Here is a 72,089-nt window from a genome sequence, read left to right on the forward strand (position 1 = left end):
ACTTCATAAGTTCAAAGAAAATTATGTACAAATATCACTTTGTGTTATTGAATTACATTATCTAAATAATAAACGTATGTAGGGGAAATGTATTGATTGTGACAATTTGTAAGGACGCATTTGGAATTCATATTATAGTCTTCAAGTGACTGGCCATTTTTTTTTTTAATCATCAGATATTTTCCTTGGGAATATTCAGTTGCATGCTTTTTCCAACTGGACAGTTAATTTCGCTGACATTCTTTTGTTTAGCAAAAGCAAGACTGTCTTTATTGCTTTAACTTATCTACTCTAGAATAGAGTAGTTGTACTGTGACATATTGAGGCAGTTTGTCGTTTCTGTATGAAAATACTCCATTCATATTATAATACCTTCATAAAGATAATAGTTTCAGCCACAGTAGGAAAATAAGAGGCAGCAATGAAAGTTGCTGGGCGGAAGAGACAATTCAAAGTGTGATGTTTTAGTAGTGCATAAATGCAACACAAAGTAATGTAACCAATGCATTTGACAATGTGATTTCTTTTCAAAAGACAGTTTAAAAAGATTAATGATTTATCAACATTAATCTCACAGTCAAAAGAAAAAGATTTAATTTGTCATTGTCTATTTTGTTTATTGTGATCTTTTGGTGTATTTCTCTGATAAAAATGTCACATTAAAACTCTTTATACTTTAAATAGCTCACCATCTGAATTCTACTTTTTAAAATTTTTTTAGATGACTAGTGTTACAGAATAACTGCTACTTTGCTGAATGTTGTCATTTTTATAAAGTGAAATTTCCTTTGGAGGAACACTATTTATAAATCCACTCAGCACTCTTGAAAGTCTTTGTTTGATGTTGGTAACTTACCCTAATGGTGTTATGTTTACAAAGGAGGTTTCTAACTGAAGTGACATTTTCCTCAACAATGATTTAATAACTTAGTGCTGTGCTGGTTAATGGCTTAATTTATTTTACCACTTACATAGTAAAAGCTTTGATTTTGAAAGTACCTCTTTGCTATATAATAGTAAAGAGGATAGGGAATTTATTATGATTCTCTTGATTTATATAATACACAATGTTTAATTTCAAACCATCTTCTGTTATTTTCTTGTAACCATGATTACACTTTGGTAGTTCAGTGAGACACCAGGAAGTCATAACTTATTTATTGTTCCAGAGCAGAAGAACTGCTTTGGCCAGATAATACGGTTTTCAATAACTTTTAAAAACATACTTCTGTTAAATTAACTAATGTTAAATTTGTCTTGCCATATTGATCTGGTGGCTCAGACCGTAAAGCATCTACCTACAACAAGAGAGACCCGAGTTTGATCCCTGGGTCGGGAAGATCCCCTGGAGAAGGAAATGACATCCCACTCCAGCATTCTTGCCTGGAAAATCCCATAGACGGAGGAGCATGGTAGGCTCCACGTGGTCGCAAAGAGTTGGACACGACTGAGTGACTTCACTTTCTTTATTGATCTGAGCAAAGACAAAGTAATTGGTTTAAGTTTATAAGGAATACAAACTAAAATGCTATTTAATTCATTTCATCATTTCACAGATGTTAAAGGCTTCTTATACATCAGATACTCTTCTGAGCTTGGGAAAAACACTAGATATTCAAAATATGAGTACCTTGATACCAAGTATATTTTTGTGAGTTAGATAACTAAACAAAGTTAAAGGTATATAATATATCAGTTGTGGAATGTGTTCCAAATAAAAATAAGTAACTAGAGAGTGACAGATCTGATGGATCTGGAAGAAGGAATTTCAGTTTAGACAAGGTAGTCAGAAGATACCTCTTAAAGGGAATTTTACATAGAAAATTGAATGATGTAGGGACATAAATCACAGATATCAAAGAGTGAAGCATTCCACAAAAAGAAAAAGTAGATTGCATAGACTTTGAGCTGGTATGGAATTATGAGAAGTTGGAGTGACAGGAGCATAGTGAGAAAATGAAAGGTTTGTGGAAATGAATTTAAAATGTTTTCGAGCTAAGAGTTAGGAGAGAGTCAGATCATGAGTACCTTTGAGGCCAGGTAATGTCAACTTAAAAAATAGTCACAATCTAAATTTTTTTCAGTGGGAAATTTTAGGATTTCAAGCCCAGGAGACAGCATCTCAAGTGGCCCTGAGAGAGCTGCCCCAAGGAGAAAAGGGAAAGAGTCAGATTATATAGAAATTTTACAACAAAGGGCAAGTAGTCTGAACATCAAAAGATTATTGCTAATTAAATGAACCCAGATATCTCAAGTTAAGGGATTTAGCACTTTTCTATGTATGGAAAAATGCAAGAGTCTGGGCTCACTGAAATCATTCCTTTGATTTGCATCTCAGCTCTTCTGTACCAATATCCTGTGTTTTTTCACAGTTTGATCTCCCTTGAGATTCACCATAGGGAGTGGCTGAAGTCCTGATGGCTATTAGTTCACAGGTATTCTCCTTCCTGAGTGCCCATAGGACTCACCAGCTCACATTGGGAGGCTGTAATCACAGATGATTTGACATCCTTGTTTACTAATATGGCAGGAAATATTTCATTTCTCAGTAAAGACTTTAGCTTTTAAACCACATGAGACACAAAGCTATTGAAAGTATTAAGCATAGTTCTGATCTTTTTTATTTTCTGTAAAATTGCACTGCTTGTGCATGATATTTCAAGTGAAATGTACAGTAAAAAATATTTCAATGTATGACCTATATGTGACAGCTCATTAAAATATTAATATGATATTTATAGACTTGTCAAAAATATTGATAAGCCTTGACAAATGCTATTAAGAACTTTTTTTAATGCAGTAAAATCAGTTGAGTATTAAAAGCACTATCAATGCACTAAGATGAATAAAAACAATGGAGAATGAATTAAATTCACTTTTTGCAACAGGGAAATATAGATTTAATTTTAGGCCAGTTATAAAATCATATTTAAATCAAATTATAATTTTAAATATTACAAAGGTTCCTACAAATATTCAGACAAAAATTCTAGGTACTAAAAAAAAGGAAATCAATCAGGCTGTCATAAAATTATTCACCCTGACATAAGTGCTAGTAGGCAATGGGACTTCTACAGAAATCTGAAGAAATAAGTAATCACATTTTGTGAATCCCAAAATGTTACAACCAGTCAAACATCTTATCTTGAAGGAAAGCAGCATAAAGATTTTCATAGATCAAGGAGTCAGAAAGAAAAGAAGATTCTTCCAGAATAAACTACTTGGATTTTAGGGCTAAAATATTGAATAAAAATACATTTATTTTCTTTTTTTTGCTTTTGAGATTTCAAACTATAAGTATATAGATACAAATCTAAATATATTTAAAGAATTGATTTCATTTTTTAACTCTGGAAGTGTTTAAACAGACTGATTTAAATTAAAGGTTTGACTGACTAATATTCCATTATATACCATTTTGGAGTTCTATATCCATTTTGGAGTGATATTCACTCCTTTTCTATGAAGTCCCAGGGCTTTCTGATAAACTATAAGATAAGTACACAATTATATGGCATTTTAATTCAGAGTTTCTCTAAAAGCAAAGATTAAGGCAAACACTTGAGTGTAGGTAATCTGTTTGGGGGATGATATAAGGAAATAGGAAAAAATGATTCTGAGAGAGTAAGACAGAGAAGGAGACACAAATGTGTATTAGTGATTCAGAAGCCACTGTGAAGAATGTGACTCACTCTGTGTACAATACACTACAGACTTGTCCCTCTCAAGGATAAAAAATGGATATTTTCCCCCTGACTCACTTCCTCCATTCATTGAGAATAAATAACCTTCTCTGGAAGACAGTAGCTTCTAATTCCCCAGCTGTCCTATTAGCGGGCTGAGTGACTTCCAAAAAAAAAAGTCTTTGAAATACAACAGTGAGAAAATAGACACAACTTGAGATGAGATGTTTTAGCATGTGCTAAAACTCTCTAACACAGCAGAAGGGTATTAAAGATATGGCCAGTAGGCATGTCGTTAGGACATCAGAAGATTATGCTATAGTTCACTACCTAGACCCCTCACAGCCATTTATACCTCACATTGAATCAACTCTATCACTAACTTCCTCTTTTAGTCAAGAGGGAGTCAGTTCAGTTCACTTCAGTCGCTCAGTAGTGTCCGACTATTTGCAACCACATGAATTGCCGCACGCCAGGCCTCCCTGTCCATCACCAACTCCCGGAGTCTACCCAAACTCATGTCCATCGAGTCGATGATGCCATCCAACCATCTCATCCTCTGTCGTCCCCTTCTCCTCCTGCCCCTAATCCTTCCCAGCATTAGGGTCTTTACCAATGAGTCAACTCTTTGCATGAGGTGACCAAAATATTGGAGTTTCATCTTCTGCATCAGTCCTTCCAATGAACACCCAGGACTGATCTCCTTTAGGATGGACTGGTTGGATCTCCTTGCAGTCCAAGGGACTCTCAAGAGTCTTCTCCAACACCTCAGTTCAAGAGCATCAATTCTTTGGCACTCAACTTTCTTCATTGTCCAACTCTCACATCCATACATGACCACTGGAAAAACCATAGCCTTGACTAGATGTACGTTTGTTGGCAAAGTAATGTCTCTGCTTTTAAATATGCTATCTAGGTTGGTCATAACCTTCCTTCCAAGGAGTAAGTGTCTTTTAATTTCATGGCTGCAATCACCATCTGCAGTGATTTTGGAGCCCAAAAAAATAAAGTCTGACACTGTTTCCACTGTTTCCCCATCTATTTCCCATGAAGGGATGGAACCAGATGCCATGATCTTAGTTTTCTGAACATTGAGCTTTAAGCCAAATTTTTCACTCTCCTCTTTCACTTTCATCAAGAGACTCTTTAGTTCTTCTTCACTTTCTGCCATAAGGGTGGTGTCATCTGCATATCTGAGGTTACTGATATTTCTCCCGGCAAGAGGGAGTAACAAAGACCATATTTATCAGCCCATTTGAAAAAAACTAAAAAAAAAAATAATAGACAAACTATGAAGCAAAAACATTCAAGACATTTAACTTAATCAGGCAACAAAGGATGATGATCCATGAGAGACTGAAAAGGTGAGATTTTTCAACTGCCATAGATCACCAGCTGGAGAAAATTTCCAGGCCATAGCACAAGGGGGAACCCGGGTAGGATCCAAAACATACCTTGAATTCATTTGAAGGAGTTGGGATCCTAAAGAAGCCAAGACAGCCAACATTCACAGGTAAGGGTAATGGAGAAGAGAGATACACACAGAACAATGGCTCCATAGACCCGTCGAGTTTCACTTAAGTGTTCAACTGAGTGCTGCATATGAGGAAACTACTAGAGGCCAGACTTCCCTGGTGGCTCAGGAGGTAAAGCGTCTGCCTACAATGCAGGAGACCCGAGTTCGATCCCTGGGTACGGAAGATCCTCTGGAGAAGGAAATGGCAACCCACTCCAGTATTCTTGTCTGGAAAATCCCATGGGCTGAGGAGCCTGGTAGGCTACAGTCCATGGGGTCACAAAGAGTCGGACACGACTGAACAACTTCACTTTACTAGAGACCAGGGGATTCAGTATGGACGTAATGGGACAACCATAATAAATTTTTGAGGATATCACTCATCTCTGAATTTCTTTCAGAGACCAGTATTCTGATTTACTCTTCTGGTTAAAGAGTGGAATGGCAGGCACATCATTTGGCCTACCTACTGAGCCAGCTGGGAAGCCCACCTCCACGTATTAGTAAACACTATAGCTCATTGTGGAACAATGAACTTGGTTGTTACTCTTCATTATTTCCATTAAAATATTATTCTAACTCTTCTTTTACAGGCAAATGCAGTCATCTGTCTTGTACCATTCTGGAATCTTTCATCCCCCTTGAAATGAAGAAGCACAGTTCCAAACAACTTTTCCTACTGTCAGCTATGCTACAGAGCACAGATAATCCTGACCTTAATGATTTCAGTGCCCTCTATACAGGGCGGTCTTTATTGCTTTTGTGTAATCAGTGTCCTCTGGGACTTAGTGAAGGACACAGTCAGATAATGAGATCTCTAGTCTTATGTAAAAAATCTATTATTTAAAGCCTCTTCTCTGCATTTCTTACCCCCTTTCCCAGTACTCTGTAAGGCTGAAACTGATATGCTCTCATTTCATATAGGCCATTGTTGTTTAAAAGCTTCAAGCAGCCATCCTAGCAGTATATTCAGACTAATTCCAGGTGTCCTTGACAAGATGTCAAAACTTGACTAATGGGAAAGTGAGGGGCTTCTCAGATGGCGCAATGGTAAAGAATCAGCCTGCCAAAGCAGAAGACGCAGGAAATATGGATTCAATTCCTGGGTTGGGAAGATCCCCTAGAGGAGGAAATGACAACCCACTCCAGTATTTTTGCTTAGAAAATCCCATGGACAGAGAAGTCTAGCAGGCTACAGCCCATGGGGTCGCAAAGAGTCGGACATGACTTAGCAATTGAGTACGCACGTGACAGGAAACTGAGAGAACAACCATAAACCCAGTTTTCTACAGTTATATTTTTCACCTCCTTCCAGCCCAACAACTAGAAGATCCACTCTGACAAATATCTTTTTTATCCTTGCTGGTACATAATGTCAGGCCCTGCAATGTTTTTCTATAAATAAGCAGCCAGATTCCTCAGGAGGGAGTATGCTTTTCAGCTAGAACCTTGCTGAGATCTAAACCTAGTTACTCATCATGAGACAATGATGAGTGCAGGCATGGATCACGAGTAAGACAAATATCCCCTTTAAGGGGAATGCTCCAGGTGAGGTTTCTCTAAGACCTCCAGGCAGGAGAGGATCCTGTCTTCCAGCAAGGAGGTGTGTGCTACCTGTGCTAGCCCTGAGCACTTAAGGGAATCAGTGGGTTCAAGTGTCCATATACAGCCATACAAGCCCACTCATTCTCTATTAGACCTCGGTTTTATCATGGGAAATCTATCAAGTCTCTATACTGTTTGCCTTACTATTCTTTTACTTTTACAGTTAAATCTGTGGCCTGATTTGTAGAAGTTTAGACAGTGGCTACAAAACTTGAGGGGCTCAATAAATGATGCCACATAAGCTTTTTGGCTTCCACAGCATGTATTAAGTGCTATTTGGCCACATAAGCTTTTTGATTTAGAAACAAACCAACTTTATTATTTTTTCCCCTTCTCTGTCACACTGTGTAGCATGTGGGATCTTAGCTCCCCAACCAGGTATTGAACCTACACCTTCTGCATTAGAAGTGCAGAGTCTTAACCTCTGACCCACCAGGGAAGCCCCCAGAAAACAGTCAACTTCTAAATCTTCATCATTACTCCTGCCTTCATTCTGTTTAAAGGCTAGAATGAGAGTGTAACTCAATCATTTCCCTTTTATCTGTGTCTCACCCCTGTCACTCAGAAGTGATCATCTCAGGGCCACAGTGCTATGATAAACCCTAGGACACCATCTCCTACTTCCTACTAGCAATGAGATTCTGTGGTTAATTGACAGGTGAGTGTCCCAAAGCGAGGGTCTGCTTTCAAGGGCCACTTCTGCTACAATTCACTTAGTTTAGGAACTGCTTGAAAACAGAAACTGTCAATGTTTTCTGAAGAATTTTGTCCCGACAAACAAATGCTTGAAGTAGAAAGTGTTAATGTTACTTGGTGAAAGGTGCATGATAGTATTTATTACCTTAATATTCTGTTGTCTTTTAAATTCATATATTTTTCTTTTTCCCTTGTCTCAACTACTATTGCCCTGTTAACTCCCCTTAGTTGGATCATAATATAATCATGTTATTTGTGTTATCTTACCTTTCAAACATTTTTCTAAGCATCATTTTTAATTTTATATTTTTTTAGAATTAAGTGTCATATTCTGGAGAAGGGGATTTATCAGTGGACTTCTCATGAATATAAGATCATATTACAGATTATGTATTCAAGTAATAATAATGTAATTACAGTAAATAACCAATGCATGTTTATTCTTCACCCATTCAGATTTATCAATGTCAGGAATGTAAGGTAAATATAAATATATTTTAGCTGATGATGGATGAAGGTATATCTCTTTTTAATGCATGTATCTTTGCTTACTTTTTAATAAAATGGAGAGGTCCAAAATAGCTTTTCTGTTTTTTATGATTTCAATACAAAACAGTTGTACTCCGTTATCTAGGAATGCCTGACACAAATAAAAATATACTCCCATTGAATAAACTCAATTTTACTCTATAACAAGAAAAAAGTACTACATCAGGAAATCTTTATACACCGATAGCAAATATTCTGAGTTTTTGTACAAAAATATTAAATGAGATGATACATATTTTTCTAAATTTCTCCAGTAGTATATGTGTGATTATCATACGAATATGAATCCATCTATTAAACTTGCTACAATTTTAGATTCTGTAATTTTTAAAAAATTATACACTTATTGGAAAACTTATTTTTCAGGACAAATACATATATTATATCTTAATACATATGCTTGGAGCACTTTAAAACTAAAACAAAGCTTTATACCTTTTTCTAAAATTATTTCTGATATTTAGCATTTCTAGATGAAATTCAAACATAAACCAATAAAACGAACTAACGTAGGATTGGGATATTATATAAACCTGTAAAAATTCCAGACTCCTCAGTAAAAATTAGCCAATATTGTAAAAATCCTCTTTGCTCAGCCTTAGTACTCTAGTTCATATTTAATTCAGCTTGCTAACCAGAGATGAGAAAGAGCGTGTACCATCCTGTTGAAATAACATCTAATACAATCTGGTCGCAAAAGTGGGCATCCATACAAGTATACTGTCTGCAGTGTCACTTCATCAATAGGGACCATTTAGCTTTCCTTTGACCCGATTTGGCACGTTTTTAGATGGCACTCTCTCATATAGAATCGGATCTACTTGTTAGAAGATTAGCGAGGGAGTGTATGATGTCTCAAAGGTCATCAGATACCATTAGAGGCCCGAACAAGTCATAATTAACTTGGTGTTTAAAGAAGAGAACAACAGGGTCACCAATAACACACTCTGGGCAGGCAGCCAGGACACTACCATGGGAGTCATGATGTCTAAACGAGTAGGCAGGACCTGTGATGTATACTGATCAGAAGCAAGGCAGCTATTAACATGGCAAGAAAAAATAAAATTTTAATAAGGTGAGCAGATGTCTTGGAAACCCTAGAATATTAGCCTTCAGCTTAATGTCTACAGCATATATATTCTCAAATAGACATGACCCTATTCTAGAATCCACTCCTACAATAAGCCCATAACTAGTTTGAGCCTGAGGGTGAGTAGGGAATTAGAGTTCCCCAGAGCCAGCATGAAATTGGAAGGATAGTGAGAGTCAGAGAAAACAAAAGTAAGATGAAACTCCTGGATCAATTTCTTTGTGATTCTGAGGGCCAAAAAAAAAAAAAAAAAAATCCTCCAAGCCAGAGAACATTTCACTCCATTTAAACCTTTAATAGAAACAAGCTATAATTTAAAAAGAAACTTTTACAAAATTCAACTTAATGTAGGCTCCATTTTTTTTTCCCCCAAAAGACTACCCTGTGCAGTCTCCAGTATACCTCAAATTTCTTTGAAAGTCTTCAAAACAGGCAGAATGGAGTCAGTTGTTACTACTTGATAAGCATAGAAAAGCAGAATTTTGTCCAATTTTATTTTTCTCCGTATTTTGTCATTTTTGATACTTTTCCCTTTTGGTGTCTTTCTCTTGTACCCCTTCATCTAATCTCTGCACTTGGCTGCTTGTCTAGGGCTCAATTCCCTCCTGATCCTTCATTTAATGACTTGATATTACATCATTATCATGGAGGACAAGCTTCCACTACTGCATAGATTCCTTTCTTGTATTTTAGCAAAATAACCATGCCAGAGAGCAACACTGAGTGACAAAGAAACTTATATTGAGGTTAACAGTGGTGAGTGTTTTGCATTACCACTGAGAACAGCACCTTGGACCCAGAAAGTGAAAGTGAAAATCACTCAGTTCTGTCTAACTCTTTGCGACCCCATGGACTATACAGTCCATGAAATTCACCAGGCCAAAATGCTGGAATGGGTAGCCTTTCCCTTCTCCAGTGGATCTTCCTGACCCAGGAATTGAACCAGAGTCTCCTACATTGCAAGCAGGTTCTTTACCAACTGAACTATCGGGGAAGCCCTCTGGACCCAGAGGCTAGTATCAAAAATCCAAGGATCTTTTGTATAATTTTTCACGGGAGAAGTCCTCTTCTTAACTAAGAGCACCACTCCCATCCTCCACATGTAACCTGATTTTTTTAAAAATGTTGAATTTGTTAAGATATTGCTTCTGTTGCTTATATTTTGCCTTTTTTTTTTTTTTTTTTTTTTGGCCAAAAGGCATCTTGGCCTTTTGATCAGAGATCACACCCTCACTCCCTGTTTTGTAAGGTGAAGTCTTAACCACTGGATCACTAGGGAAATTTCTAACCTGTTATTTTTTAATGAAAAATCTCAGACACATATAAAAATAAAGAAACTTAGCAAGAATTCCTAGGTACTAATCGTTTAGCTTTAGCAATTTTCAATCAAAAGTCAATCTAGTTTTTTCCACACCAGTACCAAATCCTCTGTCATTTAAAAAAAAAATTCTATCAAATTACGTGTTCCATAAATATCTTCACAGAATATTTTCTGTTAATATCAAGGTGATCTATGCTGTTTAACAACAGATTACCTATGTAACTCCTACTATTTTGTAAAAATAATTATTCTAATTACCTGCAATTATGTATATATTCCCCAGTGAAAGACATACAGGTCATATAAAATAGCCTAGTATGAGTTCAGTTCAGTTAAGTCACTCAGTCATGTCCGACTGTTTGTGAATCCATGGACCACAGCAAGCCAGGCTTCCTTGTCCATCATCAACTCCAGGAGTTTACTCAAACTCATGTCCATTGAGTCAGTGATGCTATCCAACCATCTCATTCTCTGTCATCACCATCTCCTCCCACCTTCAATCTTTCCCAATATCAGGATATTTTCAATAGAGTCAGTCCTTTGCATCAGGTAGTCAAAGCATTGGAGTTTCAGCTTCAACATCAGTCCTTCCAATGAATATTCAGGACTGATTTCCTTTAGGATTGATTGGTTGGATCTCCTTGCTGTCCAAGGGACTCTCAAGAGTCTTCTCTGACACCACAATTCAAAAGCATCATTTCTTCTGCACTCAACTTTTTTTTATAATCCACTCTCCTTTCATCCATAAATGACTACTGGAAAAACCATAGCCTTGACTAGAGGAATCTTTGTTGGCAAGTAATGTCTCAAATTTTTAATATGCTGTCTAGATTGGTCATAACTTTTCTTCCAATGAGTAAGTGTCTTTTAATTTCATGGCTGCAGTCACGATCTGCAGTGATTTTGGAACCCAAAAATATAAAGTCTGTCACTGTTTCCACTGATTCCCAAACTATTTGCCATGAACTGATGAGACCAGATGCCATGGTCTTAGTTTTCTAAATGTTGAAATTTAAACCAACTTTTTCCCTCTCCTTTTTCACTTTCATCAAGAGGCTCTTTAGTTCCTCTTCCCTTTCTGCCATAACTGTGGTATCATCTGCATATCTGAGGTTACTGGTATTTCTCCCGGCAATCTTGATTCCAGCTTGTGCTTCATCCATCCCAGTGTTACTCATGATGTATTCTGCATATAAGTTAAATAAGCACAGTGACAATATGCAGCCTTGACATAATCCTTTCTCTATTTGGAAACAATCTGTTGTTCCATGTCCAGCTCCAATTGTTGCTTCCTGATCTGCATACAGGTTTCTCAAGAGGCAGGTCAGGTGTTCTGGTATTCCCATCTCTTTCAGAATTTTCCACAGTTTATTGTGATCCACACAGCCAAAGGCTTTGGCATAGTCAATAAAGCAGAAATAGATGTTTTTCTGGAACTCTCTTGCTTTTTCGATGATCCAACAGATGTTGGCAATTTGATCTATGGTTCATTTGACTTTTCAAAAATCAGCTTGAACATCTGGAAGGTCACAGTTCATGTACTGTTGAAGCCTGGCTTGGAGAATTTTGAGCCTCACTTTACTAATGTGTGAGATGAGTGCAATTGTGTGGTAGTTTGAGCATATTTGGCATTGCCTTTCTCTGTGACTGTAATGAAACCTGACATTTTCCAGTCCTGTGGCCACTGCTGAGATTTCCAAATTTGCTGGCATGTTGAGTGCAGCACTTTCACAGCATCATCTTTCAGGATTTGAAATAGCTCAACTGGTATTCTATCACCTCCACTAGTTTTGTTCATAGTGACTTCCTAAGGCCCACTTGACTTTGCATTCTAGGATGTCTGGCTCTAGGTGAGTGATTATACCATCATGATTGTCTGGGTCATGAAGATCTTTTTTTATAGTTCTTCTGTGTATTCTTGCCACCTCTTCTTAATATCTTCTTCTCCTTTTAGGTCCATACCATTTCTGTCCCTTATTGTGCTCATCGTTGCATGAAGTGTTCCCTTGGTATCTCTAATTTTCTAGAAGAGATCTCTAGTCTTTCCCATTATATTGTTTTCCTCTATTTCTTTGCACTTATCGCTGAGGAAGGCTTTCTTATCTCTCCTTGCTATTCTTTGGAACTCCGCACTCAAATGGGTATATCTTTCCTTTTCTCCTTTGCTTTTCACTTCTCTTCTTTTCATGGCTATTTGTAATGCCTCCTCCGACAGCCATTTTGATTTCTTGCATTTCTTTTTCCTGGGGATTGTCTTGATCCCTGTCTCCTATACAATGTCACAAACTTCCATCTGTTGTTCATCAGGCACTCTGTCTATCATATCTAATCCCTTGAATCTATTTTTCACTTCCACTGTATAGTAATAAGGGATTTGATTTATGTCATACCTGAATGGTCTAGTGGTTTTCCCTACTGTCTTCAATTTAAGTCTGAATTTGGCAATAAGGGGTTCATGATATGAGCCATAGTCAGCTCCCAGTCTTGTTTTTGCTGACTGTTTAGAGCTGCTCCATCTTTGGCTGCAAAAAATATAATCAATCTGATTTCAGGGTTGGCCATCTGGTGATTTCCATGTGTAGAGTATTCTCTTGTGTTTTTGGATGAGGGTGTTTGCTATGACCAGTGTGTTCTCTTGGCAAAACTCTATTTGCCTTTGCCCTGCTTAGTTCTGTACTCCAAGGCCAAATTTCCCTGTTACTCCAGGTATCTCTTGACTTCCTACTTTTGTCTTCCAGTTTCCTATTATGAAAATGACATATTTTGAGGGTGTTATAGAAGATCTTGTAGGTCTTCATAGATCATTCAACTTCAGCTTCTTCAGCATTACTGGTCGAGGCATAGACTTGGATTACCATGATACTGAATGATTTTTCTCGAAAATGAACAGACATCATTCTACAATTTTTGAGATTGCATCCAAGTACTGCATTTCAGACTCATTTGTTGACTATGATGGCTACTCCATTTCTTCTAAGGGATTGTTCCCACAATAGTAGATATAATGGTCTTATGAATTAACCCTTTCCAGTCCATTTTAGTTCGCTTATTCCTAAAATGTCAATGTTTACTCTTGCCCTCTCCTGTTTGACCACTTTCAATTTACCTTGATTCACGGACCTAACATTCCAGGTTCCTATGTGATATTGCTCTTTACAACATCTGACTTTGTTTCTATCATGAGTCACATCCACAACTGGGTGTTGTTTTTGCTTTGGCTCTGTCTCTTCATTGTTTCTGAAGTTATTTCTCCACTGATCTCTCATAGCATCTTGGGGACCTATGACGTGGGGAGTTCATCTTTCAGTGTCCTATATTTTTGCCTTTTCATACAGTTCATGGGGTTCTCAAGGCAAGAATAGTGATGTGGGTTGTCATTCTCTTCTCCAATGGACGACGTTTTGTCAGAGCTCTTCACCATGACCCATCCATCTTGGGTGGTCCTACATAGCATGGCTCATGATTTCATTGAATTAGACCAGGCTGTGTCCATGTGATCAGATTGGTTAGTTTTTTGTGATTGTGGTTTTCAGTCAGTCTGTCCTCTGATGGAGAAGGATAAGAGGCTTATGGAAGCCTCCTGATGGGAGAAGTATATGCCTTAGCCAAATATATGTGCAGGTTAAATGGCAGAATTGCTTGGAAAAGGACTATCAAGACTGTGTAAAGTTAACGTAGATCTGCTATTTATCTGCTTGCACCTCTGCATACTTTCTGATGCTCACAGTGGGAAGTATCGTGTAGCTTGTGTTAACATTTGGGGCATCCTTCAATGAAGAAAGTATTTCATGTTATGTGATAAATTAGCCCATATTTTGACTCAACACAGAATCTGTAATTCAAATGACAGGAAAGTAAGCAGAGTTCACACCAAAGTTTGCATTAAGTAAATGTAGAAGACTCAAATATATTCTATTAAACAGTCAACATTATTATGAAGGGCACCCTCCCCCAGAGAACTATAATACCATTGTGTTTATTCTTCTTTTGAAAAATTGTTCACATGAATTTTCATTAGGGGAATCAAATTTGTTTCTACTCTCTTCAACATTAGTTGAAATCAGAAACAAAAAAAGAAATAATGAAGATTCTTATATGCAAATAGAAAACAATTATGAAGAAACAAAATGAATGACGTGTCTTGAGAAAATGCTAATAGAGACAGAATGAAAGTGAAACCTATCATGGTTACAGTAGTTTGACTCAAACATGCCCTAACTTCTGTTTCATCCTATAAATTTAGGTATTATCAGGAAATCATAAAGATCTCCATGTTCCTTGTGAAAGAATAGAGTTGGTGTTATCAGGAACAGTACAAAATGCTAATGACATAAAGATAAAGCAATTAAAATACTGTACTTTACATTGATTGTTTTCATATTAAACATGTTGACAGTATTTTGTAAGATATTTGCTTACAAAAACATTAAAATCTTGAAAAAAAAAATCTTCTACCTTGGATCTGACTATATCAATTGTGTGATTTCAGGTGTTCTAATTTTCCCTAAAGTAACCAGACCTGAGGGCCTGAAGGAAGAACATGCTGTAAACCAATGAACCATGATGACGGGAGAAGTCCCGAGGACACACAGGGGGTTAACTCAGCAGTTAGCACACTGGAGGGAGATGTCAAGTAGCATGAATCCCATAATTTTTAAAATCTTCTCTTAATCTTAGAGAGATGAAAGATGAGTTTTCAGTAGGGACAGTTGCTGTGATTTTTATATAGGGACTCTGTTTAAAAAATAACTTGGCTTTCAGAGGACACTATATTTTTCCTTTTGCTGTGCCTTGTTTTATTTCCATCAAATATGTTGGACACAATGTAAAAGGCAAACAATAGAAGCAATTCGAGGCAGTATTCTAGATTACAGGGAACTAAGTAATCTTGACATTTAATTGTAAAGCAATATCTTAATTTATATTTGTTATTGTTGTTCCATTGCTATCTCATATCTGACTCTTTGTGACCCCATGGACTGCAGCACGCCAAGCTCCCCTGTTCTTCACTATCTCCTTTCATGTCCATTGAGTTGGTGATACTATCTTAAGTTATTCATATCTATCCCCTCTCTAAAAATAAAAATAGAGAACAGAGACTAAAACAACAATGATAGCAACAACAAAACTATAAAGGAAAAATAACAATACTGAATAGTTGGAGAAATTCGGATATGGGTATAATATTAGATGGGCTTCCCAATGGTAAAGAATCCACTTCCCAGTGGTAAAGAATGACTCAGTGGTAAAGAATCCACCTGCCAATACAGGAGATGTGGCTTTGATCAATGGGTCAGGAAGACCCCCTGGAGAAGGAAATGGTAACCCACTCCAGTGTATTGCTTGGGAAATCCCATGGACAGAAAAGCCTGGTGGGCTAGAGTCCATGGGGTCACAGAGAGGTGGACACGATTTAGTGACTAAAGAACAACAACAATGTAATATTAGATAAAATTTCTGTAAAACTTTATCATTTTGTGTGTGATAATGTTTTTTCCATTATGTAACACGATTTATTTCTTCTTTCAGGACAAACATAATAAAGTATTTAGGTTAAAATGGAATGACATCTACACCACCTGCTTAAATGGTTCAGCAAAAATAAAACAAACCAACACATATATGAAAGAGACAGACAAAGCCAAAAAATATGGCAAATATTCTTGAAGCTTTTCTGTAAATTTGGAATTCTTAAAATAATTTTTTTAGGAAAAAATAAAGCAACGTATATCTAGCAACTTGATTGAATATGATTAATAACCTATTACTGCCCCAAATTTATTTCATCTAATACCATACATCAATAAGAGAGAGAAATAAATTGGTACATGAAAACAAACACATACACACACTCACAAAGGGTGAAATCTCACGCAAATAAAGTTGAGTAAGAAAAACCACACACTGAATAGTACAAACTAATGATTTCAATTATATTTCTAAAACAGGCACAATTATTTTGTAAAGACTAGTCAGGTTAGTGGTAGCTTTACAATGTAAAGATGGGTAAAAAATAAAATATTTATATACTTATGAAATTGAAAAATATTACTTTTGACAACAAAATATTGCAAATAAAGGTCAGTATGAGAGATTTTAACTAAGAACTATGGTGGGAAATAAGCAGAATTAAGTAAAATGAGAAATATACAAAGTAATCTTATGCTGTGACCTCAATATTCATGAGTATAAAGAAGAAAGATTACACAGAATTTTGGGAATACAAGGTCAAATATGGAGAAGGTGACAAGAAAAACTAAGCATTTTAGGAAAGAAAGAGAATGCCTAAAGTTACACTTCTATAATTTGTATCAGAGTTATACATCTCTCCAGTATTTTTTCCAAGTTGTCGCTTCCCTCAACTATTTAAAGGTTATAAAATATTTCAAAGGGAGTGTCTATTTTTCACACTTCATTGCTCTTTGAATGTCTGCTTATGCTCTTTTAAGGGATAGTTAAATGGATTATGTAAGGGAAGAGAAAATAATGTTTATGAATGCCTTAACATGATTTATAACTATGAAATGCTGATAAACTGCAATCCTGCTAGGCTACTATGGATTTTTTTTAAACTTGAAAAAATTGGTAATGCTAAAAAAATTCTGAGAAATTTAAGTAACTAAAGAATAAATGCCAAGATTGAATTGCTGTGTGTATCTACTCTCTATACATACTTCATAATGGAAAAATTTTGAGACATTATTTGCTGTATAAAAGAATACTTCTCTTTGATACTGTGTGTTATTTTTCTTTTATTAAACACTTCCCCATACATTTGATGAAGAACATAGGGATTCTCTATTACTTAGGTGTCTTTCATTTGTCCTGTACTAGAGGCTTATTTCTGCTAGGAAGATTAGCTTTGCATGGATCAGTTCACTTCCACAGTGGGAGCCATAAATCCATCAAAACCCATAAAATAGACTGATGGCCTCCTAATTAAAGATAGAATTTATGGTAGTGATGGTCTTCTCTGGAAAATTCTTAAGGAAGCAATAGAGTAAGCACTGCTTATTTTTCTCCATTAAGAGGTTGTTAACTTTATTTTGAAGGCATGAAATGGAGATATAAGGAACATGCATGTAGTTACTGTATTAGCTCTATTACAAGCTGGTAGCAAATATACAACATTTGGCACCAAAAAAGTCGGTCATTAAACAACTGTAAGAATTGTTGTTTGTAAAATGTTGATGCAAAGATGATCCAAATGATAAATGGGGGAGAATTACTATGGAGAGAACACTGACGTCAATTTAGATGCCCGTGAATTATCCTGGTACTTCAAGAGACTGTCAGAGCTTCTGATTACTGAGTCTCATTTTTAAAGAATAAAATGTTTACTGGTTTTAAGCAGAGACAAGGTAGGATATCCACAGCAACGGTTTTATGTTTTGCCTCACTGTTATTTCTATTACCAGGTGTATTCTCAAACAGACTCATTTTAATTTCTCTGTCTTGAAGATTAACATAGCAATCGACAAAATAATTTAAAATGGAAAACAAGAAAAGCTAGTCTTCTATAACACAAAGTTGGCTATCTTACACTCAAGATTAAATGTAAGTTCACAGATATGTGGTTAACTGAAACTGCAGTTTGTGAGGTATAATAGAAAGAAAATCTTATACATAAATTAGTAGGAATTATTTCAAATTCAAAAAAGAGGTTTAAAAAAAAGATCCACAGTTTTATTTTAGAATCTGATTTATACTCTTTCACAGAATTATTTGTAACTATCACCAAATACCCTCTATATTCTCCCATCAATTTATTTTTAAAGTGTAAACTGAGCAAAAAAAAAAAAAATTCAAATTATCATCAGAGAAAGTTATTAAACTGTTATTCTTGTATTTAAAATATTTTTTATCTAACACAAAATTTCTATTTGTTACTGAACCATTAATCAATTTCAAAAATATTGAAACATTTATACAAATTTTAGTATTCTATATCTGTACATTTCTGTTCATTTTGAAGAAATTGGTGCTAAATGCATTTTAAATGATACATTTTAATATTTTAGAAACAAATTTTTCAAAAGTTTCTCATTATAGCAATGACATATCAACCTAAAGAGAATATAACAACATGATTAAAGGAAAACAATTGTGCTTCTATATGATTTCCAGATAATTGGGTCATCAAAAAATATTCCTTAAATACATATGTTTTTATTGTCAATTATACCTCAATACTTGAAGAAGGAAATGGCAACCCACTCCAGTATTCTTGCCTGGAGAATCCCATGGGCAGGGGAGCCTGGCAGGGGAGACTACAGTCCATGGGGTTGCAAGAGTTGGGAACGACTTAGTGACTAAACCATAAAACCACCATAACTCAGTAAACCTGAGAAAGAAAAAGGAGAATACAATCTGTCTTTCACTCTCTCTCTCTCTCTTTCTTTCTCAATCTGCTCTCCACCATGAGATGATTTAAAGTGAAAGTAACCTACAAACCAAAAAGAGTGTCTTCTCCAGACACCTGATTGGCTACTGCCCTGATCTTGGACTTCCTAGCATCCAGAACTTTGAGAAATAAATGAGCAAAAATGAATAGATAGATAGATAGATAGACACTATCAAATTTAGCGTGGGCAAATCTGCTATAGAAAATAGATGATGGTAGTTGTCTTAGGCTGTGAGTGGGGGAAGGAGGAATGGAGAGTTATTATTAATGGATGCAGAGTTTCAGTTTTGAAAAAGGAAAATATTTCTGCAGATGAATGATGGTGATGGTTACACAACAATGGGAATGCATTTAATGCCATTGAACTCTGTTTAAAATAAATCGGGGAATTTTACCATAATTAAAATGGAAAAAAGAAAAACATCATTTCATACAAGACATATTCTATTTGTCTATTTTTCTGTTTACTATGTAAAAAAAAAAAGTCAGATTTCCTACCTTAATTTTCCATTAAATAACAAATTAATGTCAGTGTCAGTTCAGTCCAGTTCACTTCAGTTGCTCAGTTGTGTCCGAATCTTTGCAACCCCATGAACCTCAGCATGTCAGGGTTTCCTGTCCATCACTAACTCTCAGTGTCTATCCAAACTCATGTCCATCAAGTCGGTGATGCTATCCAGCCATCTCATCCTCTGTCGTCCCCTTCTCCTCCTGCCCCCAATCCTCCCCAGAATCAGGGTCTTTTCCAATGAGTCAACTCTTCGCATGAGGTAGCCAAAGTGTTGGAGTTTCAGCTTCAACATCAGTCCTTCCAATGAACACCCAGGATTGATTTCCTTTAGGATGGACTGGTTGGATCTTCTTGCAGTCCAAGGGACTTTCAAGAGTCTTCTCCAGCACCATAGTTCAAAAGCATCAATTCTGCGGCACTCAGCTTTCTTAACCATCCAACTCTCACATCCATACATGACCACTGGAAAAACCATAGCCTTGACTAGACGGACTTTTGTTGGCAAAGTAAGGTCTCTGCTTTTAAATATGCTATCTCAGTTGGCCATAACCTTCCTTCCAAGGAGTAAGCGTCTTTTAATTTCATGGCTGCAATCACCATCAGCAGTGATTTTGGAGCCCAAAAAGAATAAAGTCTGACACTGTTTCCACTGTTTCCCCATCTATTTGCCATGACGTGATGGGACCAGATGCCATGATCTTAGTTTTCTGAACATTGAGCTTTAAGCCAACTTTTTCACTCTCCTCTTTCACTTTCATCAAGAGGCTCTTTAGTTCTTCTTCACTTTCTGCCATAAGGGTGGTGTCATCCGCATATCTGAGGTTATTGGTATTTCTCCTGGCAATCTTGATTCCAGCTTGTGTTTCTTCCAGCCCAGCATTTCTCATGATGTACTCTGCATATAAGTTAAATAAGCAGGGTGACAATATACAGCCTTGACATACTGCTTCCTACATAAAATGTTTCTACACTTTGTTGTGCTCTGAGCTCTAAAAGAAAATTGCTCATTGCTCCAATGAGAAAGTACTGATTATTTGAGATGCACATGTTCAAATGCTGTAAATGTGAAAGTTTTCCATTAAGTTCAACACATATTTTATAAAAGAATAGAAATAATATATAATAAAAGAGACCAATTAAATCTATTAGTCGCTAAATCACCAGTTTTATCACTGTGAATGTAACCAGATAGTTTGCTGTAAAGTGTATCATTACAGTTATATTATCGAGGTAAGTGAATCACTTGAATATTCACTTACTTCTAAAACTGAACTCAAATTGTCACTTTCATAATTTCAATGTGAGACATGAAACAGAAATATTCTGCAACTCGGGAAGATAATTTGTCATCCTTTAAATATTTTATGATTTATCATACAAATAGTTCTCATGCTAAATCACATTTAGTGTAACTGATTCACACTTGTTTTGAATGTGTTGTTAGCAATAAGTTACTTTGGGTATCTGTGTGTTTTTGTGTTTTGTTGTCTGTATGAATGTATATGTTGGGGGTACCTTTGTTCAAAGAAGAGCATTTATCAGAATTTTTGAGTCAAAAGACACTCATATTGGACTTCACTGTTGACCCTGAGCTAGGAAGATTCTCTATGTCACGGGGCAACTAAGCCTGTAGACCACAATTACTGACCCCATTCACCCTAGAGCCTATGCTCTGCAACAAGAGAAGCCACCACAATGAGACGCCTGCACACCACAATGAAGAATAGCCCCGCTTGCTGCCACTAGAGAAAGCCTGCATGCAACAATGAAGACCCAGTGCAGCCAAAAATAAAATAAATTAAACACATACACACACACTCTCAGCATAAATTTATGCACAATCTGCTTTATTTTTAGCCATTTTAAGGATGTAATTCATATTCATGCTCATTCACTTCAGTCATGTCCGACTCTTTGCAACCCATGGACCTTATCTTGCCAGGCTTTTTTGTCCATGGGATTTTCCAGGCAGGAATACTGGCGTAGGTTGCCATGCCCTCTTCCAGGGGATCTTCTCACCCAGGGATAGAAACCACGTTCCCTGCATTGCAAGCGGATTCTTTAACACTGAGCCACCGGAAAGCAATGATATAATTAAGAACCTATAAAACCATTCCCCTGTGCACACATACAGATAAGAGCTGAAACGCTGCTGCTCCGTTCTATTTCCTGCTTCCTCACCCCACCCCAACATAAGATCATTATCTGAAAGTTAATGCTAATAATTATTTTGCTTTCTAAAAATTAACTTATAGCATCCACATGTATACTTACAAGGATACTTTTCTCATTTTGATTCTTTTCTCTTTTTAAACAAAAGATGATCATATAGAGTGTGGTGAAACTCTAAATGGCTATTTTGATATAATTTATTCATCTTAACCATAGTCAATATGACCATCTTATGTTTATAAAGAGAAAAGAATAAAAAATAAGAAGATCCCCTGTAGAAGGAAATGGCAACTGATTCCAATATTCTTGCCTGGGAAATCCACAGGACAGAAGAGCCAGGTGGGCTACAGTCCATGGAGTCACAAAAGAATTAGATACTACTTAGCCACTAAGCAACAACAACAAAACAACAAAACACAAATTCATCTTAACTCATATAATATATCATGGCAACACTACACTGTGCTTTAAACATCAACTGTTCTATTTATGAACAGTAAGTTGTTTTCAGGTTTTACCTTCTAAGTATTGCTCCCTTGAGCAACATACATTCTTGTATGTTTCCTTTTAAACTTGGGAACAAATTTATTTTAGAGATATGCTTAAAATATTATTAAGAGGACAAAAGAGAGAAAAAAAACAGTATTGATATATGCAGTATGTGATTTTTCTATTTTAAGTCATTGCCAAACTGTTTCTATAAGCAGTGTATAAAATAGGTCACTAGATGATTGATATATAGATAAATAGGTAAATAATAAAAAATAGGGAGATCATATAATTTATTGTCTATAAAGACACACTTTTTTTAAACAGAAATGTTTCTATTTCTGATTAGATTATTAGAAATTATTATTATTTTTATTAGTGTTTCACTGTAACTCTTATGAATCTTAAAGTGAAAGTATTAGTGCTCAGTCATGTCTGACTGAGTGGGCTGCCATTTCCTTCTCCAGTGGATCTTCCTGACCCAGGAATTGAACTAAGGCCTCCTGCATTGCAGGCAGATTCTTTACCATCTGAGCCAACAACCTGGGCTGCCCTAAAAAAGCAAACAATAAAATCCATAACAAAACAAATAATCAGCAACAAAAACTGGGTCTGTGGTTAAGATAATTTTGGAATTGTCCCCACCATATTTATGTTAGGATCTTAGCTTTATATGAGATCAATATTTTCAAGATTCCAGATAACAATAACTCAAATTTCAAGAGAGGAAATTTGAATTATGTTATATGAATGCATCATCACTAGACCTTTCATTTTTCATTTGTTCAGTATTAATTGAAAGTAATTAGCAATGAGGGAAACCTGGGTTTGATCCCTGGGTTGGGAAGATCCCCTGGAGGAAAGCATGGCAACCCATTCCAGTATTCTTGCCTGGAGAATACTCATGGACAGCAGAGACTGGTGGGCTACAGTCCCTGGGGTCGCAAAGAGTCAGACACGACTGAAGCAATTAAACACACAAACGCAGCTCATTTTTTATCATTTATTCTTGCAAAACTCCTCTTGCATAAAATAAGTACAGGGAAAATATACAAAATTTAGATGAAATATTTTATTCTTATTTATGCTTATTGGTGTATTCAGATATCAATATACTCAATAGGGGGAAAAAAACTTCAATTCTCTTTATTTCTATCATTTCTGAATTCTTGCAGGGTAAAATTTTTATCTGAACCAAAATGTCACTGCTGTGTTTTAAGGCGAAGGGTGTTGAAGCAGTTATCTTTTATATTTTCTTCTACAGACTGTACAGAATTCTTTGCTTTTAATTGTTGTATTGGATTTTCAGAGGCATGTCCTTAGGGGAGAGACATTTGTGTTAATCTATGGCCACTGTCACAAATAATTTAATGGTGATACCAGTATACCTCCAGTTACCCTTTTCCAAGTAACCAAAAAAGTCACACTGTGATTGAACTGTAAAATGAAGGAAATAAGATTATCAGTAAGGGCTATAAGGAACACTCCATAATTTTTAGCATTGGTGAAAGCTTTCTTTTCTTTTTCTTTTTTTAGCAATGTGAAAATATGCTTTTTTGTGTAGTGTCCTAAAATCTATAGGGAGAAGACTAGAGAGAATGCTAGATCCAGGACTAGTATGGATTCTCCAACACTGTTCTATCTTCTTAAATTGTCCTTGTTCTGTTAACCTGCTTTGTCCATCTGCTATATTACTGTTTGCCTATAAATCTATCATATAATCTTTATAGCTTTCAAAATAAAAGTATGGAGACATTTCTAGACAATATGGAGACATTAAATTAACAAAAACATATAGTCAAGTTCTGAGTCGAAACACTAGCTTTGTCACTTTCAAACTTTATAAGCTGAGCAAGTCACAGAAGCTCTCTCTGACTTAGATTCCTTGTATTCCTATGATATCAATGGACATTGTAACAGTCCTTACTTACCTGGTTTGGAAGAAGGATTTATAAATTTACCAGCATAATGACAAGTAAATTTAGTTATACATATATGGATAACAGGCATTCAGAATGTTTAATAATGTTTTAAGCACTTTTATATGGCTAATTTAATTTTCACAATTGCATTGATATTTAAAAAGATCAAAGAAAGTAAGTAACTTTTGCAAGATCACAGCACTAGATAAATAAGAGTTTCAAACCAGGCTGTTTGACTTCAAAGCCAGTGCTCCTACATTCTTCCTACACAGAACAATAGATTAAGGTATGATGCCAGGTTACAAGTCTGCATTAAAATTATGATAATGCTAAAATTAGTAATTTTGTATTCTTCAACTGATGTGGCTTTATTTATAGTTCTCACTTGGCTTGGAGTACCTTCTGTTTTTAACCCTTATAAAGTATTCAGTCTCTGTCCATTAAATCTGAGACCTGCACTAGCCAATGTTCAAGAGGGATATGTAATTATTGCTTCTACAGTTATTATTTGGGACTACTACAATGGGTCTTCCTCATCATGAAGCTGTGTAAAGAGGGAATCTAAATATCTTTGTCCAGGGAGGAATATTTCCTGCTTAGAAACAGAGCTGGATTCCAACTACCTTTTTTACAGTGCCAGGCCAATTTCTATTAAACCTGTTAATATTGTCTTTGGAGCAGTATGTCTGTTAAGCACAGTTCATTGATATCCTAAGGGTGAGAGCTCTCATCATTAGGCAGAGAATATTAACGCTTAGGCTATTAATCAAGTTTTATCCCTCTCAATTTTCCTTGTGATAATCCTCAGACAGCAGCTATACACACATACACACATGTATACACACACACACACACACGGAAACACACATCATAAAGAATTGAATAGTTTCTCCTTGGGTGGGATAATCATGTATAAAGCATAAGCTGTAGCAGAAAAAGGAAAATTTTATTTTTTTCATGATTTTCTTCCTATAAATCAGATAAGAAAGGATAAGAATGTTTATCAGTCATTGCTTCTAATTTATTAGACCATTGATAACAAGACAAAAAAAGTAGTTCCCTCAACATTATTTAAAATGATTAAATTTGTATTATTTAATGAATCCACAGAAAACTCAAGACAATGCTTATATAAAAGTCCTGGAATGGTTTGTCCACAATACACAAACATGCACTATCACAGAACAGAAAAAAGTGAGGGAATGTGGGGAAAATTTATTTTCAAAATATTTAGTAATGCATTATGTTCAAGGGATTCAATTGTTCATATTTTGTCTTTTGACAAATAATGGTGATCAAAAGTATTTAGATAAAAGGTTCTTAAAATATCTCTATAATGTCTAAAGCAAATTGCATTCTAGAATTACAAATACATATGGGAAGCCACCAAAACATTGATTTTAAAACTTGGTTTTATAGAAGCACTAGTGCCAAAGGAAGAAAGATCTCAGAAGAAAATATATATTCATGATATCCAATGTAAAATACCCTTTCAACTATGGAAAAGAAGTCACAAATATGAGAACAGCATGATACCTTTGAGAGCCTTGACTATTATCATTAATAACCCAAGAATTTTACAGTCATAAAGTTTCCTATATGTGGCAGGAGGAAGATAAATGTGATCACTAACAAACATACTTCATGACTGGAGTTCCATAAAATCCCAATACACAGCATGAGCTTGAATTCATCTTTGCAAGTTTTGATCAATAACATAAAATTGTATCTATATGTTAAATTCTTTATCACCTTATTTATATAATTTCTAGCTGCTTTAGAACTGTGTATTTTTACTAGGGAAACAGATTTTAGTGTTTGAATTCTTGTTACTGTGTTTCTAAGAAAAACAGGCAACGTGGAATGCAGATTCAGTATATTTCTTGGTTTTCTTACTTTCAAAATAAACTATGATCTCCACTTTATATCTGTTTGAAATAATGAAAATGAACTCAACAGATGCAGTACACTTTGCATTTCAGTTTTGCTAAATTTCTATACATGTATTGTGTATTTGGGAAAAATTAGCTTTGACAGATGTTTGACTCTACTATAGAAATTGCATACTTACTATACATAACACATATAACTAAATACTTTATTTATTTATTTTTTAAATTAGAGGATAATTACAATATTGTGACCGTTTTTGTCATAAGAATACTTTAAAATAAAACAATATAAACAGAAGCTATTACTATTTTTTAAAAATGTTGGCTAAGTGATCAGAGGAAAGCTGTCAGTGTTTTATTTTTATTATATTTAGTTAGTTAGTTTCTTCTTCTGTTTAAACCGCCATTAATCACAGTATTGAATTCTTACTTTTAGTTATTATGTTTTTCCTCATAAGTAGGTATTCTTAATCTGCAATAAGTTTTTCATAGCATATTCTTTCCTGAAGCTATTTTTAATTGTACTTTTATTGATTCATATATTATAAACATAGTTCTCTCATATTCTGTGTATAATAATTCTAAATTAGTTTCCAAGCCAGGACTGTTTCTGCTGGTTCTTGCTCAATTTTTTCCCCTTGTGTCTCTGGTTATCTTTTATCTTATTCCAGCCATTTATTTGCAAATCATTTGTAGAAAACATTTGAAATCTGATATGAATGCTACTTTTACTGAAGAGACTTCTCATTTGCTATTGGTCAGGAGTTCAGTGTCTACCAGAACCGAACATCTGCTAGATCTTCTTCTAGAACAGAATATCTCAATTCAAGTTCAAGAATTTAGATTCTCAGACCATGTAGGACTAAGCCAGACTGAAAGCCCATGTGAAGACTTATAATTTTCATTCAATCTTACCCTTAGTATAGTGTTTTAGAATTCTGGATTTATGTTTTATTTATAGGTGTGGGTATATGGAAACTCATCAGATACTTTACCTAGGAGTTCCTTGGACTTTGACAGAATTCTTCTTAAGTAGCTAAACTGCCTTTCAACTATTTTTCATCAGTAATTTTCTCATTAGAAATATCCTTAGAGAAATACTGATTTTTACTACTAGTTATTTTTCTGGGTTATCATATTTTCCTACAATTTTGCTTGGTTTAAATTTCCTTGGTGATCTTTTGAGATTGCAAACATGAGTTTCATTCTATTTCATCAGATAGCTCACTCCACTGTTTTCAGGGAAAGGACACCAAATATACTAGCACTTCCACAAAACTACACCTGCTCACACTTTAAAGTTAACTTTTTATCACTATACACTCTAAGTCTACATGCTTAAATAGAACTAGCTTAATTTTCCTGAATAGTCCTACTCTCTCTTACTTTAATTTGCTTCTATATTTCTCCCTACTTTGTACTACTATTTTTCTCTTTTCTTATTAACTTTTAACTATTTAGAATACTTTATATATATTGATCATTTTCCTTATCTATTTATATATGAAACTTAAATTCAGTTCTTCTTAGCATATATCAAATTTTAAATGAAATATTGATACTAAATATTTTTACATTCTATTGGTCATAATTTGCTTGTATCTTCATAAGCTTGTGTGGTTTTGTTAAACACATTGTGGATAATTTATTAAATAAAATTTAAAATACTATCATTGTTAGTTCCAAATTACAAATTTGATTTAAGAGCATGGACATATTTTTGATTTTTCATTATAATTTTCTAGTGATTTGAATGTGCCTATATTATGATTTTAACGTACATAATGCTTACAAAATGCATATTTTTATATTTTTTTCTCCAATGGCCAACTGATATTCCATTCAGTTTTCATTACTCTTATCTTTATCATTCTTCTCTGTCATATATTTTTCAAAATTAACCTAAATTTTTAAAATATTTTTTGATCCAAAGATTATTGAATTATAAGTGAGGAATATCCAGTAGAGAGTAAGGGGTTAATAATAATATTACATAGTTATTGATGAATTTAGTAGTTTTAAGTATTTCATATTATTGTTTCATTTATTTATAACAATAGTCTCATGATGTAACAAGAAAATATATTATCCAACTCATTTATGATCTCAAATTGAGATTTAATGATTCACTGCTTTGAATCTGATATTTTGTGAGTTTTACTGGAAAAGGTCAGTTTCATTCCAATCTCAAAGAAAAGCAATGCCAAAGAATACTCAAACTACCACACAATTGCACTCATCTCACATACTAGTAAAGTAATGCTCAGAATTTTCCAAGCCGGGCTTCAGCAATACATGAACCGCAAACTTCCAGTTGTTCAAGCTGGTTTTAGAAAAGGCAGAGGAACCAGAGATAAAATTGCCAATATTCACTGGATCATCACAAAAGCAAGAGAGTTCCAGAAAAACATCTATTTCTGCTTTATTGACTATGCCAAAGCCTTTGATTGTGTGGATCACAATAAACTGTGGAAAATGCTGAAAGAGATGGGAATACCAGACCACCTGACCTGCCTCTTGAGAAACCTGTATGAAGGTTAGGAAGCAACAGTTAGAACTGGACATGGAACAACAGACCGGTTCCAAATAAGAAAAGGAGTATGTCAAGGCTGTATATTGTCACCCTGCTTATTTAACTTATATGCATAGTACATCATGAGAAACACTGGGCTGGAAGAAGCACAGTCCGGAATCAAGATTGCTGGGAGAAATATCAATAGCCTCAGATATGCAGATGTCACCATCCTTATGGCAGAAACGGAAGAAGAACTAAAGAGCCTCTTGATGAAAGTGAAAGAGGAGAGTGAAAAAGTTGGCTTAAAGCTCAACATTCAGAAAACTAAGATCATGGCATCTGGTCCCATCACTTCATGGCAAATAGATGGGGAAACAGTAGAAACAGTGGCTGACTTCATTTATTATTTTTGGGGAAGGGGGAGCTCCAAAATCACTGCAGATGGTGATTGCAGCCATGAAATTAAAAGACGCTTACTCCTTGGAAGGAAAGTTATGTCCTACCTATACAGCATATTAAAAAGCAGAGACATTACTTTGTCTACAACGGTCCATCTAGTCAAGGCTATGGTTTGTTCAGTAGTCATGTATTGATGTGAGAGCTGGACTATAAAGAAAGCTGAGCGCAAAAGAATTGATGCTTTTGAACCGTGGTGTTGTAGAAGACTCTTGAGAATCCCTTGGACTGCAAGGAGATCCAACCAGTCCATCCTAAAGGAAATCAGTCCTGGATGTTTGTTGGAAGGACTGATGTTGAAGCTGAAATTCCAATATTTTGGCCACCTGATGTGAAGAGCTGACTCATTTGAAAAGACCCTGATGTTGGGAAAGAAAGATTGAAGGCAGGAGGAGAAGGGGATGACAGAGGTTGAGATGGTTAGATGGCATCACCAACTCAATGGACATGAGTTTGGGTAAACTCCAGGAGTTGGTGATGGACAGGGAAGCCTGGTGTGCTGTGGTTCACGGGGTTGCAAAGAGTTGGACATGACTGAGTGACTGAACTGAACTGATACCAGGATCCAAGTACCATGGCCTTCAGTGGGGTCTAATCCACTGAAAGTGCTCAGCTTTCTTTATAGTCCAGCTCTCACATCCATACATTACTACTGGACAAACCATAGCCTTGACTAGATGGACCGTTGTTGACAAAGTAATGTCTCTGCTTTTTAATATGCTGTCTAGGTAGGACATAACTTTCCTTCCAAGGAGTAAGCGTCTTTTAATTTCATGGCTGCAATCATCATCTGCACTCCTATTTTTCATTTTTCCTATTATCTGAATAAAAAGAGACCTATAAATAGAGTGATTTGATGAAACATTTATATGGAATGCCTTTATTCCCTCTAGCTAAATACTAATAAAATAAAAATCCTTAAGCTTTAATTTCTTGTCTCTCACTGTAATGTGAAGTTGTACATATTTGCCTACCAAAAGCTTATTTTTTGTTAGTTTGGGATAAAGTGGCTAGAATGTGACTTTTATCCCACAGAAAGACAATACATACATAAATATCCACACATGATGTGATTAACAATGTTGATTTGGCAAACAGTTGCTAACCTATTTTGATAAGCCTAAGTTTTTGTGGAGCAGAAAGAATAGCATTCAATAGAGTAAGCTTTTCTAATTTTTCCTAATTATAGTAAAATCTTAATTCAATGTAAATTTAATTCAATTTTAGGGCTTCCCTGATAGCTCAGTTGGTAAAGAATCCACCAGCCAAGCTGGAGACCCCAGATTGATTCCTGGGTTGGGAAGATCCACTGGATAATGGATAGGTTATTCACTCCAGTATTCTTGGGCTTGCCTTGTGGCTCAGTTGGTAAAGAATCTGCCTACAATGTGGGAGATCTTGGTTCAATCCCTGGGTTGGGAAGTTCCTTGGGGAATTGGCTCTTCACTCCAGTATTCTTATCTGGAGGATGCCATGGACTATACAGTCCAAAGAGAATCGGTCAAAAAGAGTTGTACATGACTGATTGACTTTCACTTTCATAATATTTATCTTCTTTTATAGCTTTTAATTGTCTGTAAAAATGTCCAGTATTTTTTTTGTACCTTTCTAAAGACATAAAACTGTAGGAATTAGAAATATGAACAAAAGTAAGATTATCGTTCAAAAGAATAGAGAATACCAAACAAAACAAAACTAAACAAAAAACTGGACATTTTTACAGAAAATTAAAAGCTATAAAAGAAGATAAATATTATGAAAGTGAAAGTGGGCTTCCCTCATGGCTCAGCTGGTAAAGAATATGCCTGCAATGCGGGAGACCTGTGTTTGATCCCTGGGTTGGGAAGATACCCTGAAGAAGGAAAGGGCTGCTCACTCCAGTATTCTGGCCTGAAGAATTCCATGGACTGTGTAGTCCATGAGTCACAAAGAGGCAGACACGACTAAGTGACTTTCACTTTCAACTAGAGTATATTTTTATATTTTCCTATTAAATGCTATGCATTTATGTTTGGCAAGATCTTGGATAATGTCAAATGATAATTGTGCTATTTCTAAAATTTTACTATCATGACAATAGATATATAACAATTGATTTAATATTGCATCATGTTTAAACTTCTGCAGTTAAGCTATGCATTTAAATCATTTCCAAAGACAAAAATACAAACTAAACCTATGTTTCAATATCCAAATATAGCATTTAAGTATTATTTTTGGCCATTTGGTCATATGGTCACTTGGGAAATTAAAAGGTCTTAAGAAGTATGGAGCACTGGACTATTTCTTTCTCATTACATTCGGTTCACTAGTTATCACTTTCATAACTATGAGAATTGCACTTACAGAATTTAAAAGGATCTACCATGATTCCCTAATCGAACACTCACAGAAAGATCCCTCCACTTCTGTCATGTCAGCCTCCTTTTTAAGGAAGGAAAATGTACTAGGTCATTACATTTTAAAAGGCACTTAATCATTGGAGTACTTTTGTTCTGTAGTTAATTTTCATTCATTCTTCTGTTGTAATAGCCTTTCCACATCTCAGTCTACTAGTATAGCTGGAAAATAGCTGGATGATGCTACATTTTTAGTAAATTTGCGTGTGTATGGAAAGGGTTGTCACGATACTCAGAGCCTTCTCCTTTGCAGACTTAATAGCACTGATGTTTTTCTCTAGTAGAAACTTCTAAATCTTACTTCTCATCTAATGACATGTTCCATGGCCCATCTGGAAATTATGATAATGAAATACACTAGGGCTCTGTGAGTTTTAAAATAGGTTTTTAACTCAGGCTTTTGCACATAGAAGAAATACAGCACATGAAAGCTACAAACTACTCCTTTAGTCTCTAGAAGTGCCAAGAAATTTTTTCAGAATGGAATTAAAATTTAGTCTCCCCTGGTGACTCAGACAGTAAAGAATCTGCCTGTAATGCAGGAGACCCAGGTTTGACCCCTGGATCAGGAAAATCTCCTGGAGAAGGAAATGGCAACTTATGCCAGTATTCTTGTCTGGAAAACTCCATGTACAGAGGAGCCTGGTGGGCTAAAGTCCATGAGGCGGCAAAGAGTCAGACATGACTGAGCCACGTTCACTTTGGGCTTCCCTGGTGGCTCAGAGAGTAAAGAATCTTCCTGCAAAGTGGGAGACTGGATAACCATGATGGTGTGGTCACTCACCTAGAGCTAGATATCCTGGATTGTGAAGTCAAGTGGTCCTTAGAAAGCATTACTATGAACAAAGCTAGCAGAGGTGATGGAATTCCAGCTGAGCTATTTGTAATTCTAAAAGATGATGTTGTGAAAGTGCTGCGCTCAGTATGACAGCAAATTTGGAAAACTTAGCAATGGCCATAGGACTGAAAATGCTCAGGTTTCATTCCAATCTCCAAGAAGGGCAATGCCAAAAAATGTTCAAAGTACTTCACAGTTGTGCTCATTTCACATGCTAGCAAGGTAATACTTGAAATCCTTCAAGCTAGGCTTCAACAGTACATGAACAATAACTTCCAGATGTGCAAGCTGGATTTAGGAAAGGCAGAGGATCAGAGATCAAATTACCAACAACCATTGGATCATAGAAAAAGTGAGAGAATTTCAGGAAAAAAAACTTCTGCTTCATTGACTACCCTAAATTCTTTGACTGTGTGAATCACAACAAACTGTGGAAAACTCTTAAAGAGATAGGAATACCAGACCACCTTACCTGTCTCCTGATAAACCTGTATGCAGATCAAGAAGCAATAGTTAGAATCAGATACTGAACAGACTGGTTCCAAACTGGGAAAGGAGAACATCAAAGCTGTGTATTTTCTCTCTGCTGTTTAACTTATATGCTGAATACATCATGCAAAATGCTGGGCTGGATGAAGCACAAGCGGGAATCAAGATTGCTGTGAGAAATATCAATAAACTCAAATATGCAGATGATTCTACCCTAATGGCAGAAAGTGAAAAACTAAGGAGCTTCTTGATGAGGGTGAAAGAAGAGAGTGAAAAACCTGGCTTAACACTCAAATTTCAAAAAATTAATATCAAAACACCCAGTCCCATCACTGCATGGCAAATAGATTGGGGGAAATTGGAAACAGTGATAGATTTTATTTTCTTGGCCTCTAAAATCACTGAGGAAGGTGATTGCAACCATGGAATCAAAAGACTCTTGGTCCTTGGAAGAAAAGCTATGACAAAACCAGATAGCATACTAAAAAGCAGAGATATAACCTTGCTGACTAAGGTCCATATAGTCAAAGCTATGTTTTTTCCAGTAGTCATGTACATATGTGAGAGTTAGACCATTAAGAAGGCTGAGGACCAAAGAATTGATGTTTTCAAACTGTGGTGCTGGAGAAGACTCTTGACAGTCCCTTGGACTGCATGTAGATAAAACAAGTCGCTCTTAAAGGAAATCAACCCTGAATAGTTATTGGAAGGACTGATACTGAAGCTGAAATTCCAATCCATTGGCTACCTGATGCAAAGAGTCGACTCATGGGAATGGGAAAAGACTCTGATGTTGGGAAACATTGAAGGCAAGAGAAGGGGATGACATAGGATGAGATGGTTGGATGGCATCACCAATTCAATGGACATGAGTTTGAGCAAACTCTGGGAGATAGTGAAGAACAGGGAAGCCTGGTTTGTTGTAGCTCATGGGTTGGCAAAGAGTCAGACTCAACTTAGTGACTGAACAACAACTGCAACAGTAAATCTTATAATAAAGAAAATGTACAGTCACTTCTAATAGTCATCCTATATCCATAGGATCAGGGAATCTAACTCAGGAAAACATTTTAAAGTGGAACTTGAGCAGTTCCACTTGGGTTATGTTTATATGGCTATGGATAACCTTCACGCCTACAGAAGCAACAAGAAATAACAGTATTTAAAAAAGAAATGGTTTTCTTTAAAGCTGTAATAAGGAGCAATGGACACAAATATGTAAGAACCAACTCTGTTGGGAGGCACCCTTGACGGGTGAAGAAGGGACAAGAAGAACTGTTTTACATGGGTCCAGTTGTTGAGGTTGAAATCAGAGCAGACATGGGAGACATTTTCGGTAGCCTGAGAAAGATAGCAATTGGGAAAATAGACACATTTTGATTTACTCTGGGTTGATATGTGAGATTTTAATCTGAAAGAACCTCCAAGACACAGTTAATCCTCTTCAACAGGTAATTCTTTTTGATGGGAATTTTCTGAGGAAGGAAAAGTTGGGATTATGATTGAAAAACTCAAATCCTATCCTATGTTCTCAAGTCTGGCACTATCAGACACTCATGAATTTGGCTACTTCTGGTATCACAGTGTCTCAAATGTGTCATCTTGCAATCAATTTTTACTTAGTATCATGTTCAGTAATCTTAGTCTTACAGACTTGGAGTCTAATAAGCTCACAATGTGACAGTATCAAAACCTTGCACATTGTGGATTCCAAAGTGTTCAAAATAGCAGCTCACAAATATAAGAGAATGAAGAAAATCCATTTAGGATAAATACAAAGAAGATCAATTAATTTGGGGATAAATACAAGACAATGAATGACAAAGACAAAAGAAAATGTGACCTCAAAAATATTTATCCAAAAATATTTTTAAACAACAAATGTTAAACAGATTTTCAGACAGAAAAATTGAAATAATATGTTGTCAGCATACTCATATTTTAAGAAAAGCTAAAGGAAGTTCTCCAGACTAAGGGAATATACCAGATCATACAAGAGAGAATGAATACCATGAAAAGTATATGTACAGGCAAAAATAAAATGCCATTTTATCACGTATCTGTCTGTATTTTATTCAAAGAATTACTGGTCTTTTAAAAGAAGATGCTAACAATGAAGTTTATAACAGGTAAAATTAAAATATATAATGCAGGAGCATAAAGGATGAATGGCATATTTACCTTGTTTATGAAGTGAAACTGTTAGTCTCTTATTTGTGTCCAACCATTTACAACCACATGGACTATAGCCCACCAGGCTTCTCTGTCAGTGGAATTCTCCAGGCAAGAATACTGGAGTGGGTTGCCAATCCCTTCTCCAGGGGATCTTCCCAACAGAAGGATCGAACCCAGGTCTCCTGCATTGCAGGCAGATTCTTTAACATCTGAGTGATGGCATAATTTGAAAAGGTACATTGATTTCCTACAGGTAACTGTTGTAACCTCCAGAGAATCTACCAAAGATTTTGCTATAAAGTTAATAGTCTGTTTCTCTTCCCATTCTCTTCCCTTCTATTAATGAACAATCCAGTCTTAAAGCTATCAGCCAAATTAGAGCAAGTCATCTTACTTGTCTCCTGAGAAACCTGTATGCAGATCAAGGAAGCAACAGTTAGAACTGTATATGGAACAAATGACTGGTTCAAAATTGGGAAAGGATTATAAGAAATTTGTATACCATCACCCTGTTTATTTAAGTTATATGTTAGCTGCATCATGCAAGATGCCTGGCTAGATGATTCACAACCTAGAATCAATATTACCGAGATAAATATCAACAACTTCAGATATACAGATGATACCACTCTGTATGAGGAACAAATGAGCCTCTTGATGAGGGTGAAAGAAAAGAGTGAAAAAGCCAGTTTGAAACTCAACATTCAAAAAACTAAGATATTTGCTCCTTGAAATAAAAGCTATGGCAAACCTAGACTGCATGTTAAAAAGCAGAAATATCACTTTGCTGACAAAGGTCCATATATTCAAAGCTGTGGTTTTTCCAGCAGTCATGTATGGATGTGAGAGTTGGTCCATAAAGAATGCTGAGCACTGAAGAATTAATGCTTTCCAATTATGATGCTGGAGAAGACTCTTGACAGTCCCTTGGACTTCAAAGAGATCAAATCAGTCAATCCAAAAAGAAATCAACCCTCAATCTTCATTGGAAGGACTAGCTGAAACTCTAATATTTTGGTTACCTGATGTGAAAGGTCAACTAATTGGAAAAAGACTCTGATGCTAGGAAAGATTGAAGGCAAAAGAAAAAGTAGGTGGCAGAGGATGAAATGGTTAGATAGTATCACCAACGCAATGGATATGAGTTTGAGCAAACTCCAGGAGATTGTGAAGGACAGAAAGTCCTGGTGTGTTGAAGTTCATGGGGTTGCAAAGAGTAGGACATGACTTAGTGAATGAACAACAGCCATGATCTTCCCTTCTTGACTGCCAGCCTTGCGGATTTCAGACTTCCTTAATTGGTCTCCAAAATCACATAGCCAAGTCCTTATAATATATATTCAAATATATTTATCCTCTACTGATTCTGCTTCTGAGGTTGAACTCTGAATGCTATAGTACTGGTTCAAAGGTTCAGGAGACAAGTTTTCATATACTTGCAAAATTTATGTAAATTTTGATTGCTTAAAAAAATATAAAGAAAAGCCAGTAGGAAGATAAAATGTAATAATAGATAGAACTTAAAAGAAGAATTTTGTTGAGTGAAGAATGCAGAAGGCTATTTCAGAAAAAGAAACACACATGTGGAAAGAAACAATGTAAAGCGTGTTATCCATACATTATTCAATTAATGACAAGCGAGAAGTTTATTAGGAAAATAGTGCCATTTTCATGAGGCATGTGGGAAAAGCAGAAAATAAAATATAGGAGCACTACTGAGACCAGATTTTTAAGAACTTGTTATGTCATTATATGATATTTGTAATGCAACCTAGGAGCAATATTAGGTTAAAGAAGATAAGTAGTTACTATTGTGTCATTGTTGATTTGCAGAGAATATATCCAATACAGATGTGGTAGAAGGTAGGAACAGATGATAGAGTCTTTGAGTACAGTTGAAAGAAATTTAATATTATTAACAAGAAACTACACAGTTTTAGCTAGGGAAAGATGAAGTGTGCATTTAGATAGCACAGTGGTTAAGAAGGGCATATTTTGAAATCTGGAAAATTTAAAGACTGATGCACAAAGCAGTGATAGAAGTGAATGGATCAATGATGTTTCTAAGGACTTTGATTTGAAAGAAAATGATCATGGCATAGATGGATGATGAAATTCTAGAAAAGAGCATACTCCAGACTGGAGAAATAGAGTTAAGTTTGGGCTACATTTGACATGTGTTACATGTAGGGTAATAATTTAACAATGAATAGCATTTCAATAGACATCTGTTTGATGTCATGGGGCTTTAACGTTTGGGTATCATCAGAAGAATTGCATAAATATACTGGGAATCATAAAAGTGGTTGAAATAACAGAAAAAAGGTATTTTTAAGCAAGCAGAAGAAAGATAGTTGCTAAATGTTTCCCCATAACAATCTGATCATAGTCCAGTTCAGTTCAGTTGCTCAGTCCTGTCCAACTCTTTGCGACCCCACAAACTGCAGCAGGCCAGGCCTCCCTGTCCATTATCAACTCCTGGAATTTACCCAAACTCATGTACATTGAGTCGGTGATGCCATCCAACCATCTCATCCTCTGTCATCCTCTTCTCCTCTTGCCCTGAATCTTTCCCAGCATCAGGGTCTTTTAAAATGAGTCAGTCCTTTTCATCAGGTGGCCAAAGTATTGGAGTTTCAGCTTCAACATAGTCCTTCCAATGAACACCGAGGACTGATTTCCTTTAGGATGGACTGGTTGGATCTCCTTGCAGTCCAAGGGACTCTCGAGAGTCTTCTTCAACGCCACAGTTCAAAAGCATCAATTCTTCAGTGCTCAGCTTTCTTCATAGTCCAACTCTCACATCCATACATGACTACTGGAAAACCCATAGCCTTGGCTAGATGGACCTTTGTTGACAAAGTAATATCTCTGCTTTTTAGTATGCTGTCTAGATTGGTCATAACTTTCCTTCTAAGGAATAAGCATCTTTTAATTTCATGGCTGCAATCACCATCAGCAGTGATTTTGGAGCCCCCCAAAAATAAAGTCTGTCACTGTTTCCACTGTTTCCACTCTTTCCCCGTCTACTTGCCATGAAGTGATGGGACCAGATGCCATGATCTTAGTTTCCTTAATGTTGAGCTTTAAGCCAGCTTTTCTACTCTCCTCTTTCACTTTCATCAAGAGGCTCTTTAGTTCTTCTTCCGTTTCTGTCATAAGGTTGGTGTCATCTGCATATCTGAGGTTATTGATATTTCTCCTGGCAGCTATTGATATTTCTCTCTCTCTCTCTTGATTCCAGCTTGTGCTTCTTCCAGACCAGCATTTCTCATGATGTACTCTGCATATAAGTTAAATAAGCAGGGTGACAATATACAGCCTTGATATACTCCTTTTCCTATTTGGAACCAGTCTGCTCTTCCATGTCCAGTTCTAACTGTTGCTTCCTGACCTGCATACAGGTCTCTCAAGAGGCAGATCAGGTGGTCTGGTATTCCCATCTCTTGAAGAATTTTACAGTTTATTGTGATCCACACAGTCAAGTCTTTGACATAGTGAATAAAGCAGAAATAGATGTTTTTCTGTAACTCTCTTGCTTTTTTGATGATCCAGCGAATTTTGTCAATTTGATTTCTGGTTTCTCTGCCTTTTCCAGAACCAGCTTGAACACGTATTGCTGAAGCCTGGCTTGGAAAATTTTGAGCATTACTTTACTAGTATGTGAGATGAGTGCAATTGTGTGGTAGTTTGAGCATTCTTTGGCATTGCCTTCCTTTAAGCCAAATCAGTCATCATCATCTGTCTTTATATATACATATGGGTGGGAGGGTGGAGAAGCAAAGACTTGGAAACAATGTTCATTGTAACCATCCTCATTTAGAATAGCGTTTCTAAATGGTTTCAATCAAAAATATGCTTAAGCACTATATACCTGTGCACAGGTAATCAGGAAATAATTATTTCTCTATTTATAGCCATAAAGGAAATATTCTCACATATTCTAGACAAAAGTTATTCAAAAGGCTTGGGGATTTTTTTTTTTTCTGTTCTCTCTTTTGTAATTAAATATGCAAAATGTGTTTCTCTTGGTCTGATTCTTTACTCTTTGCCATTTTGTGACATTTTGAAAATAGTATACCAAATAGAAACAGCATGATTTGCCCTTTAGAAAACAATGGCAGAAAATGCTTATATTCTCAAAGCTGAACAAGTGACTTGAAATGAACGGGATTAGTTCTAAAAGAAGCCCATGTATCATAAGTCACAAAACACTAATCTAATTGTTTTGGGGATGGTTCATTTTAACTGACTTTTTTTTATAAATGCTATTATTTCCTAGAATAAGGTAACTTTTAAATGGAGATTTTTCAAATAAACATTACACTCTGTGGTGTTAATGCAGGATGTTATCTTTGTTTTAAAGAGTTGGAGCATATATGACAGGATTCTCCAATAAAAAAATAATTTTAACTAACTTTTCCCTTTATAATTTGAAAGAAATAGTCTATCAATAAGTATAGTGATCAATAAGTGGTAGTACAGAGAAAAAAGAAATTTACAAGTGACTTATTTGGATTTAGAGTAACTTCTGGGTTTATTTTTTATCTTATTTGTCTTCTGTGCAATGTGGATCTGGGTGTTAAGTGTTACATGGGCTTATAGATTGAAACATAACTGATTGCTGTGCTATGGTAAAATGAGATAATATGTGTAAAACACTGGGATATAAATGTTATTTTTATTATTGTAACAGCTTCCACATTTTGGAAAACAGTCAGCCTGGTTGATGTCAATATCAATTTCAGAGATACTTGATCTAATCTCTTACTTGTACAATTGTAATGTTCAAACCATAATCCGATTTACTGCATGGCATTGTTGTAACAGTAAATTGTAGTTTTAGATATGAAAACAATTAAAATATATTCAGTGCTTGACAGTATATTTTTGTTCGTTTCCAAGTACCTTGATGTTGGATTATTTTCTAAGTGCCTAGGTACTAGAGTTACTATAACCAAGTATTTTTGCATACCTGGTAATTTAATTCAAAAAATCTTTACAACATGCATGGTTATTTAGGCATACTGTGCTCTTTTTATTTAGGGTAGGTTGATATAGAATTGGTATGCTATTTTCCCGCTTTTTGAGGACAAACATCACTGATGATAATTCATAAAATGTAAGCTGTTTGCTCATCACTAGAAGGACCTTGACAATAGAAAAAGCTGTGCCCTCTTGCTATAGTATAAATGCTTTGTGTACCATACTTGTAGAATTCTATTTTTCTTTATGTCACATTTATAACAAATTTTTAAATATACAATTTGAATTATATATTGAAAAGTTTTAGAACCATATTCTAGAATTGAGGATGGGGCTGTAAGCCCAAAATTTCTATAATTAATAAAAGCTTATATAATTTAAGTAATTTTAAAATAAAATACCAAAAATTCATTCCTTGTAAATGTCTCCATATGTTATTTTTCATGTCAGTTAATCTTAAATAAATGTGCTCTAATTTGGATAAATTCCATTAAACCAGTATTAACAACTATCTAACATTGTATAGAGTTTTGCCATTTTACACAATACTTAAATGAATGAGTAAAATACTCAAAAATAATTTAAAAACATATTATATTCTGCATGATATAATAAATGCATTTGAGTATCAACTTTCTTTTACAGATAAGTTAGTAAACCATTATTTTTCTATGTTTTAGATGGATCTTGAGACACTAAATATTTGGAGCACTTGTATAAGAATGAATGGCTTCCCTGGTAGCTTGGCTGGTAAAAGAATCTGCCTGCAGTGCAGGAGACCATAGTTCAATTCCTGGGTCAAGAAGTACCCCTGGAGAAGGGATAGGTTACCCACTCAAGCATTCTTGGGTTACCCTGTTGGCTCAGATGGTAAGGAATCCACTTGTAATGTGGGAGACCTGGGTTCGATCCCTGGGTTGAGAATATGCCCTGGAGGAGGGCATGGCAACCCACTGCAGTATTCTTGCATGGAGACTACCCTGGACAGAGGAGCCTGGTGGGCTATGATCCATGGGATTGCAAGATTCAGACATGACTGAGCAACAAAGCACATAACACACACAAGTGGAAAATTTAAGGCATATAATGCTGATTCAATGAATTTTCAGGAAATAATATGGCAAAAAGTAATATTGAAATTTTTCAATACTACATCTTGATGTTTTTAAAAGAGAATGTTTTGTGAAATAAATATTACATTTTAAATACATCAACTCTAAAAGAATTTAAAATAGGATATGAACACTACCATTGAATTTTTCACCTTAAAATCTGAGGTCCTTTTTACTCTTAACACTCTTAATTTACATCTCATCAAGAAGACATGTCCTAGGACTGTATCATGTGCTAGAATCCAGAAAAGATTTATACATGTTTTATTAAATCTGTTCAAAAATTTTTCTGTAAGAAATGACATTTATTTTATCAAGTAAATGCATGTATAAGTACTTACTATCAAAATAGCCACTGCCTCAAGCCCACACCTACCCTCAGGATTGTTACATCTACTTTCATGATAAGCTTAAATATTTATGTCTTAATGCTTTCAGGTTAGCACAAATCTACTCACTTTCTGCTATGAAAGGTAATCTCATTAATCTCCATTGTTTCTCTCCTACTCTCATCCTAAAGTTTGATATTTGTATGATTATATATAGTTTTCAGTTGCATGTCTTTACTATTTACATAATAAATTTATTCCATATGTACTTAGTTATGAATTTCAGATAATGATTTTGTTTTAGGAAAGATAAAGAGATTAAGTCACTTTCTCAAACTGTCATTCTCTCTCCTGTCTTTCTGTATGATATGTTTTCATACTTATGAGTACTTATATTCTGTTTTATAGAAATAATTGTTTTCTGAATCTTGGCTAAAGTTTGTTCTAAAAAATAAAAATTGAAATTAAATTATTTTATCATCAGTGTACATATAATTCACTACATAGCTAAAGATACGTTAGTCTAATAGCACAATACCTGGATCACTCAAAAGAAAATATTCTTAGCATGATACAGAATGCTAATAATTTACCTTCCTACATTTTCTAATAATATGTTTTTCACTTTCTTTTGAGCCCTCACTATTTAAAGTCAGATATCTACTAAACTCTTTTTTATATATAATTTGGGCTTTTTAAAAGATGACTTCAGTTCAGTTCAGTCACTCAGTCGTGTCTGACTCTTTGCAACCCCATGGACTACAACACGCCAGTCCTCCCTTTCCATCACCAGCTCCAAGAGTTTACTCAAATTCATGTCCATTGAGTTGGTGATGCCATCCAACCATCTCATTCTGTCATCCCCTTCTCCTCCTGCCTTCAATCTTTCCCAGCATCAGGGACTTTTCCAACGAGTCAGTTCTTCACATCAGGTGGCCAAAGTATTGGAGTTTCAGCTTCAGCATCAGTCCTTCCAATGAATATTCAGGACTGATTTCCTTTAGGAGGGACTGGTTGGATCTCCTTGCAGTCCAAGGGACTCTCGAGAGTCTTCTTCAACGCCACAGTTCAAAAGCATCAATTCTTCAGTGCTCAGCTTTCTTTATAGTCTTACTCTGACATCCATGCATGACTACTGGAAAAAACATAGCTTTGATTAGATGGACATTTATTACTAAAGTAATGTCTCTGCTTTTTAATATGCTGTCTAGGTTGGTCATAACTTTTCTTTCAATGAGTAAGTGTCTTTTAATTTCATGGCTGCAGTCAACATCTACAGTGATTTTGGAGCCCCCAAAATAAAGTCTGTCACTCTTTCCACTGTTTCCCCATCTATTTGCCATGATGCTGTGAAAATGCTGTACTCAATATGCCAGCATTTGGAAAACTCAGCAGTGGCCACAGGACTGGAAGTGGTCAGTTTTCATTCCAATTCCAAAGAAAGGCAATGCCAAAGAATGCTCAAACTACCGCACAATTGCTCTCATCTCACACGCTACTAAAGTAATGCTCAAAATTCTCCAAGCCAGGCTTCAGCAATACGTGAACCGTGAACTTCCAGATGTTCAAGCTGGTTTTAGAAAAAGCAGAGGAACCAGAGATCAAATTGCCAACATCCGCTGGATCATCAAAAAAGCAAGAGAGTTTCAGAAAAACATCTATTTCTGCTTTATTGGCTATGCCAAAGCCTTTGACTATGTGGATCACAATAAACTGTGGAAAATTCTGAAAGAGATGGGAATACCAGACCACCTGACCTGTCTCTTGAGAAACCTGTATGCAGGTCAGGAAGCAACAGTTAGAACTGGACATGGAACAACAGCCTGGTTCCAAATAGGAAAAGGAGTATGTCAAGGCTGTATATTGTCACCCCACTTATTCAACTTATACGCATAGTACATCATGAGAAACACTGGTATGGATGAAGCACAAGCTGGAATCAAGATTGCAGGGAGAAATATCAGTAACCTCAGATATTCAGATGACATCACCCTTATGGCAAAAAAGGAAGAGGAACTAAAAATACTCTTGATAAAAGTGAAAGAGGAGAGTGAAAAGGTTGGCTTAAAGCTCAACATTCAGAAAACTAATATGGCATCTAGTCCTATCACTTCATGGCAAATAGATTGGGAAATAGTGGAAACAGTGTCAGACTTTAGTTTTTTGGGCTTCAAAATCACTACAGATGGTGATTGCAGCCACGAAATTAAAAGACATTTACTGCTTGGAAGGAAAGTTATGACCAACCTAGATAGCATATTAAAAAGCAGAGACATGACTTTGCCAACAAAGATCCGTCTAGTTAAGGCTATGGTTTTTCCAGTAGTCATGTATGGATGTGAGAGTTGGATTGTGAAGAAAGCTGAGCGCCGAAGAATTGATGCTTTTGAACTGTGGTGTTGGAGAAGACTCTTGAGAGTCCCTTGGACTGCAAGAAGATCCAACCAGTCCATCCTAAAGGAGATCAGTCCTGGGCGTTCATTGGAAGGATTGATGTTGAAGCTGAAATTCCAATACTTTGGCCACCTCATGTAAAGAGTGACTCATTGGAAAAAACCCTAATGCTTGGAAGGATTGGGGGCAGAAGGAGAAGGGGATGGCAGAGGATGAGATGGCTGGATGGCCTCATCAACTTGATGGACAGAGTTTGGGTAAACTCTGGGAGTTGGTGATGGACAGGGAGGCCTGGCCTGCTGCGATTCATGGGGTCACAATGAGTTGGACATGACTGAGCAATTGAACTGAACTCAACTGATGGGACCGGATGCCATGATCTTAGTTTTGTGAAAGTTGAGTTTTAAGCCAACTATTTCACTCTCCTCTTTCACTTTCATCAAGAGGCTCTTTAGTTCTTCCTTTTCTGCCATAAGGGTGGTGGTATCTGAATATCTGAGGTTATTGATATTTCTCCCAGAATTCTTGATTCCATCTTGTGCTTCATCCAGCCCAGCGTTTCTCATGATGTACTCTGGATATAAGTTAAAAATGCAGGGTGATGATATACAGCCTTGACATACTCCTTTCCCTATTCGGAACCATTCTTTTGTCTTATGCCCAGTTCTGGATTTGTCTAATATGTTCCTCACTTCCACCAGAGCTCTCACAGGCAATGTCTTTAATTTTCATATTTCTAACAACAGTTTGTTCAAGGAGGTATAGTTTTTTAAACTTCTTTTTCCTATCCTGTGCCTTAAAAGTGCTCTCAGTTTCTTCCCATTGTTGGAAATCTGAAGTCTAGCCACTGTGGCTCAGTATTCACAACGTAATACAAGACTGAAATCATGTAACATTTAGACAGAGTTCTCACCTAGAGTCTCTAAGGAAAATCTGATTACAAAATCCTTCATATTGTAGTAAGAACCAAGCTTCTTGTGGTTGTAGCATTTAGATTCCTTGTTTCAATATTGAATGTCATCCGTAAGTTGTTTTTACCTAATAAGTAGTACCTGCTGTACTTTCCATATGGCTTCTCCAAATTGATGCTTCAAATTCTTCTTATGCTTAAAATCTCTAATTTCCACATCTGTGATCAATGGGAGAGAACGATGTCTTCAAAGGGCATATATGGTTGAATTTAGCATATAGGTCAGGATCACTCATACCATCTTTCTATCTTTAAAATATATATATATATATATATATACACACACACACACATATATATATATATATATATATATATATATATATATTTATTTATTTATTTATTTTTGACTCTGCTGGGTCTTCATTTCTGCATGGACTTTTCTGTAGCTGCTGCTAACTGGGGCTACTCTTCACTGCTGTGCACAGGTTTCTCATTGCAGTGGCTTCACTTATTGTGGAATATGGGCTCTAGGGCATGTGGGCTACAGTAGCTGCCTCAGGTGGGCTCAGTAGTTGCAGCTCCCCCCTCTACAGCATAAACCAAATAGTTGTGGTACACTGGGTTAGTTGCTTCAGGGCATGTGGGATCTTTCCAGACCAGGGATCAAAGCCATGTCTCCTGTGGCTGATGAATTCTTTACCACTGAGCCACCTGGGGAAGCCCCTCATCTTTCTGTCTTAAGGACAACTATGTAATATGCTGGCATGTGTGCTCATATTGTCCGACTCTTTGTGACCCCAAGGACTGCAGCCCACCAGGCTCATCTCTCAGAGGATTTCCCAGGCAAGAATACTGCAGTGGGTTGTTATTTCCTACTCCAGGAGATCTTCATGACCCAGGGATCAAACCAGCATCTCCTGAATCTCCTGCATTGCAGGCAGCTTCTTTACCTTTGAGCCACTGGGAAAGCCCTGTAGTATGATATGACTTAATCTCAGAAGTAAAATACATATAACTCACTCTTTCTCATAGCATATATACCAGAGAGGGAAATCCTAGAGTGATTTTAGAATTCTGTTTATTTCACTGATATTTCAATATATTCCCTTCTCTTTGCTGAGTAAGGTCATGGACTGAATCAGGATTGCTATAGGCAGAAAAAATGTATATGGGGAAAGATCATGGCTTAACTGAGTCCTGCTCTGGATTTACAAAGAAAACTTTTAAGACCAAACAGGCAACAAAGAATCGCCAAACATTTTTAAAAAATCCAATAGGAACATTGCAGGAAATAAGATAAACATACAGTTCTGAATAATTTAAGACAATTAATGGAAAATAAATAAAACTAAAAAATCTAATGTTTGTCTTCTTAAAGATTTGAAAAATGACTGAATTTACAAAAGAGGAAAAAGTCCTTATGAATAAGACAAAAGAAAATTTTTTAAAGCTAACAACTGAACCACAATTGAAAATATATATTTTTCAATCAATACAAGATTGCAGATAAAAAGGAAGGATTTCTTCAGGAATAAGAAAACAAAAGACCAAAGAATAAGATGAGTAAAGTGTATAAAGACATTAAGGGCTAGTCAAAGAGGTTATGCTTACACCTAACATAGTAGCAGGAAAAAAAAAAAGAATTAAACAAAATGAGTGGAAGATATAATCACAGACTTGAAAAACATTATAAGACAAGAAGGACTATTTTTCAACATGAAAAATTTACACAGATGCTAATAAACAAAATTAAAATTGACCTACAATTTGATATGCTGCTGCTGCTGCTAAGTCACGTCAGTCCTGTCTGACTCTGTGCGACCCCACAGATGGCAGCCCACCAGGCTCCTCTGTCCCTGGGGTTCTCCAGGCAAGAATACTGGAGTGGGTTGCCATTTCCTTCTCCAATGCACACATGCATGCATGCTAAGTCGCGTCAGTCGTTTTGGACTTTGTGCGACCCTACGGACAGCAGCCCACCAGGCTCCCCTGTCCACGGGATTCTCCAGGCAAGAACAATTTTATATATCTTTCAGAAATTCAATAACCTCCAAGGATATAAAATATCTTAAAAGTTTCCAGGAAAAAAAAAGTGTATGTTATCACTTATGGCAAAAGAATCACTCTGGTATTCTGCCAGAAACATTGAATGTTAGAAGATAATGTGAGAGCTTACCTAATTATCTAAGACAGAATAATTTGGGAAATATTTGGATTGCATAGGTGTGTTGTTTTTACTGAAGAGTGGGATAATAAAGCATGCTTGATATGCTAGACTGGCTTACAATTAGCTCAAGGTAGGTTATAGGGGAAGAGCTTCCCAGGTGTTGCAGTGGTAAAGAATCCACGCCACCAGCCAATGCAGGAGACGCTGGAGGTGTGGGTTGGAGCCTTGGACCAGGAAAATCCCCTGAGGAAGGAAATGGCAACCTACACCAGTATTCTTGGCTGGAAAAATCCCATGGACAGAGGAGCCTGGTAGGCTAAAGTCTATGGGGGTCATAAAGAATGACATGTGACTGAACACACACACACATATACAGGAACCTGTGAATCAAACCTCATCAGTGAGGTTAAACACTGAAAGAAAGCTTTTCTTTACTTGTTCTGTCTAGGACATGGGATGAAGTTAGAAAGACATCATCATCCTGTGACCATGAAAGTCAAGCTACAAACACTGAGAATAAAGGTGCTAGAAGATGAGCAATAGCTGTTTCCTTGAAGGTATCAATGAACTGTCAGATCATCTCTGACGTCTTGGTACAGAGCCAACACAAGTATTTCATTTGTTTAAAACATTTTGGAGGAGTTCCTCTTAATTTCAACTGAATTCATTCCTCATAAAACCTGCAATTATAAACCAAGTCAAAGTATAAGTCAAGTGCCAAAGCTAAATAAAGATATTAAATTGTAAGTTTAAAGTAATAAAATTATACATTACTCTATCTGAAAGAATTATTCAAGAATAAACTCATCAGAGTTTTAACACAATAAAATGAATATAATATTAAAAGATATGGACTTAAAAGCAAAGGACATGGGATGAATTGATAGGTTGAAGAATGCCTAGCAAGCCTGGAAAGTCATTTTTTCAAATTAGAAGAAAATGTCAACTTCTTCTAAAAAAGATCTTCAGTAAAAGGTGATTAAATAGAAACAGTATGATTAAAACCTGAATAATCTTGAAGATAAAGTGTAGTTGTATCAGTATAAGATAGATGAACGGCAAACCACTTCAGCATTCATGTCTTGAGAACCCCATGAACAGTATGAAAAGGCAAAAAGATATGACACCAGAAGATGAGTCTCCCCAGGTCGGTAGGTGTCCAATATACTACTGACGAAGAACAAGAAGTAACTCCAGAAAGAATGAAGAGGAAGAGCCAGAGCAGACACGATGCCCAGCTGTGGCTGTCTGGTGATGAAAGCAAATTCTGATAATGTAAAGAACTATCTTGCTTAGGAACCTGGGATATTAGATCCATCAATCAAGGAAAATTCAATGTAGTCAAACAGGAGAGGGCAATGTTGAAGACCATAGCCTTCATAGTCAACAATACAATCCCAAATGAAGTACTTGGGTGCAGTCTCAAAAGTGAGGGAATGGTCTTCGTTCATTTCCAGCAACAATTCAACATAGTAATCCAAGCCTATGCCCCAACACTAAAGCTGAAAAAGGTGATGTTGAAGACCTATAAGACCTTATAGAACTAACACCAAAAAAAAGATATCCTTTTCATCATAGGGGACTGGAATGCAAAAGCAGGAAGTCAAAGGATACCCAGAGTAACAGGCAAGTTTGGCCTTGTAATACAAAATGAAACAGGGCAAAGGCTAATAAAGTTTGGCCAAAATAACACACTCGTCATAGCAAACACCATCTTCCAACAACACAAGACATTTGCACATGAGCATCATTGGATCATCAATAATGAAATCAAATTGATTTTATTATTTGCTGCTGAAGATGGAGAAATTACTTTGCCAACAAAGATCCATATAGTCAAAGTTGTGTGTGTGTGTGTGTTTCCAGTCATCACATATGGTTGTGAGAGTTGAACCTTAAAGAAGGCAGAGCACTGAAGAATTGATGCTTTCAAATTTTGGTGCTGGAGTAGACTCTTGAGTCTTGTCCCTTGGACAGCAAGATCAAACCAGTCAATCCTGAAAGAAGTCAACCCTGAATATTAATTGGAGCAACTGAAGCTGAAGCTGTAATACTTTGGCTACCTGATGTGAAGAGCTGACTCATTGGAAAAGACCCTGATGCTGGGAAAGATTGAAGGCAGAAGTAGAAGGGGTGAAAGAGAATGAGATGGATGGATGGCATCTCCAATTCAATGGATAAAAGTTTGAGCAAACTCTGGGAGATAGTGAAGGACAGGGAAGCCTTTGGGCTACAGTGCCTTTAGTGGTAGCTGCTAAACCACCACCACCACCAAAGATAGATAGATGATAGATATACCTATATTTAAATTAAAATTCCATTTTTTTTTACGTATATATATATATATATATATAGTTGTGCCTCTGTATTGAAATTAATCATACTCAATTCTGAGACAGTGCATAAACGGGTTGTGAAAAATTACAATTATATGATAAATACACATGGTCAGCAAAAACAAGATGGGAGCTGACTGTAGCTCAGATCACAAACTCCTTATTGCCAAATTTAGACTTAAATTGAAGAGAATAGAGAAAACTACTAGACCATGCAGGTATGACCTAAATCAAATCCCTTATGATTATACAGTGGAAGTGACAAATAGATTCAAGGGATTAGATCTGATAGACAGGATGCCTGAAGAACTATGGACAGAGCTTCCTGACACTGCACAGGAGACAGAGATCAAGACCATCCCCCCAAAAGGAAATGTAAACAAAAAGGCAAAATGGTTATCTGAGGAGGCCTTACAAATAGCTGAGAAAAGAAGAGAAGCTAAACTCAAAGGAGAAAAGGAAAGATATATCCATTTGAATGCAGAGTTCCAAAGAATAGCAAGGGGAGATAAGAAAGCCTTCCGCAGTGATCTATGCAAAGAAATAGAGGAAAAAAAAAATGAATGGGAAAGACTAGAGATCTCTTCAAGAAAATTAGAGATACCAAGGGAACATCTCATGCAAAGATGGGCACAATAAAGGACAGAAACAGTATGAACCTAACAGAAGTAGAAGATATTAAGAAGAGGTGGCAAGAATACACAAAAGAACTATACAGAAAAGATCTTCATGATGCAGTAATGACGATGGTGTGATCACTCACCTAGAGCCAGACATGCTGGAATGTGAAGATAAGTGGGTCATAGGAAGCATCACTACAAACAAAGCTAGTAGAAGTGATGGAATTCCAGTTGAGCTATTTCAAATCCTAAAAGATGATGCTCTGAAAGTGCTGCATTCAATATGCCAGCAAATTTGGAAAACTCAGCAGTGACCACAAGACTGGAAAAAGTCAGTTTTCATTCCCAACCCAAAGAAAAGCATTGCCAAAGAATGATCAAGCTACTGCACAATCACACGCATCTCACACACCACCAAAATAATGCTCAAAATTCTCCAAGAAAGGCTTCAAGAGTATGTAAACGAAGAACTTCCAGAAGTTCAAGCTGGATTTAGAAAAGATAGAGAGAGGAATCAAAGATCAAATTGCCAACATGAAAGTGAAAGTAGAGAGTGAAAAATTTGGCTTAAAGCTCAACATTCAGAAAACTAAGATCATGGCATCTGGTCCTATTACTTCATGGCAAATGGATGGGAAAACTGTGGAAAAAGTGACAGATTATTTTTGGGGCTCCAAAATCACTGCAGATGGTGACTGCAGCCATGAAATTAAGACACTTGCTCCTTGGAAGTTAAAGCCAACCTAGACAGTATATTAAAAAGTAGAGACATTGCCAACAAAGTCCATCTAGTCAAAGCTGTGATTTTTCAAGTAGTCATGTATGGATGTGAGAGTTGGACTATAAAGAAGGCTGAGCACTGAACAACTGATGCTTTTGAACTGTGGTGTTGAAAAAGACTCTCGAGAGTACCTTGGACTGCAAGGAGATCCAACCAAGCCATCCTAAAGAAAATCAGTCCAGAATATTAATTGGAAGGACTGATGCTGAAGCTGAAACTCCAGTACTTTGGCCACCTGATGCGAAGAACAGACTCATTGGAAAAGACCCTGGTGCTAGGGAAGATTAAAGGTGGGAGGAGAAGGGATCGACAGAGGATGAGATGGTTGGATGGCATCACTGACTCAATGAACATGAGTTTGAGTAAATCCCGAGAGTTGGTGATGGACAGGGAGGCCTGGAGTGCTAAGGTCCATGGGGTCTCAAAGAGTTTGACACGACTGAGTGACTGAACTGAACTGTGAGATCATGGAAAAAGCAAGAGAATTCCAGAAAAAACATCTACTTCAGTTTTATTGACTATACCAAAGCCTACAACTGTGTGGATCACAACAAACAATTGAAAATTCTTAAAGAGACGAGAAAACCAGAATATCTGACCTGCCTTCTGAGAAATCTGTTTTCAGGTCAGGAAGCAACAGTTAGAAATGGACATGGAACAATAGACTGATTTCAAATTGGGAAAAGAGTACATCAAGGCTGTATATCGTCATCCTGCTTGTTTAACTGCAACGGTATCCAGTCAATCTTATAGGAAATCAGAGTTGGACATGACAGAGTGACTGAACTGACTGAATAAATACATATATATTCAGTTCAAAGTATACTTTAAGTACAAGTGAGACGATAGAAATGATATTAATGTAGATTAATAAATGATATTTACAAAATAAGAATGAGAATGGACAGGTCTGTACAACTCATGTTAAGAAGAATCAAAAGGGAAACACCATTAAATATGAATGCTAATCATTTATCATTTTATCCATGAAATATGTGTTTTATTCAATTGTTTAATGAAAGTTTAAATGATAACTTTTACTTTTACCACAAAAATGCTTTTTTTCTCTTTATACTTGGAGACTCCTAGAAGAAGAACAATATATTCAATAGAGTAGAGTAATAGCACATTACACAGCTGTAATTAATGGATTTCAAAAATCATTGTCAGTGGATAAAATTGTGTAAAAGTCAAAGTTTATCTTCAGTGCACGAGCATTTTAATTTCTTTTCTATAAATGCAAATTGTCATCTTACAATCAACTGCATCTGGGCTCTTATTCTCTTGTCTTCTATTCTCTATTTCATATTCCTTCATAAAAATCCTGCTCAGAAATTTATTCTTCTTGTTATTGTCACGGATCAAGTAGCTACCATTCTCAGAGGCATGGATTTGAATGGACATAAAATATAATTGGTAAAACAAAAGCTCTTAGAGAGATGAAACAACAAATGTAAAAATTCAAGTGTCATCAACTGCTTACATAAGATGGGGAGAGAAGCAAGTGAAGTTTACTCCTTCAATCATCAAATCAGATCAAGTAAATGATTATATAATAATTACTTTACAAGGGATACAGCTTTTTAGTTAAAAGATACATATTTTTCTTACATATTTTCAAATAATCAATTAATGAGTCCATTAGTAGACTGATGTAAGAGTTGGACCATAAGAAGGCTGAGTGCTGAAGAACTGAAGCTTTTAAACTGTGGTGTTGGAGGAGACTCTTGAGAGTCCCTTGACTGCAAGGAGAGCAAACAGGTCAATCCTAAAAGAATCAATCCTGAATATTCATTGGAAGGGCTGATACTGAACCTGAAGTTCCAATAATTTGGCCATCTGATGTGAAAAGCTGACTCATTAGAAAAGACCCTAATGCTGGCAAAGATTGAAGGCAGGAGGGGAAGGGGATGTCAGAGGATGAAATGGTTGTGTGGCATCAATGACTCAATGGACATGAGTTTGAGCATCTCCTGGAGATGATGAAAAACAGGGAAGCCTGGTGTGCTACGGTTCATCGGATTGCAAAGAGTTGGACATGACTGAGTGACTGAACAACAGCAATAGTAGACTGAATGTTCCCAGGTGGTGCTATTGTTAAAGAACCCATTCCCCAGTGCAGGAGACTTAAGAGACATGGGTTTAATAACTCTGTGGGGAAGATGCCCTGGAGGAGGGCATGGCAACCGATTCCCTTATTCTTGCCTGGGAAATTCCATGGACAGAGGAGCCTGGTGGGTTAAGGTCATAGGGTCACAAAGAATGGGACAGGGTGACTTACTTTCACTTTCACTTTGGAGAGCCCAGATGGCACAGTAGCAAAGAATCTGCCTCCCAAAGCCAGAGACACAGAAGATGTGGATTGGATCCCTGGGTAAGGAAGAACCCCTGGAGAAGGAAATGGCAACCCACTCCAGTATTCTTGTCTGGAAATTTCCATGAACAGAGGAGTCTGGCAGGCTACAGTCCATGGTGTCACAAAGAATTGGACACAACTGAGCATGTGCACACACATAGTAGATTGAATTATTGATTGTGAGTTTTTGTCTAGAACTGCATTGACTCTTGAGATGTGTTTAGAGAGAGTCTTTGTTGTCTCTATATATAGCACTTCAATCCATGAATGCTACCATTTATTTAGTTCTTATGTAACTTCATACAATAATGTTTGAATTTTTCAGTGTACATGTTTTGTACATATTTCGTTAAATATATTTTTAAGTATCAGATATTTATGTGCTATACTTAAGAGGTATCCTTTTATTTTAGACTCTCTTTTTGTTGCTAGTATGTAGATAAACAATAGACTTTTAAAACTTTTGACATATAGCACATCAATAAGTGAACAAATGTTAAGCTCAATGAATTTTTTCAAAATGTATCCATTTGACCTTCCTGTGTGAAATTTCTAGCAGATTCTTTTGATCATCTGAGTAAGTAAATCTTAAATGCTGCTCATGTATGCGTTAAGTCGATATAAAGTGAAGAAACATTAAATGTGATACATGCTTTTGTTAAAATCTTAGTAATACAAGTATGTGATATATTTGAAAGTGAAAGATAGTAACAATAGAAACAGTGCTCAATAAGAACAAAGTGCTGAATAGGCTAAAAGGTAATGTTTAGCCCCAAAGCAATATCTTCCCTGTTTGCTGTCATCTTAAACTGATCTTACTATAAAGACAGATGTTTAAGTAATGTTGTTTTCCAAGGATGATTTCTTTGGACAAATATACAATTTATGGTTTTCATAAAGTTTTTAAATAACTACATCGCAGGTTGCAAAAGCCATGCAAATTCTTTGAATTTCACCTGTCTCTGTAACCTAGATTTCTTTCTTTTTTAAAAAAGAATTGAAGCTGGACTTTGAAGAATTAAAGACAGAAACATATCTCTGGCATAAGATAGTGAAGAAAGCAGAAGCTTCATGCTATAAAACAAGTTATTTTGCCAGAATGGAGAGATTTACTCCAGCAACTCCTGTATATGTCTGTAGCACAGTTTTACTTTTAAGAGATTATTTTCATTCAACTATAAGATAGCATATTGATGCCTTAAAATCGTTTGGAGGTGTAATATTTATGTATGTACATATATAAGTGTTAAAATATATTAATATTTAGAATGCATAATTGAAAAATGTTTATGCATTTCATCTATTTTTTTATTCATGAAGCTTTCTATATGTAACTACAAATAAAGCAAGCAGAAAATGCTATAATTTAATGGACACATTAGTCTCAGCTTTACTATTTTATTTTTTAGGTTAAACTGCTTATTAACAATATTACCCATAACTTAATATTATAATATAGGATCCATGACATTAACCTTAAAATAAAAAAAATATGACAAGATGATCCAAATTAATTTATATGTTTGCTTGTTCTATATAAATTAATCAAGCCAATTATAAATAAGTGCTGATAACAAGCTTCCCAAAGTTGGCACAATTTATAACTTCTAAATTCAAGCCCTCAGTAACGTAACTCTGAGATTTAGATGAAAATCCTGCTTTAAAAAATGTAACTATCATTGAAAATATAGCAAATTAGTCTATCTCTATTTACACAATAATTATTTTTAAGAAACTTAAAAAGACCAGATGTTCTGAAATACACAGACTGGAATAGATTAGTATGACAGTTATGAGAATGAAAAAATAGTGGATTTTCTACTATACCTTGAAAGGAAAAGGAAGACACTGATAGCACTGATACAATGCTTCTCATTGTCCAAAGATCATCCAAAACTTAGAAAGTCAATCATGATTTTTTTCCACCAAAATCAAACCTATAAAATAAGTATGCAGAGACTGTTCTGTACTGTTTTGATATTGTGCTATATGACCAATCACTTGCATCAAAATGACTGTAAAATAATAGAGAAAAATATTGTATAACTATTCAGCATATCATGAAGTCTAAGAAAATGTCTTTTAAATATATTTTCAAGTGATAAAGCTAGATTGTAACCTTAAAGAACCAAGGAGTATTGATAAAGCCATTAGCTTGTAGATTCAATCAATAGATTCCTAACAGAGTCTTGCCACTATCCTCCTTCCTCTCTATATAAAGACATGTAATGACATGGAGCACAGCACACTTGTGCCAAATTAATCTAGGCTTACCATATAGGACACTTCTAAACCATCCCCTTTCCTGAAAAGTAGAATGATTGGGAGCAACCCTGAATCAATGTGAAGTTTTACCAGCATAGCATAGGTAGGTGTATAACACTGAGAATGGGAGCATTGTGCACACTCATCAGTGTTGTTCAACAGAAATATAATGCAAGCCCCATATTCAATTTTAAATGTTCTAGGAGTTTCACTAAAAATTACAAGAAGCAAGTGACATTTAATAATATATTCTAAAATATATCTTATTTTAATAATATATTCTATTTAATATATTTAAGATATTATATATCAAGAGGAAATCAATATAAAATTATTGAGATAATTTACATCCTTTGACAGATAAGGATAAGGGGCTTATGGAAGCTTTCTTTTGGGAGATGGGAGAGACTGACTGTGGGGGAAACTGGATCTTGTTCTGATGGGCAGGGACATGCTCAGTAAATCTTTAATCCAATTTTCTGTTGATGGGCAGGGCTGTGTACCCTCCCTGTTGTTTGACCTGAGACCAAACTATGGTGGAGGTAATGAAGATCATGTCTACCTCTTTCAAAATGTCCAATGCACACACTTCTGCACTCAGTGTCCCTGATCCTGCAGCAGGCCACTGATAACCCACTCCTCCCTGAAGACTCCTGGGCACTCACAGGAAAGTCTGGGTCATCTCTTGAGGGGTCACTGCTCCTTTCTCCAGGGTTCTGGTGTGCACGAGGTTTTGTTTGTGCCTCCAAGAGTGTGTTTCACCAGTCCTGTATAAGTTATGTAATCAAATCCTACTGGCCTCAAAGTCAAAATTCCCTGGGGATTCTCAGTCCCTTTGCCAGATCCCCAGGTTGGGAAATCTGTTGTGGGTCCTAGAACTTTCTTAACAGTGCAATAATTTCTTTGGTATAATTGTTTTGCAATTTGTGGGTCGTCTGCTCAGTGGCTCTATAGTGGGGTTAATGGTGACCTCCTCCAAGAGGGCTTATGCCATGGGCTGTGTGACCAGGTTTCATGCGCTGAGAGCCCCTGCCCCTCATCTCACACGTTAGCAAAGAAATGCTCAAAATTCTCCAAGCCAGGCTTCAACAGTATGTGCACTGTGAAATTCCAGATGTTCAAACTGGATTTAGAAAAGGCAGAGGAACCAGAGATCAAATTGACAACATCTGTTGGATCACTGAAAAGGCAAGAGAATACCAGCAAAACATCTACTTCTGCTTTATTGATTAAAACAAAGCCTTTGACTGTGTAGATCACAACAAACTGTGGAAAATTCTTCAAGAGATGGGATTACCAGGCCACCTTAACCTGACTCCTGAGAAATCTGTATGCAAGGCAAGAAGCAGCAGGTGGAACTGGACATGGGACAACAGACTGGCTCCAAACTGGGAAAGGAGTACATCAAGGCTGTATATTGTCACCCTGCTTATTTAACTTACATGCAGAGTTCAGTTCATTTCAGTTCAGTTGCTCAGTTGTGTCCAGCTCCTTGTGAACCCATGAACCGCAGCACGCCAGGCCTCCCTGTCCATCACCAACTCCCGGAGTCCACCCAAACCCGTGTCCATTGAGTCGGTGATACCATCCAACCATCTCACCCTCTGTCATCCCCTTCTCCTCCTGCCCTCAATCTTTCCCATCATCAGGGTCTTTTCAAATGAGTCAGCTATTTGCATCAGGTGGCCAAAGTATTGGAGTTTCAGCTTCAATATCAGTCTTTCCAATAAACACCCAGGACTGATCTCCTTTAGGATTGACTGATTGGATCTTGCAGTCCAAGGGACTCTAAAGAGTCTTCTCCAACATGCAGAGTACATCATGTGAAATACTAGGCTGGATGAAGCACAAGCTAGAATCAATATTGTCAGGAGAAATACCAATAACCTCATATATACAGATGACACCACCCTTATGGAAGAAAGTGAAGAACTAAAGAGTCTCTTGATTAAAGTGAAAGAGGAGAGTGAAAAAGCTAGCTTAAAATTCAACATTCAAAAAACAAAGATCATGGGATCCAGTCCCATCACTTCATGGCAAATAGAATGGCAAGCAATGGAAAAAGTGACAGACTTTATTTTTGGGGCTCCATAATCACTTCAGATCATGGCTGCAGTCATGAAATTAAAAGACACTTGCTCCTTGGAAGAAAAGTTATGACCAACCTAGACAGCTTATTAAAAAGCAGAGACATTACGTTGCCTACAAAGGTCCATCTAGTCAAAGCTATTGTTTTTCCAGTAGTCATGTATGGATGTGAGAGTTGGACCAGTCAATCCTAATGGAAATCAAGCCTGAATATTCATTGGAAGAACTGACACTGAAGCTGAAACTCCAATACTTTGGGCACCTGATGCGAAGAACTGACTCATTGGAAAAGACCCTGATGCTGGGAAAGATTGAAGGCAGGAGGAGAAGGGAACGACAGAGGATGAGATGTTTGGATGGCATCACTGACTCAATGGGTGTGAGTTTCAGTAAGCTCTAGGCGTTGGTGATGGACAGGGAAGCCTGGCATGCTGCAGTCCATGGGGTTGCAAATAATCATATACGACTGAATGACTGAACTGAACTGAACTGCATTTACATTCTTTATTTAATGTTTTGTTTTCAAAATAAAGTGTGTGTTTTATATTTATAGCATATTTTGTTTCTGACTAGCAACATTCAATTGTTCATTAGCTACTTGTGGCAAGTGCCTATGGTATTGGAAAGAACAACTATTTACCAGTAGAGTTCATCAATAATTGCTTAGTGACATAGTGGAACATTATTAACAGTACTCTCTTCATCACCTATCCCAGGCAAATCACTACTGATATTAATCTGTCATAATTTTCTAACACGCTGAGATCATACTTAACGTTTTTCAAATTAAAATATAATTATTTTTACTAATTTAAAAAGTGTACAGCTGTTCAATGGAAAATAAAAACCAAACCATGCAAAATACGAAGAGAAAGTAAAAATAAGTGAATATCCATACATCAAAGAGAATCAGTTAACTATCTTTAATATTTTGTTTAGTATCCTTTCAATAGCACTCCATAGGTGAAAATAAACTACTCATATAATGAATCTCACATAATATATGCAAACTATATAAAATTATAAATATTTGTATCTGTTCACAATTTTCCTAGTACAATTTCTGAAACAGAAAACATTTTAAATGATTTAAGATGTGTCATCAGTAATACAGAGGAATACAGTGATCTGTCTAATTTCATAATTTGTTGCTCATTTCATTAATTAGGGAAAAATGTCATTGAAATAACAAATGCTTATATCAATGCAGTAAAGGACAAGTTGTCAACAAAACTTCTCACAGTGGATATTTCAATTGGTGTCTTGAAATATTTGACCTTTCTTGAATCTGTCCCCATGCACATACCATCCAATTCAAATTATTGTTGCAAAAATTAATAGGTGTTAACTCTGTTAAGATGTTAGTCCCATGGGGGTTGTACTTTATCTCATTTGTTCTGTATTACGTCCTTAGGCTTAGACATAAGACTAAAGTAAGAAAGGACTACAGAAAATAGCAAATATCCCAAAACTAAAATTACTCTTCATCAGGCTACTACCATGAATTTTCTAAAGGATTTTCAAAGCTGCGAATTTGACAACAATTTAAGAAGCAAAATTAAGGATATCAGTTTGTACTTGTCTGCAGTTAAAATGCAGATACAGCTTACATCTAATAGAGTGAGATGAAATTTACATTTCTCTAGGAAATATAAATCACCAAGTATGAACTGCTTATTCTGTAGTGCTTTTCTATGAATGTGTTACATTAATTAATGAGAAAGAAAATAACCTGTGGAACTTTGACTGATGTATTTTTAACATGACTGTATAAACACTAGAGTTAATGAGGTCAAGGTTTGCCTCCACTCCCATGCAAGACTGAGATGTCATCACACAAGAAGAGCATACTGACTACATGCTATATATCATGTTATCTTATCAACTATCACACATATGCATGTCTTTGGTTAGCAAATTGACAATGATAAGGGGAATGGGTGAAGGAATAGGATGAACATATGATTTGTTATAAGTGTCTTTCCCTAGATGGTTAAGTTTTAGGAAACTCAAAACAAACTAAGCAACCACCAAAGCAAAAAACCACTAGGATCAACAATGAAAATGCCTACTCTGTGAAAATAATGTTCTGTTAATTAATTCTTTATTGTTCATATGCTATTCCTGTTGCCTGGTCTAGACCTGTGCTACTCATAGTATGGTTGGTCTATTGAGTCCATTCTCAATCTATAATTATATAAGTACAGATAGTACAGATACTAAGGGAAACATTTACAATATTTTTAGCAATATTATGAAGCAATTTTATGGCTACAAAATCCAATAATTTTTAATGGGTCCAGCTAATATATTTGTGATTTTTATTTATTTTTTCTAGCTAATACTTGCTGCATTTTACACAAGAATAGCCAAATGGAATTGGACATTAAGGATATTTGTCATTCATCACAGATAGTGCTTGGCTGGGTCACTGTCTTGAAAATCGTTAACTGATGTACTTGGTTAAGACTCCAAATTTGTAAAAACACCCAGCTGTCACCAGATAAAAGGCGTATCAAGGAAAGGGAACAGTTCTCTAAAAATCAGGAATGCTAGTTTTATTCAATTGTTTTATTCTTTAACTTCTTTTCTTCACTTTGGAGTTCACATTTAATGAAACTTAATGAGTAAATCTCACTATTTCCTATGTAGGCCTATATTAGGATATAATTTATAAATGAAGTTTATAAGTACATATAAGTTTAAATATATTATTTTCTTGGTACTCTACCTATTTCATGAGGATATTTGATCCACAAATGAAATTATGTGGATAATACATTTTAATGTTGCAGAACTGACACTGCTCATATGGATCACATTCTCAACTCCACATTTTTCTATGCAGTTGGTTTGCTCACAGACATACAATCAGAGCAAAGAAAGCATATTTTATTAAGGGCTTTTCAAAAGTAACCAGAAGAACTGTACAAAAAAGATCTTCACAAAAAAAAAGAAAAAAGATCTTCACGACCAAGATAATCACGATGGTGTGATCACTCACCTAGAGCCAGACATACTGGAATGTGAAGTCAAGTGGGCCTTAGAAAGCATCACTACAAACAAAGCTAGTGGAGGTGATGGAATTCCAGTTGAGCTACCTCAAATCCTGAAAGATGATGCAGTGAAAGTGCTGCACTCAATATGCCAGCAAATTTGGAAAACTCAGCAGTGGCTACAGGACTGGAAAAGGTCAGTTTTCATCACAATCCCAAATAAAGGCAATGTCAAAGAATGCTCTAACTACTGCACAATTGCACTCATCTCACATGCTAGTAAAGTAAAGCTCAAAATTCTCCAAGCCAGGCTTCAGCAATACGTGAACTGTGAACTTCCAGATGTTCAAGCTGGTTTTAGAAAAGGCAGAGAAACCAGAGATCAAATTGCCAACATCTGTTGGATCATTGAAAAAGCAAAAGAGTTCCAGAAAAACATCTATTTCTGCTTTATTGACTATGCCAAAGCCTTTGACTGTGTGGATCACAATAAACTGTGGAAAATTCTGAAAGAGATGGGAATACCAGACCACCTGACCTGCCTCTTGAGAAACCTGTATGCAGGTCAGGAAGCAACAGTTAGAACCGGACTTGAAACTACAGACTGGTTCCAAATAGGAAAAGGAGTACGTCAAGGCTGTATATTGTCACCCTGCTTATTTAACTTACATGCAGAGTACATCAAGAGAAACGCTGGACTGGAAGAAACACAAACTGGAATCAAGATTGTTGGGAGAAATATCAATAACCTCAGATATGCAGATGACACCACCCTTATAGCAGAAAGTGAGGAGGAACTGAAGAGCCTCTTGATGAAAGTGAAAGAGGAGAGTGAAAAGGTTGGCTTAAGTCTCAACATTCAGAAAACTAAGATCATGGCACCTGGTCCCATCACTTCATGGGAAATAAATGGGGAAACAGTGGAAACAGTGGCTGACTTTATTTTTCTGGGCTCTAAAATCACTGCAGATGGTGATTGCAGCCATGAAATTAAAAGGCACTTACTCCTTGGAAGGAAAGTTATGATCAACCTAGATAGCATATTAAAAAGCAGAGACATGACTTTGCCAACAAAAGTCTGTCTAGTCAAGGCTATGGTTTTTCCAGTGGTCATGTATGGATGTGAGATTTGGACTATAAAGAAAATTGAACACTGAAGAATTGCTGCTTTTGAACTGTGGTATTGGAGAAGGCTCTTGAGAGTCCATTGGACTGCAAGGAGATCCAACCAGTCCATCCTAAAGGAGATTAGTCCTGGGTGTTCATTGGAAGGACTGATGTTGAAGGTGAAACTCCAATACTTTTGTCACTTCATGCCAAGAGTTGACTCATTGGAAAAGACACTGATGCTGGGAAGGATTGGGGGCAGGAGGAGAAGGGGGCGGCAGAGGATGAGATGGCTGGATGGCATCACCAACTCGGTGGACATGAGTTTGGGTCAACTCTGGGAGTTGGTGATGGACAGGGAGGCCTGGTGTTCTGGATTCATGGGGTCGCAATGAGTCAGACATGACTGAGCAACTGAACTGAACTGACTGAAAGTATTCAAATAGTTCCCATAGTAAGGTTTTTAAATTTACTATCATTCTTTTTGTGTGCCATCAGTCACTCAGTCACACTCTTTGTGACTCCATGACTGTAGCCTGCCAGGCTCCTCTGTCCATGGGATTCTCCAGGCAAAAATACTGGAGGGGGTTGCCATTTCCTCCTCCGACAGATCTTCCTCACTCAGGGATCAAACACACATCTCCTGTGTCTCCTGCACCGGCAGGAGGATTCTTTGTCACTGTGCCATCTGGGAAGCCCCGATATTATTACAGTAACATTATCATTTATGGGGAGCTATAAATGACAGAGAGTGCATTTGAAGGGGGTGCTTTTGAAAGGGGTGCATATAGAATGAGCACTAAATACATTAGCAACATCAAAGAAGAGATCCTGTATTGAAGAGATATGAAGAATGTGGTTAAGATTGTGGAGCAAGTATATTTTGAGTGTCAGATATGTTGCACATATAACGAATGATAGTGCTAGTGTGAAAATTCAGGTTTCATGATCAAAGTTCAATGTGCTTAAATATAAAGATGTTTTCATTGTTTCTGATAGATAATTAATTAATTAATAATTAATTAATCCTAGGGTCACACCACCCTGTTTGAATTTTGCTTGCACTATTTTATAACCATGAATTTGAGCAAACTCCAGTGGAGGAGGACACACATAGTGGAGGACAGTGGAGCCTGGTGTGCTATAGTCTATGGGTTTGCAAAGAGTCAGACACAACTTAGCAACTGAACAGCAACAACAACAATAGTGTAATGTTGGACAGATTACTCATTTCCTATGCACCTTAGTTGTCCCATGTGTAGAGTGGAGATAATAAGAGGGCCTCCATGATAAGACAGTTATAAAAGGGGCACAAGTTGATAGGTAATATATGTTCCAAGGATTTCAAACTGTGCCAAGCACATAGTCAGCATTCACTGTTATTTCCTAAGGCCAAGATTCTTCATGGTGAAGGTTGAAAGCTTTAAACAGGTTTATAGTTTCAATGATTGCCTGGCTTATTTAGCAGTTTATTTGTTTTATTAAAAGTGAAAGTGTTAGTCGCTTACTTATGTCCTACATTTTGTGACTCATGGACTGTAGCCTGCTAGGCTCCTCTGTACATGGAATTCTCCAGGCAAGGATATTAGAATGGGTAGTCATTCCCTTCTCCAGGGGGTCTTCCTGACTCAGGTATTGAACCTGGGTCTCCCACATTGCAGGCCGATTCTTTATCATCTGAAACACCAGGGAAGCCCCATTTGTTTTATTAGTCAAATAACTGCATTTGTTTACATATAGATAACTAATATTCTAAGACATTTAGTAGATTTTATTCAGGTGGAAGAATAAATAAATAATCATTTCATCTGAATGCTGGTAGCAAATAAACATAAAATTCAAATACAATCACTAAACAATGTGTCTAGACGTTTATGTCACATTCTTCTGACCAGATGTTGATGTGAGATTTTAGTAGCATTTATATTACCTAGCAGAGATGATTCTTCTAAAAGCCGTTGTCAGTACTTGTCAAATTATTGGCTGTTAATGTGAAAAATAAAGTATCCAGATGAACGAAGATGAGTTGCGTAGACTTTCTTTATAGGCAACAGAATTGGCCCCCATACTGAGTATTTTTATCACTCAAAGTGAATGTGTATCTAAAACGTTGCCTGTGGTGTTCCATAAGAGTAAGCGAACATGTCATGTTATAAGGTGACAGTAGCTTTGCATTTGCATTTTAAACTCTATTTGTATAGGTGTGAGATCTTTTGGGAAAGGAGTCACATAATTTTCTTCAGCATTCAACTAGTAAAACTGAGACTCTGTTTTCAGAGAAGAGAAAGTCTGTAATTTCTGGATATGTTTAGTGCAACCTGTCAACCGTTTAACACATCTGGAGTCTGATTTGGTCATTATTGAGGGCTGAAGCTTTGTTCATAGTGATGCTTCCTAAGGCCACCTGACTTCACACTCCAGGATGTCTGGCTTTAGGTGAATGACTACAGAATCATGGTTGTCCGGGTCATGAAGACTTTTTTGGCATAGTTCTTCTGTGTATTCTTGCCACCTCTTCTTAATCTCCACTGCTTCTGTTAGGTCCTTGCCATTTCTCTTCTTTATTGTGCCCATTTTGCATGAAGTGTTCCAATTTTCTTGAAGAGATCTCTAGTCTTTCTAATTCTATTGTTTTCCTCTATTTCTTTGCATTGTTCACTTAAAAATGCTTTCTTATCTTTCTTTGCTATTCTCTGGAGCTCTGAATTCAGATGGGTATATTTTTCCTTTCCTCCTTTGCCTTTTACTTCTCTTCTTTTCTCAGCTATTTGTAAGGCCTCATCAGACAACCATTTTGCATTTTTGCATTTCTTTTTCTTTGGTCACCATCTCCTGTACAATGTTATGAACCTCCATCCATGTTTCTTCAGGCACTCTATCAGCTTGAATTCCTTGAACCTGTTTGCCACCTCTACTGTATAATCGTAAGTGATTTAATTTAGTTTATACCTGAATGGCCTAGTGGTTTTCCCTACTTTCTTCAATTTAAGTCTGAATTTGACAATAAGGGGCTCATGATCTGAGCCACAGTCAGTTTCCAGCTCCCAGGCTTGCTTTTGCTGACTGTATAGAACTTCTCTATCTTCGGTTGCAAAGAATATAATCAGTCTGATTTCATTATTGACCATCTGGTGATTTCTATGTGTAAAGTCGCCTCTTGTGTTGTTGCAAGAGAGTATTTACAATGCCTAGTGTGCTCTCTTGGCAAAACTCTGTTAGCCTTTGCCCTGTTTCATTTGGTACTCCAAGGATAAACTTCACTGTTACTCCAGGTTATCTCTTGACGTCCTTCTTTTGCATTCCAATCTCCCATTATGAAAAGGACATTTTTTTTTTTCTTTATGGTATGGTGTTAGTTTTAGAAGGTCTTGGAAATCTTAGCAGAACAGTTTATCTTCAGCTTCATCAGCATTACTGGTTGGGGTGTAGACTTGGATTACTGTGATATTGAATGGTTTGCCTTGGAAATGAACAGAGATCATTCTGTGATTTTTGAGATTGCACCCAAGTACTGCAATTCAGGCTCTTTTGTTGACTATGAGGCTACTCCATTTCTTCTAAGGGATCCTTGCCCACAGTAGTAGATACAATAGTCATCTGAATTAAATTTGCCCATTTCGGTCCATTTTAGGTCATTGTTTCCTAAGATGTTGATGTTCACTTTTGCCATCTCCTGTTTGACCACATTCAATTTTCCTTGATTCATGGACCTAACATTCCAGTTTCCTATGCAATATTGTTCTTTGCAGCATTGGACTTTACTTTCACCAACCGACACATCCACAGTGGTCATTGTTTCTGCTTTGGCCCAGACTCTTCATTCTTTCTGGATCTATTTCTCTGTCTTCTGTTGTAGCTATTGGACACCTACCCACCTAGCGGGCTTATCTTTTGGTGTCATATCTTTTTGTCTTTTCATACTGTTCATGGGGTTCTCTAGGTTAGAATACTGAAATGATTTGCCATTCCTTTCTCCAGTGGACCACATTTTCTCAGAACTTTCCACCATGACCCATCCATCTTGGACAGTCCTGCATATCACGGCTCAAAGCTTCCTTCACTTACACAAGACTGTAAGCCATGTGATCATTTTGGTTAGTTTTCTGTGATTACTTAGTTTTCTGTGATTATTTCCCTTATCTTGAATAATTTATCATCGAATTGACAAAATGAACAAGTTAAACAAATGAATTATAATGCATCATGATAAATGCAGTAACGTCTGTGCAATATTGTAATAGCTCAGAAGAGTATGGAGAATGAGAAGTCTAAGAGCAGAAAAGTGAAAACTGCCAACTGCTACTGGTTTATAAAGCCAAACCCCAAGGCCACATGCTATAGTTAAAAGTACAAGAAGAAAGAAATTGCTTGTTATTTCCCATTGTCTCGCCTCCTCAAATATTTTTATCTTTGTTCCAAGTTATTTGGACACTTCAAAGAAGTCGTGATTTCCTGGCCTATCAATTGGGGTGGTATTGAAAGCAACTTATTACCTTCCACTTTTATGCCTGGTACAGACCATTATTCTATAGCATGGGTTTTTTATAATTGAATATGAATGATTAATTTATTAGACATCCCAAATTATATGTTCCAAATTGCTATTGGTATTAACACCTAACAACAACAACAAAACTATACCTTACAAGTCAGAAAAGTCAGAGGAATTCAAAGCTCCATCATTGACCCTGTCATACTTAACAATATTTTCTTTGAAAGTTGTAAAGTAGGCTGCAATAAAAATAGAGAAAGGTCAGGTCCAAAGGTGATAGAGGTGTGTTTACTTTTTGAAGGGAAAAATAAGACATGATTAGATTTTATTTTTTCAGTTTTGACTTTTATGTCTTGGAACTTTCTATAATAATGAAATAATTATTACTGAAATTATTGGATACAAAAATTAGCTATTGCATGTATGACCCCACAGTTTCTCACTGGAAAAAAAAAAAAAAGATCTTTCTCAGTCATACAATTTTTCTCAAGATTGCAGCTAATTATTATCAGACAGACTAAAAACATTCAAATGGGTATGATTTGAAATATACATAGGTACATAGCTACATATGTACACATATAATTAATTTTGCAAACTATTGATTAATGAATAATGTGAAAGTGTTAGTCACTCAGTTGTGTCTGACTTTTTGTGATCCCATGGACTGTAGTCCACCACGATGCCCTGTCCATGGAATTCTCCATGCAAGAATACTGGAGTGGGTTTCCATTTCCTTTTCCAGGGGATCTTCCCCTCCCAGGGATTGAACCTGGGTCTCCCGCATTTCAGGCAGACCTTTTACCATATGATCCACAAGGGAAGCCCCAATGAATAATATAAAAGATGTAATTACAAGAGAAAAAAGTTTAGGTACATTATGTCCTACATAATATTAATCACTAATATATTCTAAAATATTCTTACTTTGAAAAATTTGGGCTCAGTGAGGGAATATATGTGTATGTAAATATACATTTATGCTTATTTTTATATTTAAATTTAGTATTTTCTATCTTGTAAGAAGAATTGTCTGCCACTCATTTATTTTAAAAATTTAGGTTTTGAGCTCTGCATAATTTTACATAAATATGTTGTTTGTGGTTATTAATTTTTGCAATATACTCACTACATTTTAGACTTGTTCCTATATGTATCTTCTAAAACAATTATAGTAAATAAAAATCCTCTTCATAAAAAAATCTATTGTTCACTTGATTATAATATTAATTAACAAAGTTAGAACTCTTACTAAACCAAATCAATGCCAAGCTTATGTTGGCAAATAGGAGGGAAATATTAACTCATTTACATTATGTATGTCAAAACAAAAAACATTTTATTTTAACATACAAAGTCTAAATAGATTAATTTCGATTAAAATTCACAAGTTTTGGTTTTATATACTATTCAAATTATTGAAGCCATAGGATAACATTATTTACTTCACTCTTAAAATAGTTTCCCCCTCCTATTTTATTAATATGGCCTAAATGTGGCAAAATATTGATAGATAATATGAATTATGTAAGAAAATTCATTTTCTTCTTATATCTTTTTATAATAATACAGAATAATATAATTTCTATGTAAAATGCCCTTTTCACATAATATTTCAAAAGTAATTGCTTTTTATTTTTAGTCTCTAGATTACATTAAAAAACGGTGCAAAGTACCATCAGCTTTAACTTTATTGAAGAGCAACAGGCTTGAGGAATCCTGTTACTGGGGGAAAAAAGAAAGCTGCTTATTTGTCCCACAGATCACCCACATACCAGCATGGCCCTCCATGTTTGATGAGAGGATGGGGTATTTATCCTTGTTCCATACTAAGTGATACAGAGTTTATACTGGATTCTGATGTACAAAAGAGGTAACCCTAGAAATGGATCCTCCTTGGATAACAGAGGTAGATATATACTATCTGGACACATAAAATTACTGCGGACAACTGCATGGGTCAGAAGTGTACTCAAGAAGGGGCTTCTCTGGTTGCTCGGCTGGTAAAGAATCCACCTGCAATGCAGGAGACATTGGTTGGATTGCTGGATCTGGAAGATCTGCTAGAGAAGGGATAGCCTACCCACTCCATTATTCTTGGGTTTCCCTGGTGTCTCAGCTGGTAAAGAATCTGCCTTCAATGTGAGAGACCTGGGTTCAATCCCTGGGTTGGGAAGATTCCCTGGAGAAGGGAACAGATACCCACTCCAGTATTCTGGCCTGGAGAATTCCATAGACCGTAGAGTCCATGGGGCCGCAAAGAGTCATACACGACTGAGTGACTTTCAGTGCACTTCACTTCATACATAAGAAGGGGACTTCCTTGATGGTTCAGTGATAACCCACCTGCCAATTCAGGAGACATGAGTTCAATCATTGAGTTGGGAAGAGCCTCTAGAGAAAGAAATGTCAACCCATTCCATTATTCTTGCCTGAGAAATCTCATGGACAGAGGACTCTGGTGGGCTTTACTGTTCACGGGATTGCAAGAGAGTCAGATGCAACAATAAATAAATAAGAAGTAATGTTAAACCTTTGGTTAGAAATCATACAATAAATTGGAGAAATACATAGATACTATTGGGATGAATGCAAAAATAAAACAAACATCAAACTAAGAACTTTATGTCGGATACAATTTTGGTGCCTCTGTACCTCCTTTTCACTCGGTCCAAATTGTCTTATTCTCCTTTGGCCCCTGGGCTTTGGCTTCTATTTCAGTAGATCTCTAACTGCCTCCACCACTGCCTCATGCTCGAGCCTCACAGTCTTTATTATAGTCTTCAGAAGAAATCCACACAGCTCTCTTGCTTGCAATGGAAACGAGGACATCTATTTGTCAGTCAAGTTGTTGTTAAGTCACTCAGTTATGTCCAACTCTTTGTGATCCCATGGACTGCAGCACACCAGGCTTCCCTGTCTTTGACCATCATCCAGAACTTGCTCAAACTCATGTCAATTGAGTCAGTGATGCCATCCAACCATTTTATCCTCTGCCATCACCTTTTCCTCCTGCCTTCATTTTTTTTTCTTCCCCCAGCATCAGGGTCTTTTCCAATGAGTCAGCTCTTTGCATCAGGTGGCCAAAGTATTGGAGCTTCAGCATCAGTCCTTCCAATGAATATTCAGGGTTGATTTCCTTTAGGAATGACTGGTTTAATCTCCTTGCTATCCAAGGGACTCTCAAGAGTCTTCTCCAACACCACAGTTCAAAAAACATCAATTCTTCGGTGCTCAGCTTTCTTTATGGTTCAACTTTCACATCCATATTGACTACTGAAAAAAACACAGCTTTGACTAGACAGACTTTTGTCAGCAAAGTAATGTCTTTACTTTTTAATATTCTGTCTAGGTTTGTCATAGTTTTCTTCCAAGGAGCAAATATCTTTTAATTTCGTGGTTACAATCACCATCTCTGGTGATTTTGGAGCCCAAGAAAATAAAGTCTGTCACTGTTTCCAATTTTTTTATATCTATTTGCAATGAAGTGATAGGACTGGATGGTATGATCTTAGTTTTTTGAATGTTTAGTTTTAAGCTATCTTTGAGAGCTCTCTAGTCTTTCTCGTTCTATTGTTTCCAGTCAAGACTTGGATTTTAAAATGATGTGCCATGAGATTGCAGCTCAGAAAATAATTATTACCATTTAAACTTCACCTTAAGCTCTATTTTCTAGGTTTTCCAAGTGATAAAACATCTCATTCTGGACTAGATTTTTATCATGTATTGCTTTTGTTGTTATTGTTGAATACCAAGTTCACCAGGATTCAACTTGTACTATATACATGATTTAAAAGAATTTATTTAAATGAAATAGCTATTTTGTTTGCATGCATTTTTGAAGCTAACAGGTTCTTGAAGTTAAGAATCTCTTTTATTTACATTTCTATTTTTCTCCAAATAACAAAAAAAATAAATTAATACTAAAAAAACTATTTTAAGAACTAATGATTGCCTAGATATTTTCTCATTTGTGTCTTTGAGGCTATGTGTACTCTGTGAAGATATTTCCTTCCTCCTAGTACTCTCCTGACACTTTACTTTTTCTAAGAAATGTTTATAATTTATTTAATGGTTTTATGATGTAGCCTTCCAGTGTGTATGTGTGTGTGTGTGTGTGTGTGTGTGAGATTTTTCAAGTCTGTTACATTGTGGCATAAATTAACTCCTAAATAAGAACTGCAATTATCATCATTCTTAATCAACATAGTGATTATAACCTTGGAAATGTTAGTGTATGTTTTTATGTTTTGGCTTGACTGTAAGTATCAGAGAAAAATTATAAGGAACCATAAATGAAAATTCCTGAGAGTAAGCAATAATTCAGTGATAGTTTTCCTGAATTCACAATGTGGTACCTCCAATGTAAGATGACATGTTAGAAAGAACAATGGGCTGAATACTAATGACAACTTCTAGTATTCTTAGAGTAGAGAAAGAGATAAGGGAACATTTTTTTCATCTTTCAATTCCTTTATTTTATTATCTGTACAATAAGAAATTTGGACAAGAACTTCTCTTGGATCTATTCTAGGTACAAACTTTTATAATATTAATAGAAAACAATTTAAAAATAAAGTCGTTTCCGATGAATATTATATCAAGTTATACTGAATTGGTTAAACAAACCTATATTCTATTGAAAGGATCCCAAAAGACAATAACGACAAAAAATGGAAGGGAAAAAATACCATTGTGAAATTGTAAAATGGGTTTTTTTCTCAGTTGTTTTTAAAAGAGTTCAGTTAACATTTGATCTTATATCACATAGGTTATTATAAATTTATTTTTGTATGTTTCTATTTTTTAATGTTCACACTTTAGTAAAATATTATAGCAAATAAATCAATAAATTTGAACAGTTCTAAAATATGTGTTCTGATAATTCCTTATCTAATTGCTTACATAACAGTTTCTGACAATGATTCTTGGTAGACTGGAAGGATCTGGAAAGTCAGAAAAGGTGCTAGAGAGTATTTTATCTGTTTTAACTTAGTGTTATTGCTTCTCTTTAGAATTGTTACAAAGGAAAGGCAATTCATTCTCTGTCCTATAATCCAAGTAGATTAATAAATTAAAGATTCAGTTTTGGGGAGAAGACTTACTAATAGTTATGCAAGGCAAAATCTTCAGCATTAACTGATTTCCTAGTGGAAATCAACATAAGGTAGATTAAAGTGAAGGCCTCAGAAAATGTGAAAGTCAATGTTAGATACCATGTATTAAAATATATATATGCATGCTGTAAATCTCTGCTGTGAATTGAATGTGCTTTATTATTATATAAGACATCTCCACATATTGTTTCACTATTTGTGCTAAAGGAGTGAAACCTAGAGGTCAAATGTATGAATTTCCTCTTTAACATCTAGTATTATAGTAGATTTGGATATTTTTCTCTGTTTGAAAGAGAATTCCACAGCCCTTTCAATGTTTCTGTATCATGAGATTTATGCTTTCATGTTCATTTTGGACATTACTGTTTTACTTCACAGAATTCTTAATAGTCATGTATTTTATCTTACCACTTTGGTCAGGCATTGTCCTTCTGGGTCGTCTGAATTTAGAAAACTTATTGAGATTATTTTTCTGATTTTCATTAAAAATAAAAATACAAACAACTTTAAAAAAGGAAGAAAGGAAAAGAGAAAGATGTAAGTAAAACGATCCAATAAGAAATCTTGGAGTTCCTAATTCATCACAAAAATTAAAAGGTCTTCAGAGAGAAAATTGTCTAAAGAACTGTGAAGAGTCTGTGATTTTAACTTAGACTAGCAACTTAGCTTGCCACACGTTCATGGATGCCAGCAGAAGACAAAAGCCTATTGGTTCAGAACAAAAAAAGTGTAACACTCAAGGCAGGGGAGGAAGTAAGAGCTTCATGTTTGTATGTATCATTCCATTTGCCTCACAAGTTTCACTGGGGTGAAGCACAGGTGGGTCTAGTTGAATGCTGAACGTTTAGTTGCTAGGGGCCTCAGCGGAGGTAGCCCAAACTTAAGAAATGCTGGTTGGCGTAAAGGGACTGCAAGCAAAACTGTCCAAACTTTGCAACACAAGAAAACATTAGCTTTCTTATCCTGGAGAGCAAACACTTTTCTTTACTCTAGAGGGAGGGACTATATTTTTCACAGTATTTTGCACTGAAAACATCCTTGGAAAGGTTTTCCAGAACTAAAAATGTCACTAACGTCTCTCAAAACAGGTAGAGAAATAAGAGAAGACCAATAGAGATTTGTCTCCCAAATGTCTCATTTTACAATAGTTTTATTAATACATAAAATGACTTGGTGATGATGCTTTCTGATTCTTACCCTTCTCTCTTTCTTTCTGAGTCTGTTCTGTTTTATCCCCTCAATCTATTTCATTTCAAATACAATAAGATTAACTAATCTCTCATATAGTAACTCAAGATGTCTGAATAT

Source organism: Giraffa tippelskirchi, chromosome 2 (genome assembly GCF_054371585.1).
Source record: "Giraffa tippelskirchi isolate mGirTip1 chromosome 2, T2T-mGirTip1v1.2.pri, whole genome shotgun sequence".
NCBI lineage: Eukaryota > Metazoa > Chordata > Mammalia > Artiodactyla > Giraffidae > Giraffa > Giraffa tippelskirchi.